The sequence below is a fragment of the Neopelma chrysocephalum genome, unplaced genomic scaffold, assembly GCF_003984885.1.
Source record: "Neopelma chrysocephalum unplaced genomic scaffold, ASM398488v2 Primary Assembly neopelma1_42b, whole genome shotgun sequence".
Taxonomy (NCBI): Eukaryota; Metazoa; Chordata; class Aves; order Passeriformes; family Pipridae; genus Neopelma; species Neopelma chrysocephalum.
Window position 1 is genome coordinate 515,632 of NW_020897701.1, and position 72,089 is coordinate 587,720.

The window sequence follows — 72,089 nt, forward strand, 5'->3', positions numbered from 1 at the left end:
TCAGCAAAGCCTGTGGAATTATCAATAACTGTTGTTCATTCAAAGCCTTTTTATGACTTCTTTTTATGCAGCATTGCTTTAGAGTTATAACCCAAAATAGAGTTATCCTTTGTCAATAAATTACTTCAGAGGATATTCAGGAGATGTATCTTGAATAGTTAATGGCATCTCAACACATGTTGGTCATAGTATTACCACTGAAACATTTTTATTTCATAAAAGCTCTTGTGACTGGAACTAGATGCATATGTTTTCACTTTATATCTTGTGGAGTTATTAGCTCCTTATCATTCACTACCTCTCTTAAATCATTCCCTTAGGTATGAAACCCATCAGACTTATTTCCATTGAAAAGCACAAGTAATATAAGGTAAGGTTTTAGAAATATTTGAGAGGAGAGGGAGAACTTGCCTTTATTCTGTAATTATAGCAAGGATTGTGAATATGACCTATGGAACACCTTGAAGGAATCCTGTTTCATAGATATCAATTCTTAAGTAAACAACAGTTCAACATTCCAGTGAAGGAGTACGAAGTGGGGTGGGGAGTTAAACATGCAAGAGTTTCCCCTCCCCAGTACTCTGGACAACAATAACATTTGCTGTGTATTTACAACAAATAAATTACATCATTTTCAATCCTTACATATAAAAAACTGGACTTTATATTAAAGTGAATAGGTCACAAAATACACCTTAGAAACCTCTCACATGAAGTCTGTCAATGCTTAAACACTATAACAAAATAGTCACCCTTAGATGCACAGCTTAAGGAAAATGCATTGCTTTTTGACAGATTTGTCATTGATTGCTTGAAACTCACTGAGGTATTAAGGCATATACTTTAAGTATATGTCTAAAATCCAATTGAAAGTGCCGAGATTATTCATATGCAGAAAATTAATCTCATGTTTACTGTACACAGCTCATGAGTTCTTCCAAATAAAATATTAAAATATGCTGGGTACTTTAACTGAACTTGGACTTTGGGACTGCAAATGAGATAATATGCCTCTCATATGCCCAAATGGCACTTAACATTTTCCCAAATAATTGATATTACAGTCCCAAACAATCAGTATAGAATCAAAGAATCACAGGAAGGTTTAGGTCAGAAGGAACCTCAAAGATCATCTAGTTCCGACTCCCCTGCCCATGGACAGGGACACCACCACTAAACTAGGCTGCTCAAAGGTCCATGCAGACCGGCCTGAAACACTTCCAGAGATGGGGCATCCACAACTTCTCTGGGCAAACTGTTACAGTGCCTCACCACCCTCACAGTAAAGAATTTCTTCCTAATATGACTCTTGGGAATGGTCCTGTACAAGGCTAAGAGTTGGACTCTATGACCCTTGTGAGTTCCTTCCAAATCAGCATATTCTGTGATTTTATAATCTAAACCTGCCCTCTTTCAGTTTAAAACCATTGCCCCTTGTACTGTCACTATCTGCCTGTACAGAAAGTCCCTTACCCTCCATCTCATAAGCGCCCTTAAAGTACTTGAAAATACTGCAAGGCTGCTGGAAGGTCTCCCAAAAGCCTTTTCTTCCTGACATTGAACAACCCCAGCTCTCTCAGCCTGTCTTCATAGGAGAGGTGCTCAATATCCCTAATGATCTTTGTGGCCATCCTCTGGACACTCTCTAACAGGGTCCACAACCTTCTTGTGTTGAGGACCTCAGACCTTGATGCAATACTGCAGGTGGGGTCTCATGAGGGAGATTATTCAGTAATTCATTCAATCTATATAGTTCCTACTATTAAAATGCCTGTAGACACAGGTCATGCTTAAAAGTCACCATTTGCTGTGGCCTTCCTTAGAGGAGTCAGAGCACTGGGAATTCATTGAGTACTGAGAGCAAAAAAAGCACTCCTAGGACTGACCAGAGTCGCAGGTAAGTTCAGCATGGGAGACACATCTGTGTACACACATGCTGCAAAGTCAACTGAACCACTAATAGCAGACATAAGAGGTATGTTGGAAGACTTAGGACAATTAGGACAATTTTAAAATGCAAAGGTGAAGTTTTACAATGGTTTTACAATTTTGTTCTAAGCTTTGTACTGCCACTTTATACCATATTAGCCCTTGAAATGGACACAAGCATCTCCACTAGATTTGCCTGCAAGGTGAAAGAGATGAATGAGTAAAGAAAATGCATTAAAGAAAGGCATCAGGTTAGCATGGGCTCAAAATATCTGGGTATAGTTGGACTGCTGTAACCTCTGCTTTTATTTTTCAGGTAAGATACAACTATACATGTACTCTGCAAACAAGTCTTTATTTGATCCATATTAATACGCCATATTAATACTTACCAGAAGCAAAGAGATCAAGGAAATACTCTCTGAGGCTACTGTTGTGGCCAAGTCTAATTTCCCAAGAGACTGCTTGAGAATTCAAATACTTACGTTTATAAAGCAAATGAGCTTGTGTGAACCTGTTCCTAGTGGCTGCAGAATGTAACTGCTGTGCAACTCTGAACCACTCATACTACAAACAGACTGTTTACTGTGTGGTCCTAATTTTCATCCTTAAAATAATATCTAAATTTTCCTATGCCTATTTAAGTAAAAAAGAACATAATTTGGCTTATTTCTGACTGATGCATTAATTAAGAATAAAATTACTAGTGTTTTCTGAATGCTTATTTTACATATTTCAGAAGTCAAACAGGCTTTTCTTTGTAGTGAGATAAAAAACCAAGATGACAACAACAAAATCCCCATCACCCTCCAGTTTTCTACCCTCCACTGGTGACTTCCACATCAGTTCCATAAACCAGCATTGACTCACAAACAACTGTTTAGCAAAATCTCATTAGGGTCAATAGAGAATGATGTGTTAGAATCAGCACTGAAATGTGTCCTGTCCAAATAAAAAATAAGAAATAACCAAAGTCCTTGAGCTTTTGTAAGCCCCAAGCCATGGAAACAAGGAGATCAATGCATTAGCAACCTGACACGTGTCATGCTGTAATATGAACTAAAGGGAGCAATTCTTCCCCCTTCAATTCAATTCACATTTTATTTCTTAGCTACACTGCTGTGGTTATTCTATCCAGATACCTTCGAAGTGTTCTATTTCAGTACAGAATTATTTTACACTTAATATACTTTACTGGATAATAAAGCAGATTTCCTAACTTTTATCGAAAAGAGAAAATTATACACTAGAATGATTATCCAGGACTCTCACCACAGAGGACTAGGCTGAATAGCAAACCAGCACTTTCCTACTGTAGCCTTCCAGCTTCTCAGCATGCTTGTTTATAATAGCAATTGGCAGACAAAGGTTTTTTTCTGTGCAGATTTGATAATGGAAATTTCATTTTAGGTTTATACCAGTGGATAAAATGCAGCAGTCTGGATTTATGGGAGAAAATAGTGATAGCACACCTAGTTGTAAAGTTACTGAGGAGTTTTGTGCCCACTGCACACAGAGAATATTTTCCTAGAGAGCAAAGAATGATGATGAATAAACTATTGATATACTAGTATACTGAATGACCATTAAAAAGGAGTAAGCAGTGGCCTAAGGATAAGAACCTGATTTTTCCAGGAAAAAAAAGACAGGGCTTTCACTTGTCCTACATGATGTGGCTCATATAATGAATACGCACACAATTAGATCAAGTGTTATTCATGGATGCCTGCATTGTCCTGACCTGTACAACGATCTTACTGATCAAATATTTTGAGGAAATTTTTCACTTGAAGGAATAAATAATGAACATTAATTGCTTACTTTTAAATTGCATTTTTTCTTTCTCAGCAAACCAGGGGAAGAATGAAAATATACTAATCCACAGACATATCAGAATAAAATCACACTTTACCATTGAAACAAAGATGCTTTTCACAACTATTCAAAAATCTCAGAGATTGGGTTCAACAAAGCAAAGGTAAGCAAAAGGAAAAAAATCACTCTGAAAGGCACAAACATTTCTGCATGAACACCTAGGTAAGAGTTTTAAGGAACAGAGATAATACAGAGATCCTAAAGAGTCCAAAATCTCACAACTTCAGAGTAAATTGAGGAGATTCTGTAATAAATACAGACATGACATATAAGCAATACATTAAACCTACTCAACTTGCAGATTCTGTAAAACAGTTAGGATGTTTGAACTCCAGAACTCCAAACACTGTAACAAATGCACGTGTTCTCTGCAATCACGTCCACCTGCAAGCATACTAAAGGAAATCAGGCACTGTGGATGATTTTTAGAATGATGGTACTAATGGTAACATTAGTCTGTGTAAGACATTGCCCAGCATAATAATAGACTGTTCCTATTCTAGTAAATTTATTGTAAGAAGAAGGATACACAGACTAGAAGCAATTTAGTAAGGTACGAAACAGCATCATAAGTTAAATCCTTTTTTCTCTTTAACCTTGCTTCCCAAGGAATGGTAATCTATCCCACATTTCAGTATAAATTTGAGTCTCTCTAGTCATAGAAATGTTTTTACATTTACTTAGAAAAAGAAGTCAAGCAATCAGCAAATATAGTTCTGCAGAACTATAGAACTGCAGAAGCATCCGAGACTCCAGCTACACTACCACAGCAATCAATCTTTATTCATCAAGATAATGGTATCTCCACGGGTCGGTCCTTCAGGAGACCATCTCTTTCCCATACAGTTCAAACCTAGACATCAGAAGCTCTGCAAGCAGTTCATTGGGTATTTCTTGTTCTCATGCCTGTATCTTCAGGAAGGCAGTTGTTGCCCTATATTCTTGAGGTTTGGCCTAAGAACTTCCCTTTATGGATCAAAAACCATGGATCCAGCTTGCTAGTTTTTCATTCCAGTGTTGATCCTTCCTTACCTGTTATTCTGCAAATAACTGTTGCCAGAAGTTATTCCTAAACCAACAACCCCCCACCCCTTTCTCTGGCAAGTAGAATTTTATTTACAGGTGCCAAGACAGTCATGCCTCATGGCACCAAATGCTCTAAAGCCTCAGATCTCAACTTGTCTCTCTGTCCGACTCCAGGTTTTTTTTCTTTCTTCCCAAAGAAAAAGTATGCCTACCAGTACTGGTTGCACCTTTTTTTCCCCCCGATTTTATTCCCTTTTCCTCCAAACACACTTTAAGATTTGAGATACCCACTGCAACACTTAAAAAGCTTCCACCACTGCTTCCAACTTTGTTATCTCGCCTAATACTTGAGACACAACTATCACTTTTCTAAAGGTCACTCTTAGAAGAAATCCACACTGCATTGTAATCATATCTAGCTTATGTAGGAAAGTACAAAAATACTGCTCATAAAAATTTTATAGGAAAGTATAAAGATACTGTTACAGAAAGAATTTTTTCTATATCACAAAACAGCTCTAGGCAGAAATAATTTCCAGTGACTGTATAGAAGTGACCACAGAAAAGTAGTTCATATAAAAAAAAGCACGAGTCCTCATATTTTTAGACCATTCTTCCTCCAGTTTAAAAATGGTGGCTAGAGATTTGTTTTATTTTTTTCCTTTTAAACCAGATAAATTCTTTCAGCACAGCAATAACAAACCAATTACTTCTGAAAAGTGAATTAGACTGCACGTTGCATTGGCATGAAGCTCTAAACCCGAATAAGACAAGTTTAGGTGGCCTAAGGCTAGGGAGGGATTAGATGGAAGTTCGGTCTCTGGAACACAATCTCTGAGCTAAATCAAGAGAATTTACTGCCATCTTTGAAGATAAGGAGGCTGTAAACTGAAGTCTAAGGCTAAGTGAATAGGACAAGTTTCTGGCTGGAGGAGCAAACACACTCCACCACAAGGGCAGGAGCTGTTGCATAAGCGGTTGATAAACAGCGCATTGCCACAAGTATGAATTCTGAGGAATTATCAGTGTGTGCCCTGACATAGCTAATCATCACACTGTCCTATGGCAGCCCCCTGCAATCACAGAGGCAATGACAAACCTATTTCTCTTCATTTCTATGCTTCCAAGGGTGCTCTTAGACTCATAGATAAATCACACAGCTTCCATCTCCAACAAATAGCACCAGAACAAGCCTTTCCACACAAGATGCTCAAGTACGTGCAAAGATCATCGCGTGACATGAAAGTAACAGTGAAGAGTTTGAAAAGAATCTCACCCAACAAACAAAAAGTATTAAATTCTAAAATATGACCGTAACACTGGGTAATACCAACAAAGATGGGGTAACATAATAATTAGCCAAAACCGTTACTTAATAACCAAGTCCAATCACAATCAGCAGTCTGTACACAAGGCAAAGCCTCAGCTACAGCCAAGGTGCACAGTGTAAAGTTCCAGACAAGGACTCCAGACACAGCCGCCATGAGGGAACTGTCCCTAGGAGAGGCATCCCTAGGGAAGGTGAGCTGTAGTTCTCCTACAGGTTTGCCATAGCTCTGAAAGTTAATTGAATAGAAATTACCATCCAATTGTGATAGTATTACCTTTATCACAAAAAAAGCTAGGCCTAAAAAGTAGTATTAAATTAGCTTAGAAAGTACTCATTGACCATTTGACTTGACACCACACCTGTTCTGCTTTTGGGATCTCATTAGTCGAGTGCATAACAAAACATACTCCAGCTTAGCACACATCTGCAAACCTAAAACAAACATGGTGAACATACGTCAATGACAGATCTATCAATGTAACTTAATAAAATTGACACAACACATACCAGGGATAATAAAATTAAAAAACAATCTACAGCTCTAAATTCCTGCACAGAATATCTGCAGCCATTGTTAACTGGAGAGAAGATGAAGTGTCAACACCTGCAAGATCTTGATTTATAATGCACTAGTGTTCACAGCTTTGCATGAAGGAGCTGTTTTCTCTTCCAGACAAATGTCTCTTCTGTATCCTCCTTTGGTCTGGAGCATTAGAGTGGTACATTCTTTTTATCAGAAGCTTTTATGAAGCGACGTTAGTAACCCTGTCTGTAAACGCCATTTAATTGCACAGGGGCTATATGTTTTAAATTTACACTGAATTCCAGGAATCTTTGACTGGCTATGTACAGCCCTTTTCTAACCCTACCTTGAAGTATAATTTCAAAGCCGCAAAAGGAAGAGAGTAATAAAAAAAAAAAAGAAATTTACAATTTACATCTATGAACTGTTAGTTTATACGTAGATTTTAAAATGTTTCACTTAAGACTCTTACACAAAAATTCCAATTAAGAGTTATGCTTCTGAAATACAATTAGAATATGAAATGTTACCACAAAGATTTTTTTTTTCCTTTTTGGATGATAACTGCCTAAGAGATAAAATAAATATTTCATACTTGTGGGCTGCTTTGCAATGGAAAAATAAGATATGTTTACAGTCACCTGAATATCTTCTCACTTGCCTGGCAGCATCTTTGTGAGATTTCATATGGGAACTCTTTTTTATATTTAGAGTCTTTAATTTTGGGTAAGAGAAGTAAATTTTTTCTAAAATTCATCATTCAGTTCTAAAGTATGCTGTGCAAGTGGGGGTAAGGAAAAGGAGATAATTTGAAAACTTCTGGTTTGTACCTGTCCTCAGAATTAAGACAGTAGAGTATTGTTATATTTTTTATTTTCTTCAAGTAGAGAGAAAAATACAGTTGTTTTGCTTACAAGTGAGAAAGAAAAAAGGGCAAACACAAAAAGTCATACACTTTTGCATATAAGCAGAAGCCTTGATCCTGAAAATGTAAACAGTACCCTAGCCTCAATTAAAGAAGGCTGAGATATAGGCAGTGTAGAACCAGTGATCACTCATAATCCATTACAGGACACTCACATCAATCTTGTGTGTGCCATAGTTGTGACTCACTGCGTTTATTTACCAACCCTCTACATGATCAGACTTAAATGACAAAAAGGATTTCAAACAGTAGAGCATAAAAATGATACCAATATCCCAGTCTCTTTTTTATATCATCGAACAGACAGTTTTCTGTAACCATGTCTATTTCTAGATTTCATTTCTTACAGTGCTTCACATCTCTGAACTTTAAGCCTCTTGCTCCAGAGTCTGTGGAAAACCAGGTCCTTGCACTGCTGAGCTCTGCTGTCAGGCAGCACAAAGTTCATATGCAGCAAGTGACTTCTCCCACCAAAAACACAACATGGAGGCCACAACTGTGGGCACATTCAGTGCTCTGTACAGGCACTGTGGAGTATGTGCACATTTACCTAGGCTGTGTATAATGTGGGCACCAGAGCAAAGATAATGGGGGCAACAAAGGCCTTTGGAGAGCTGCAGAGGCCTGGAGCTCCAAGCATTCACTGACACCTCTGAAGATGCAGAAGTGAGCATTTTGAATTAATTTCAACTATTCCCACAGCACTTGAGTTATAAAAAAGTAAAATATTAAAACATTTATTAATATTAAAAAATTTATCTCAGAGCTTGAAAGGTTAGGTGAAATAAGTAAAATGGAGCAGACGAATAGCAAAGGATATACAAGATATCAGTGATATTATTTTTTAATAATAAATAGGTTTATCAACCTCTTTTATAATAGCCTCTCTCCTAGATCAAATTTAGACAAAGGAATGCAAATCAAAGAATATTCTTAATCAGTGCTTTAACTACAAGATTAATGATTTATTTAAAAAAAAGTCTACTCTGATGAAAGAAAATCTCATTACTTTAAAAAGCTGCCTTATTCTAATTGATTACTCCATCTAAAAAGAAAGTAAATGAAATTAAAAAATATAAAACCCATTTATCTTACAATTTTTACATTAAAAATTGTTTTATAAGTTGCTGTTGAGTAAACTTCTAGTAATGAAACAACTACACAGTTAAAAAATCAGTTAAAAATCAGCAGCAAGTTGTTTTGCAACATAAAAAATAACAAAAACATAGCTTGCATATCAAATACATCTTTTCAGTAAAATACACAAGTATTAAAATACTGGCCAGGATTACAATGCTGGATTAAAACCTCACTAGTCATAAGAGATATGTAGAGGCCATTTCATTTTATCACTGCCTCATGTCTAATGAATACCCTATTGCAACAAGCAACATCAGTGTTTTCCCTTGAACAGTGACTTTTTGCACATATGAATATGCTTGTAGGAAGGCTTTTGCCAATGTAGATAATATTTCAGAGGGAAAGGTGCTTAATGGTGTTACCATCACAAAACTTTCAGTTAAGTACAAAGCAAGCTGGGGAGTCAATTGAAGGTCAAGCCAGTTAGAGGTCAAGTTCCTTGAAAGAACAGAGTTCTGAAATTTAATCATTTTCAGGGAGAAGTCTGCTGATAGTTCAATAGCTTAAGCTTTATAGCAGACAACATTCACGGAGAGAAATAACTTTGAAGGCTGAAATAACTATGGACCACTGAACAAGAAGACTGAAAACAAAAAGCAACTATACAAGTCACAACATATTTAAGCTCACCATTTAGAAACCTTTTTAGAAATGCTACTTGCATGACTGATAAGTAAAGCAGTTGAATGCACCTCACTCTCAAAAACTGTTGAAATACAAAACAAAAATGCAATGGTTTATAAGAGAATACAGAAATGTTTGAAGAAATATTTGACAGTAACAGTAATCTAAATATTCAACTTCATCCCACTGGCAGAATGACTACAGATTCCTCTGCCCCTTCAAATCAATATTGTAATGGGTTGGACAAGGCATCTGGATTATAAAATATTCACTGATCCGTGCTTTTCTTACACAAACTACTGTTGGGTCTCATCTCCACTGTACTTAAATCCGCCTTCTTACTAACTCCAAAGCCTATAATACTTCACAGACTTTCAAAGATGCCTAACTGTAGGGAATAAAGAAATACCAATTTTCCCCAAATACAAAAAATATCTTACAATGCATAAAAACATAGAACTTGGCCTTTCTTCCACCATAAAAGTTAACTGAGTTCTTTATATGGTTCTAAAACTTGTTCTTAGGATCATATAAAATTGCTTGGATGTTTTAATAGATAATAAAATGGCTTGAGTTCAAAGGAACTTTAAAGACCACCTAATTCCCAAAACCCTTTGCCATGGGCAGGGACACCTTTTACTAGATCAAATTGCTCAGAGCCCCATTCAACCTGGTCTTGATATTTCTATTGATATTCCTGTCTCTATAATTCAGGACTCATGGAATTTTAGTTTGGACATTTTAATCAGAGCTGAACTCTCCAGTAGTAAGCAAAGGGTAATCAAGGTGTTACTAATAACTTAAATTACAAGGAATCAGTACATTTTCCAAGAATCTTGCTCTTTTGGACCTGTGTACATTACATAACAGCTGCTCTACATATTTAAATATGGAAATAGAAAGAGCTTTCAGGATACTAGTTATTTTAAAAGATTGAACATGTATAACAATGTACAGCACAACGAAGTACCCTTTGGAAAAGGCGGCTTGCTGTTCAGCTGCAATTTACCACTTCAACTATTAACACAGAATTAAAAATGAGGAGAAAGACAGACAAATAGCAACTGGAATCAGTAGTTTTATTTGAAGATGGATTTCAGACTCACCCATACAGGTTCTTTAACTGCTAACAAAACTTACAGCAATTAGGAAGCAAGAATCTGAAAGTACTGAAAGTACTTACTCCATTCACTTGTTCCTCAGTAAGTGATAAGACTTATATCACTCTTGTAGTTAAAGTTTAAAAATAAAAATTGGGATACAGAGTTGGAGTCAGTCCACAGCCAATTTTTACTTTCTCACAAATATATCTTCCACATGTGAATAAATTAGCAAGTCCTTTCAAAGTACTAATGAAAAAAACCTTGCTTCCTCCACTTTCATAATCACAGGATTATTAATAACTTTCCACTCCAACTGAGTAAAGCTCCCAATCTGCAGCTTCACAGCCCTTGATTGAATTCACAAGGTACTATATGTGTATTCAGATCAGAAATCTGATTGTCATCTGTATGCACTGATTAGTTAGTGATCAAATAAGGTGCAAAATAGATTCAAGTATGCAAATCAACTCTTTGCCTAAATACTGAAGGCTCAATTAAGCATAGCCACCTGAAATCTGTTCTTTATGCTCTACAGTTCAGATGGCTTTAGCATTAGTTTTCATCATCATCTCAGGGAATTGCTTGAGTTACTATTACAATGTTACTACACTGATGTTGGACAAACACTGCACTAGTTTTGATGGAACCTAACAAGGACTGTTATTAGGACAATGAGACATTTTACCTGGTTTAGATTTCTTATATGTTGGTTTCCGTGCAACAGTCTGGAGAGGCACAGGATAGTCTTAAAATACATCCTTTTCACAGAGACAGAAAACTGCAGCAGAGAGAAATTCAGCAAATAAGTAAACCTAGGAAAAAAATTAACACTGAAGTCAACAAAAATGGACCATATGTACCCTCTACTTGACTTCTAGACCTGATGCTACAAAAACCAGGCAAAACTCACTGCTGAAACTACACAGTGGTTTAGTTATGTGAGAAAATGTATTTGTGAGAACTGAGAGGGACTTAAAACAGGCTAAGAGTCTATTCTCTGCATTATGGACTTTACAACACCAAGATGACTTTTTTTCCCAGGGATTTCTAGAAAGATCTGACTTATCCCCCTATTTGAAAACACAAAGTATCTACAAGCATGAAATGTGACTGTGTATCAACAGAAGTCATGCATGGCAGCCTCCTGCCAGGACTTCAGAGCAGTTAGCGGAGAAAGCATTAAAAGTCATATCTATATACATACTTGACCTTTCCTGCTCCTTTTAACTAAGCAAAATTTTATTCTACCACAAAGTGGATATACAAATAAAAACAAAACTTTATGCATAGAAGCACAGCATTTGATCCATTATTTTCTCCCTTTTCCTTCTTTGGTGCTAGTACTAACAGAGAGTCAGAAATTCTCCAGTGGGTTAGTTTTAGGAATACATTTATTAATCAATCATTTCATTTTTTTTTAACCTCCATCTGCTGTTTTGAGAAATTCCACACAAATCTATGTAATATTATATATAATCCCAAATGAAATTAACTGAAGGCAATTCATAATGTGAAATGTATGCTTATAAACTACACTAATTAAACATTGACAACTAATACTGATTTTGGTGTAAAATAAGAAAAACCAGAAAGGCTGAAAATGGTCTAAGTTTCTTAATTGTGGTACAGTCACAGAGCTCAAGACAATCCATCAGGGTATTATTTTTTTAATAAGTGCATACATGCTTGTACAGTTCCCTCCTTTTAGTCTAATGTATCTTAAGCAAGAAAGAGGCAGAGCTTTAAGCAGATATCATACATATAATGTATATATATCTTCATATTTTTTTCTTGTTAATTACTTCATTACAGGGAGAAAGCAAACTATTCCTCTTAATAAATACTGCCTTCCCTGGTGTGCTGGGTCTGGCTGGGATGGAGTTAATCCTGTACAGCCCATATTGTGCTGTATTTTGGATTTGAGATTAAACCAGTGCAATTAATACACCAGTGTTGTGGCTTTTACAGCATCATAGTTTTCTTTTTATTAGTCTGCCCACCTTGGCAAGTAGGCCAGAGGTGCGCCAGAGTTGAAAAGGGACACAGTTGGGACAGTGGACCCAAGCTGACCAAAGGGACATTCCCTACATTATGGCATTGTGCTCTGCAATAAAAGTTCACGGAAAAGAGGAGGATGGGGCTTGTGGTTATGGCTTTCATGTTCCCAAGTAACCATTACGCATGTTGAGGCCTTCCTTTTCAAGAACTGGATGGATATTTGCCTGCCAACAACAAAGAGTTAAATTTCTGATTTTACTGTCTGCTTGCACATGCAGCTTTGCTGCTTCATCTAAATCCACGAGTTCTCAGCTTTTGCTCTTCTAATTCTCTTCTCTGTCCCACTGGGAAGGGGAGAGAATTAGTGGTTGGGTGAGTGCTTAGCTGCTGGCTAGAGTCAACCCATTACACCTGGGCACACACACTGTTTTCACAATTACACTCCCTATTTCTTCTTACATTTGGGAATTATGAATAAAAAGACAGATTGTGACATTTCATTTTCTTTTTATCTAACATACTCGTTGCAGTTTAAAGGGCATGGATGAAGATACAATTCAGAATCAGAAAAAATAGATAAATATCTCAAGAAACCATGAAACATTCATAATGCCTACTCTCAGCTACTTGAAAAGTCAACGCTGTAAAGTCATGCCCAACAACTGACTAAGATAGCTGATGAAAATTATCTAGTGCAGATAGCATGAATAGCTCTGAAGTATATAGTGCTTTATACACTATGAAACCTTTAGAATTTAACTGAATTATTAATAAACCACTGAGAAAAAATAAATGTAGATATGTGAAAAGTTACAAAACTGGGCCTAAGACTGTGAAGCTGTGATCTAAAGCCTCCTACTTGTGTTTGATGAATATTGGAGAAAATACTAAAATATAAGTAATTACTGTTATGTGAAAAATATTATGAGATCTACATTTATTGGCCAGAAGTGACCTACTTTCTTTATACTCCTTTCACATAAGTTAATCTTGAAAGCCAAAATCTTCTTTAGTGTCCATATATTTGCACAAATTGTAGCACAACGTGAATTTGGTTCATAACTGTTCTACAACATTTTGAACTAAATGTAAGCATACTTTGAACAATGTTACATTTCTAAATAAATCAATATAGCCAGAGGCATGATTTGGCAAAAAGACCTCTTTTCCAATTTTGTTTGCAACAGAAGAGACTGAAGTTCTGGGAAACAACACATTCTTAGTTTAATAACAACAAAAATAGATATTTATAATATGCAAGTGAATTAAAATGTTTAGAAGCAAAGGCACCAAGAATTGTAAGAGTATTTCAGTCAAAAATGTATAAACAAACTGTTTGCCATGCCTTGTTAAACCAGGAGTTATCTGTTAGCTACCAAGTACAAAAAAGACTGTTTGTGAAAATATGCAAGCAAACTAACAAATGAAATGGGGGCTGGAATCACCAGAATGACATACAGTTCATATACAACAACACTAAAGCTCAAACCAAAAAGTTCCCCCTTAATTACAATTACCTTCTCTTTTCCTCTTAAAACAAACAAGGACAGACAGAATATAGTATTAGGATTCATCTTGGTTACATGACAAATTGTTCATTACATCAGATGATACTGTGATAACCTGTTCACTAACATAAGTTAAGTTACGTAAATTATTCTGCTAAGGTAGGTTAATGAATTTTGTCCCTTTTTGCATTTAGTTTTCCTCATCTTTATTAGATCTCCCATGTACAAATGATGTGGACATGACTGTCAGCTCTAACATGAACACCACTACCTTCAACTTGCTTTAGAAAAATGTGATAGCAAATAGTTAGGAAAACCAAAACCCCAAACCAAAAAACAGTAATCTTTCTTTTAGCTATTCCCTGTCCTGATTTTAATTGGTGTGAAAAAATAGTAACTGAAATCTCAGATGTGCCTATGAATGGCAAACAAACAATTCAGAAGATTTAACCTTTGTAGCCTTAAACAACAAATTAAATAATCCTGTTATTGTCAAAATGTACAAAGATTATTATTAGGTGAGCATTAAAAAGTATTATGTTGACTTTGTATGCAAGAAATTAATTACTTTGTAAGACAGAAACCTGGTAATTTTTTCATTGAGACTGAAGTCTTCACCAAAAGAGGCACCAGCACAAAAGCTCTCCTTTCCTGTCAGAAGAAGCAGCAAACGAGGAGAAACTTCTGATGGGCTGAAGCACAGTATCAAGTTGCATGACAGTTTTCGCCATCAGCCTGTGTGGATTATGTACCTATTGGTGCATAACTATTGAATAATGTTATGTGATGTTCTTCTGTCCTTGCCAGTCTGAAAAGGACAAATAACCCACATATTCCAATTCAAACCCCATGTTTTAATCCATAACATGGAAAAAGGTTTAAAGAACTCAAGATGTGCTTGTTACATTGTTACAAAACAAAACCAAACCAACCAAACAAACAAAAAAACCCACAAAACAAAACAAAACCAAAACAATAACAACAGAGGATCTTGTTTGATAGAAGAGACCATCACAAATTTTAAGGGAAAACATAGTAATAAAGTCCAATTGGTCTGTTTGACCAAGTCGACTTCAACACAAGAGTAAGTGAACTCACTTACTTTCTGGTGAAAGCCAAAGAAGTTTGAAGGGATACACTGAGACATGCAGCAGAACTCCTGAATTTATCCAGTGTTAGAAGGTCATTTTCTTTCTCATGGCTATCTGGAAAGAAATGGAGCTGTTGGCTCAAACAACAGTAACTGAACATTTTTTTCAGTCTAGTGCACTCTGATAAATAAAGGCTACATTTTATTGAGGTAGGAATGAGCTTCCACAATCAGTACCTCAGACTGCTTCGAAATATCTCCTCAAGGCAACCTTTTGCAGAATAGTATCTATGAGTAAAATTTTCTACCACTTCTGGCAGACTACAAAATAAGAATCAGAGGTTAATACAGATCGAAAAGCTCTCAGGAGATCAAGTTTGACTAGCTGAGGTGGTCTCCTCGAGTTCAGAATATCTCTGAAGATGGAGATTACACAACTGCTCTCAGATTTAATGTCTAACCACCCTCAAGGTAAAACAGTTTTTCTACTATTTAATTGGATTTACCTCATTCTGACTTCTCTCTGATGCCTCTTGTTCTGTCACCATGCACCTACTAGAAAAGTCTGGCTTCATCTTCTCTGTAACTACCCATCAGACAATTGAGGACAGCAACAGGATCTTCCCTTCTTGAGGCTAAACAAATCCAGCTCTCTCAGCCTCTCTTTGTATATAATTTGTTCCAACGGCCTTTCTCTGGACTCACTCCAATATAACTCTGTATCCCTTGTACTGGGGAGCCCAAAACTGAACACTTATTTCAGATGCTGCCTCATAAGCACCAAACAGAGGGAAATAATAATAAACTTCCCTCCACTTGCTCTCTATCCCCTTGCTATTAGTCTAGTATGCAGTTGGCCTTCTTTACTGAGAGGATACATCATTTTCACGTGTTCAGCTTGTCTACAGGGGCACCTAAATTATTTTGTGCAGTTCCAGGTCTCCAGACTGCACAGTGGTAGTTTGATTCTTGTAGACAGTAAACTCCTCTTCATTGCATACGTTTTTAAGAGCATCTGGGCTACAGTATCTCATACTTGAGCACTTCACACTGTCATAACTCTTCACAGCGAACTAGGCGAGATCTGTTTATTGCTCTACTCTAGCATAAAATAGAAGCACAAAAGGCCAACCAAACCTTTTCATTAGCCAAGGAACAACTTTGATTTTCAAGCAAGGCCAAGACAGTGCTGGCAGAAAACAAGGTTACTGTGTATCACCTCATAAATCCTGGACTCTTGTTCACTCTGGTAGGAAGCTAGGAAAAGATTGCTATGAGTCATCTCTCAAATGCTCTAAGGTTACACCAACCTGAGCAATCTTGTAACATCACCTTTCAGCCACAAAATAAGCATTTGGGACTTTTTTTTGAACACACCATAATTTACTTCCTCTTTTGATTTTTCTAGTCCTTTGATATGTGCTGTACAGAAAGTAATATTTTTTTAATCTTCATTTGGCTCAGAAAAACAATTTCTTCCATGCCTTTGAGTGTCTGACCACTAAATTAAGTCACATTATTCTGTGGAAGAAAGGGTTAGAAGTACTGCTTTATTATGACCAGACACCAAATCTTCATCTCATTTGCTTTGCACTGTTGACCTCAATATAAATATCAATGTATCTGTAAGCAACAGTTGGAATGATATACAACATAATACACTGAAAAATTTGCTTTGGAAAAATAAAACATAGCAAAACCTAATGCCTAATTCTTTGCTTCTTTACAGTCTGTGTTCCTATACATCTGTAAACAATGGGAGTGAAACACTAGCAAGATATGTTTCCTGGTTTTATCAAAGACAGAAATCTGTCAGTCATCCCAGGAAGAGTCTCCCAAGATCTTCACTCTATTCGTTGCAGTTACTAGTCTTGAAACTGTTTTTTAGTTTTTTGTGACCACAGTTGAGCTTCTATGAAGACTTAGTAAAACAATTCTAAGGCAGCACTAAGGCAGTACTGGGAAATAATTGCAACAATAAACTATGGACACATGAACTATCAAAAGACAGCAGAATGGTCACACAATGCTGACTTCTACTTCTTTTTACCTCCTTTTAAAAAGGAAAAAAACATATCACTCTCTTGCCATCTTATATGTAACTGTGTGATTCAATATAAGCTCTGCATTAACTATGATATGTTACAGAGGTACAAACAAGACAACAGAAAATCCCTGCACTGAGTACTCTGAAATGTATTACAGACTAGTGATAATATATAAGGATTTGAGAAGACAAAAGTTCCAGGAGAAAATTCAACAGTGTGCACACATAGAACCACAGAATATCCATAGAATATATGCGAATGGGACCCACGAGGATCATCAAGTCTAACTCCTGAATCCACACAGGACAACCTGAAAGTTAAACCTTATATCCAAGAGCATTATCCAAACACTTTTTTAACACCAACAGACTTGGGGCCACGATCATTGCCCGGGGGATCTTATTTCAGTGCTTGACCAACCCCTCAGTAAAGAACTTTTTCCTAATATCCCGTCTGAACTTACCCTATCACAGCTTTAAGTCATTTCCTCACCTACAACTTTTATCATCAGACACACTATTTTATATATTATGTAACACCTACATAATGTCAGTTGTTTCTGTTTCAATATCTGCTCTAGCTAACAAGGTTCTACAGACAATCACATTTCAAGGAAGTAGCATAGTAATAAACTCTATAGTTTTCTTGTTACTTTCATCTTCTGTTAACTTGCTTATCTATTTCAGAACACTCTAAATTTTCATAACACTCTATATTTCTATTCCAACAGCAAGAAAAGTTAATGAGATTGTGGCAGTGGTTAAGGCACTCATAACTATGGTGTTGACTTAATAAAACAAATCCATTTTAAGAACTGCAGCACTGTAAAGAAAATGCAAAACATCTTTTTTTTGGTAGACACTGAAGTACTGCCAGCCTGAGACAGTTGCTTTTGTGGAGGCAGGTATAGACTCAGGAACCCTTCTCACAGCCTCATTAGAACAACAGCAGAACAAGACTGAGTGAAACAGGGGAATATGGAAAGGGATAGCAGGGCAGCATCTGAGATGTGATACTACAGGCTGTTGAACCAGGAGAGTCTTCAGAATCCTAACCCACACAGAACTCTGTGCATCAGCAGGCAGCACGGGTAATAACAAAAGTGGAAGTCACAACTGACAGCTCTTGGGACATGGTATGTTAAGAAGCTACACAGTTAGATAAATCTCTCCAGTAGTCATACTTACCTGTGAGACTGAAGAAGTGCAACTAGAAATAGTGCCTTCTGGCCATTCTTAGTCTGTACATATTTGTAGATGCATCAGTCTCTTTGAAATCTATACCTATTTCACCGGGAGGAAACTGAAGATGGAAATTTGAGTTGCCACCCTTAAGGTTTTTCTTCTTGAAGTAGGTACAATATAGATCTAGGATAGAAAAAAACAAGTCAATTTTAGTTAAATCTGAAGTTCAGATATGAAGCTTGACACAATATAAGAAACACCATCACAAAGCTCACTTGCTGATCACAGAAACTGGATATAATCAACTTTTGGAGGACTTGAGGGGCAAAAAGAGCTAACTGCGCAAGATCAGAATAAAAAAAAAACAAATTTGAGTGTTTAGCGTGTTTGGGGTTTTTTGTTGCTTTTTATTTTTTCTGCTTGATCAAGCAAGGCCTTTAAAACAGAGACATTACCAGTACATAAAGGGGGCCTGCAAGAGAGCTGGAGAGGTAGTGTTTACAAGGGCATGTAGGGATAGGACAAGGAAGAATGGCTTCAAACTGAAAGAGGTTTGGTTTTGACTGAAAATAAGGCACACAAGTCCCCTGACAGCTTTAGCTCTCCAGTTAGGTAGCTGTTTTCAGGAAAGTTAACATGTAACAGCACAAGAATAATAAAACCTTTTTGCTGCTGTTTTTTCAGTTACCCATTGAAACTTCCCTTTAACAGCTACATTCTTACATGGTACAGCAGATTTTGACTGAAGAAAAAATTACTGGAAGATAAGATTAGGATACCCTACCATTATTCCTTGATATTAAGTTACATTTGAATGCAATTGATTCACTGGCAGAACAGTTACACAGAAATCTATTTCAAGGAGCACCTCTATCCGACATACAGTATTCTACAACACCTCAGTCTCCATAAAACCCAGGATACTATACTGCTAGCTGGGGCACTTCAGTTTTCCTTTAGATAATGGTTCATGAGAATTAGTTGACAGTTGATGAAATTATATACTGTTCAAGTACTTTTGTAAAACCTTACTTTTGATCCTTATGGGTTTATAGTTAATTTATAGTACATTAACTCCATAGAAAACCATTAGGTAAGTTTTGTGTTTAGAAGAGATGCAAGAGGCCTCAGGACCAGAATTTGGTGAGACAGAGGGTCTCCACAGGCTTTAAATCGTTATTTTTAAAAGTTCCACCCAAACAACTAAGTCTGAAGACTCTTTAAGGTCAAATTTTGTCATTCAGTCCCAATCTTTATGTTCCACTCAAATGAACAATTTTTTAATTTCTTCTGTAAATTAACTCTTTAACACCATGAAGCTATTACAGTGCTTTAAATTCCTCTGTGGGAATGACTATTGCTAGGTATGTGCAGTGCAGAAAAGTAAAACTGCTTATAGTATTTTCAAAGGTGGTAACAGAAATACTACATACAGTTCATTAAATACCTTTTAATCAGATTAAAGCTATTCAGCTAAGGAATGTCTTTTGTCCATAATTCATTGATTCATATGCATTAATTGTTTGTCTGCCTGAAATAATATTAGGTAAAAGTTGAACTTAATTCTTGAACAAAGCACTCAAAGAGTGAGGTGAAGATAAATCATTTACAAACAGCATTTATAAAACCAGTCCCAGAGAGGCTTCTTTGTTTATTGAAAGACTGTTAGAAAATGCATTACTAACTTTTAATTTGATAAAATGTACTTATCCAAAATAAATTAAAACCATTTCTAGACCATCACAATTCATCAACTCATTACATGTGAAGAAATTCTTCATTTCCTCTACAGTAATTTATTTAAAATGAAAGTGAAAAGAATTAAAAAATTAATCATCGTTTTCAATTATTTCTTTCCTAAAGTAGTGGGACGACTTATCTTCAAGATTTTTTTCTTACTAGTAGAACATAAGATTGCTCAGTGAAACTCACTGAGCACCCTATTTAGTACTGCATTTTGGTTAGCGATACAGCTTCTGTCCTGACATTTTCAGTCTTCAGAATGGTTACAAAAATCAAAGAGAACCAGGCAAGGACTAAGTTGTGAAGTCAAAATTTGAGTCATCTCCAATGACTAATCAGTATTCAAGTGCTAAGCTTGTATTCAAACCATTTTATCTTCTTTACAATTACTGAAAACAACTTCAACAATCTGTCACTTGTTGCTCAATGAACCAAGCAGGGATGTTTCACTTGGCAAGCCATGGAGAAATTTTTAGATTTTTCTCATGTTTTTAGACTCTCTTCCTAGTCCCCAGAGGTGGTAACTCAATAACTGTAGGATTAGTCCTGAAAAAAAAGCAGAGGCTAAAACCCACTTGAGAGCTTTCCAATGAATTTAAGGAAGGCTAATCAGGCATGCCAGAGAGGTGTGCAACTTATCAATGACTTATCAAGTTTTCACGTGCAGTACATCTTGCAATTCTAGTTAGGCATTGTATCCGCACTTTAGGAGAGAGCTATGCTTGGATTTATAGCAAACAGAGAAGATGCTGGTCTTTGTCTTGTTTTTTATTGTGACTTGCAAGAGGTTAGAAAACAAAATCATCCCTTTCCAAGATGACTAGAATAAAAAGGTGGTCAAAACACAGCAGTCTTATGGAATATTCTTCTAATTAACAAGGAAAACAGCACAGCGCATATTTTGCTTTCAAATGAGATGTCATTAATCTTAAGTCTTAACTTTGTGGTCCTTAAAATGGTCAAAACCTTTATCAAAAGGAAAATCTATTAGGGAAATGAGAAAAGTATGAGCCTTTTGTCCCAACAACCAAATAAAACAACTAATATATCCATTTTTGTCTGCATGTCACCTGATATCTCTTGAGCACGGTATGGCTGCACCAGCTGCTCAACAGGGACATGGGTGGCTGCCAAGTCCACAGTCAGCCCTGGCTGCTGCAGCATATAACTAGGAATCTTGAAGGGGAGATCCTTTCTGAAAAGGCAGAAATCACTCCCTCTCCAATGTATTTGACTCCATGAGGAATGTATTTTTTTAATGGTATAAAGTCACCCCACTCTAGCGGGTTCCCTTCCTTTTGTGCAATGCACTGGAAATACAGCCAGGACAGGCCTACATGGAAATCATGGCTTTCTGGCCATTTCCCTGGCTATGCTTTCCTGCACTGACTCCCTGTCTGTCCCTGCCCAGCTGGCTACCTCTTCTGCTCCCCATCTGCTGCATGGACAGTCAAAGGACACCTCTGACTATGCAGAATCACACTCAACAAAACAGAAGAATAAGAATTACTAAATTCCCTTTAATAAAGTTCAAACAAAGGAGCGAAATTAACCCAAGTCCATGCAGATTCAAAATTAAGGATCTCTGAATAAAGTTCTCCCACAGCTGTAAGACCAGTCTTAAGCAAAAGTGCACTCTCAACATTTGCTTTGCATTAAGCATACTATTTCTGCTTCATAGGCTGCCTATCACATGGCAAAGACAAGTTCACAGGGTACAACTAGAGCAGTGTGGTTGCAGATTCCAACCTAATATACTCTTTATAAAGTGGTAATTCAAACTCAGCACTGAACCCTACCCAGCACTGTTTAAGGCAGACTGCCTGTATAATGAGCATGGGCAGAGTGCAAAATGGCCAGGGGAAAATGAGTTCTTGAAAGCTCTTGAAGCTGGGCTTAGGTAAGCACCTCTTGCCACAGCAGTTAACTTCCATTTTAATTACACACATTTCACCATAACATTGGCTCCAAATCACAAGAAATTGTTGAGGCAAATAACATCTCAGCTATTTAATTTCTAGGGCCAGTCTGCGCTTTAAACAGATGACATTTCAGGTAGCGTGTATTCTTCCCAAAACTAGACCAAAAAGGTATACAATAAAAAACTTTTAAGTGCTCATCAGTGTTCATTTCCTTCTGCAGCCTACAAATGTGAAATATAATTCAGGAGGATTTAATACTCTCTTTGCATTCATTTTGGCTGGGAATAAATGGTGGTGTTAACTGAAAACATCCTCTCTTCTTAAAATCAAAATTAAGTATAATGGGCTAAGAATCATAGTCCAAACACCTGCAGTTTTCCTCAGCTCAAATTGTACATTATTTAACTTCGCTAAGTTCTCAGTCATCTCAAATACTTAAGCATGACTAACTCAATGAGACAAACTGTTTATGTTTTGAGCACAGAAAATATTAACCTTATTGTATGCTCATGGTCAACCAAAAGAAGCAGCATGTCTGGTGTTGGCTCTTGGTAGCCCAGTAACTACAACTACTTCACCCACCCCAGAAAGAAATTCTGTTAAGTCCAAAAGAAGGATAAGCATCTCACCCCCAAAATAAAAATGCTATGTACATAGTAACACACATGCTAAGTACATGGTAACCTGTCAGTGAAGAGCAGTGCTCTACTCAGAGCAAATGGCAACACACCATGAACAACTAGCAGAACTTGTTGCTTCTTTTAGAGAAGCCAGAGCATGTACTGATCTCAGCCACACATTCACATTTCAGGCATTGGAATGGCCTTTCAGGCATTGGAACGGCCTTCAGGCATTGGAACGGCCTACCCAGAGAGGTGGTGGATTCACCATCCCTGGAGGTTTTTAAAAAGAGATTGGACGTGGCCCTTAGTGCCATGATATAGTAAATGGAGTTGGATCAGGGGTTGGACTTGATGTCTTGGAGGTCTCTTCCAACCCTACCTATTCTATGATTCTATGATTCTATGATCTGCCTATGAATATCATGTCTATGTGCTTCAGAAATGACCACACAAAGACAAAAAACATAGTTAAGACACTACGTTTCACCAGCAGTATTAAAATTCAGTGACATACTGGTAACTCAACACAAACATCTAGATGGGACTGACAGGCTCACAGTTTTAGCTTGAGCATCTTTTATATAAATATTTATTTCTTCAGACAATATACTCCCGTAAGAATTACCTCAATCTTTTTAACAACTGTTGTTTAAAAAAAAAAATTACTGTAATGCTGTTAATTTTAACTGAAACTTAAATGTAGGTGTAGTATTAGATGTTAAATCCTTTAAATGTAATATTAAATATGTATTACTTTCCCTCCAATTCTACCACACTGTGTTTTCATAGTCTTTGGATACTCAGCTATGGCACCAAACACAGTGTAGATGCTATGTTCGTGGTTAGCCTGGTAGTCAAAACACATTAAAAAAAAACAAACTTATGAGCAAGATGATAATGTCAAAGGCTTTTTGTAAAAGCAGAATGTACTTCTTGAGTTGTTTTTAAAGGATGATGCTTTCAATGATCTCTAGATTGAACAAGCTCTCAATATTCCGAGGAAAAACTGAGATCAAGGAAGCTTTCCTTTTTAGAAGGTAACATGTAACAGTTGCCATGATCAGGATTTTCAAAAAAATTGCCTCTCCAATTCTCCTTTGTGCTCAGCTATACATGAAAAGCTATGAGGTATAGAACAGAGAATGCTAACCACACCATTAAGAAACTGTCTTATATGACATATATAGTTTCTACTTCCTGGGAAAATTAGAAGAGAAGCTCAGTATCCTCATGAAACAAAACAAGTCAGACCTTAAGACCCAAAGACTTGGTACAACCCTTTTAAAACCAGGATTAACTTCTGCTAACAGAGAAAGGGTGAAGTAAACTCTCATTATGTTTTAAATTACCCTAAATACAATAAATATTCGAGTAATTAATGGAACTTTTTTCTTTGTGCAACAGTTCCTGACATCATCTAATTTTTTTAAAACAGTGTAATTTAATTGGGAAACTCTACTTGCAATGCCATGTATGGCCTTACACAGGAGGCCGACAGTACTGGTTTGTAAGAAGAAAGCTAGAAGCGGTAAGAGGATTTCTCCCTTTCCCCTGACAAGCTGTAGAAACAAGTTCAAAGTCCATAACTAAAATAAATATACAAGGCTCAGCTGTGCTCACCATGGCATTAATTTTGCATCACTATAATTCCACACTCAAATGGAGCTCCTCCTGGCTTACATCATCTAAATCCACCACTAGGACTACAGACTAACAGTGAACCTATACTTTTGTTTACTTAAAACAAGCATGAGCTTAATTGAACAGTCAACATTTATTTGAAATTATGTTAAAATAACAATATAAGTTCAAAAGGCACATAGACAACTACAAGCCCAGCATTAAGTTCCTTACAGGCATAATGTATTATCCTATGAATTCCTAACTTCAAAATACGTTCAAATTCCAATTTATAAGATGATTACATTAACCTAAGTGAAAGGCAACCTTTATGACTCCTAAAGCATTTTGTCTTTCTGCATAACAAAATAATTTTTACCTTTTCCTTGTCTCCAAACTTTTATCAGCATGATAAGTACATATGATACATTACTACTGCACTGTTTTCTTTCTAAAAAGAAGAGTCAATTCTTACAACTAAACAACAAATAGCTCAGAATAAGGAAGGGTTTCTAGTGGAAAAAGAATCATTGAGTGACAGAACAAACACCCTAATCTGTCATCCAGTTAATTTCACTTGCTAAGAGGCAAGGAACTTTCTCCAGCATATAATTAATTAATATCCAGGGGGTATTTCTTCATTAGCAAATCCATGCTTTAAGTGCCTTCTATCTTAACTCAAAACATTTATAAAGTCTTCAATATTGATTAATATTTACTGTCTGATTCAAACATGTTCATCTGTTCAAATGCACATCCACATCTTAACCAAAGCCTGTGGACAGCTTCATGACCAAAACAGTGTCAAGAAGCAAACTGATATTGGAATATACAATAAAAGTTAAAATGGATAGAAGTAAAATGGATTAAAAATGGAATAGTTCAAGCATTGTTCTTCTAGTCAGACACAGCATACACAGGCAAAATGGAATGAAGCATACATAAAAATTCCCTAGGTACATTTTGCACCACCACCCAAAAACAGAGGACTTCAGCAATGTTTTTAACAGTCTCCCATGATATCCTCATAGGCAAGCTCAGGAAGTGCAGGCAGACAAGTGCACACTGCAGTGGACTGAGAACTGGCTGAATGGCAAGTCTCAGAGGGTTGTGATCAGTGGTATGGAGTTTAGTTTGAGGCTTGTAACTAGTCGTGTCCCACAAGGGTTGATACAAGGTCCAGTATTCTTTAACTTATCCATCAATGACTTGGATGAAGGGGTAGAGGCCTCCTCAGCAACTTTGTTGGCAACACAAAGCTGGGAGGAGTGGCCAATACCCCAGAGTGCTGTGCAGCCCTTCAGAAAGATGTCCACAGGCCGGAGAGATGAGAAGAGAAGAACTAGGCAAAGGCAGGGTCCTGCACCTGGGGAAGAAGAACCCCAGGCACCAGTACAGGCTGGGGGATGACCTGCTGGAAAGCAGCTCTGAGGAGAAGGACTGGGGGTCCTGGTGGACAACAAGCTGTCCGTGACCCGGCAGTGTGCCCTTGTAGCCCAGAAGGCCAATTGTATCCTGGGTTGCATTAAGAAGAGCACTGCCAGCAGGGCAAGGAGGGTGCTCTCTCTGCTCAGCCCTGGTGAGGACACACCTGGAGTGCTGTGTCCAGTTTTGGCTCCTCAGTACCAGAGAGACATACAGCTCCTTGAGTGAGTCCAGTGGAGAGCTATGAAAATGATGTGGGGTCTGGACCATCCCTCTTATGAGAAAAGGCTGAGGGACTGGATCTGTTCTGCATTGAGAAGAGGTGACTGAGAGGGGACCTCATCAATGTCTCTGAGTATCTGAAGGAAGGGTGTCAGGAGGATGGAACCAGGCTCTTCGCGGTCATGCTGAGCAATAAGACAAAAAGTTCCACCTGAAAATGAAGAACTTCACTGTGCACGTGACCATGCACTGGAACAGATTGCCCAGGGAATTCATGGAGTGTCCTTCCCTGGAGATATTCAAAGTCATCTGGACACAATCCTGAGTAACGTGCTCTAGGGGACACTGCTTGAGCAGCGTGGTTGGACTAGATGACCTTCAGTGGTTCCTTCAATCTTACCCATTCTGTGATTAAAATACCAGGCTGTAGTTGCAGAGTGAAGAAGATGACAACCATGGCAGGTCATGTGCTTCCCTATCATAAGAAAAGAGGTAAACAAGGGTGTACTCCTATACCTCTTTCCCTTAAATCTATTTTCTTGCATAATAATCCTTGCATTTACAACAGGCAGATGTGTTGTACCCCCTTCAGGAAAGCTCAGCCTCTTTAGCAGCATGTATGGAATTGTGGCAATGTGGAGGGGAATTTTGTACAAGCAAGGGAGGCAGGACAGTCTCTCCTCTTGCATAAAAGCCTGCTGTTAAAACAAAGCCTAAAGCAACAAAACAAGTTAACCTTCCACCAAAACTTTACACAATAAAAATAGTATGTGTTCTTGCAAGGATTTTACTATATGCCAGACCTAAAAAGCCTGTGGCACATCAACAACAAAATCTGAGCAAGGCTGAAGTCAGCCACTGATGCAAAACAGATTCCTATTTCTGAGCATAGGTTAGTCACTGACACAGACCTCATGCTTGAGGTGCAAATTTGACATTGGTTTTACATTGCTGACCTTCCCGCAGAGGGCACTGGAGTTCTACGGATAAAAAGCACTATAGGGACAAAGTAAAATTTCAGTAGTATTATACTTATAGCAGTAAGTCCCAACTGATTCACATCAATGTGATTTTAAAATCAGTCCTTTCAAGTTCCACAGTAAACCAAAAGAGGAGGGTATTATATATGAAACAGAAATAATCTAAGGTTGGGAAGATTCAACAGCATTTTTGAGTTATAATTACCAGTGTACAAAGTCAGCAACCCGATCCTCTAAAAATGAGGACAAAAAAAAAAATCTAGTTTTCTAAATGGTAATTTTTTCTTTAATTTTGTCTCTCCTTTCATGTGAATTTTGAAAGCCCTCCTACCCTCTTGCTAGATTCCTCTATCAACAAAGTCACTGATGAATTCATGAAGGATATATAAACAAATAAACTGGAGGATTTACAGAAATTTGCAAAGTAAAGCATTACTTCTACCTATGAGCACTTTGTCCACATCCCATGGTCAGTTTGATGGAAGAAATAAGAACATTTACAGTTAATAAATGTTTATCAATGTTTGTGCCCTTAAAACACGCTGCATCAAATATTGCCCGAATTTCTTTCTGAAAAGCTGACTACTTAACCCACTTTCTGAGGATAACAAAATATTAAAAAGACAAAAAAAAGGCAAGAGGAAAATAATTCTTGATGACCTGGACCTGAGAAATTTTCTCCGCTGATAACAGTTAATGTCAATTTATAGACACATTGGCAAGTGGGACTGGCAATGAAGACAGAGAAAATCATACTACCAGAAAATCAGATTTCTCAGAGAAAAGCCAATTCACATCTCCCTAAAACTTCTTACTTCAGTCTCTCTCAGAGTAGGTGTTGCTCCTTTCTGCATCTTCAATTTTTTGATTCATTGTTTGATTTCTATTATTAGTTCCACTGCCAGCCTTCTTCATTCACAATTCACCCCTTACTAACAAAATTGAAGAAAAACATTTTTAAAAGAGCTAGAGACTTACTGGTGTTGAGAATATTCAGCTGAGATACAGAAGAGTCAGGCTTCAGAAGCAGATCCTACAGTTATTTCTTTATTTGCAAAGGAAGATCATTCTACCAGGAGAGACTCCATGGTCAACACAGATATTTATCATGATCTAGCTAAGGCAATCACTTGGACAGTTTGGTTATTCCTGCAACCCCAACTCTTATCATGTGTAATTTTCTCTGATTCTCACAAATTTCAAAAAGTCTACCTTGGGGCCCAGAAAAGACAACTTCTGAACATTAGCTATAGCAACGCCACCTATCGCCACCTATTTACCCTTAAATTGGCTTAAGCAGGAACAGATTTCATCCCAAGATTGCAATTCTCATTTGCTTTGCTTACATTTAAAAATTCTTACCAGTGCAACTATATTAGGAAACAAGATCTCTGCCAGGTCTTAAAATAAGCAAATCCTTGGACTTATCCTGAAATATTTTTTCCCAACAAATCTTTTTAAGAAAAGATGCTCAGCTCCATCTGGTGGATTGAGATTATTCCTCTCTGAGGCTGAGGACTGCACAATACAAATGGATTTATTTTCCATGTGTTAAACATCATGTATGCATGCAAAAGGCACAAGTCCAAACTCCTGCTATGTAGATACCAACCAAAGCACTATAAAGTTATCCCTCCTACCCAAAGGTCCATTAAAACATCTTGTTACTGCCCTTAGCAGCAGCAGCACCCATCCTCAGCAGACCTGTCTTCAACTCAGAAGTAATTTATTGTATTTTGCCCTGTTCGCTATGATAATTATAAACAGAGAGGCCAAAGAGCACTGAAGCTAGGCTGTCTAACAAGACTCAATTAACTATTTCAAACAGTGATGCAAAAATCACTGGAGTAAGGAAAAAAAAAAAAAGCCTGACTAGTAAATATTAACATGCTCTTTCAATCTTACCTTGTAATACTATAAAAATTCTCCCACTAATTACACTGCTATATTATGACAAATTTTAGAAATAGGTGTTTTGCAACTGATGAGAAGCAAATTCTCTTAAGAAAGGAATATTTCCATTTAAAGAAAACATCTTACAATGAGTTTAGAGGTTCCTAAATGTATGTTCATTATTGCTTCTTCCTTTAGCATGCAATCTTTCAGTTTATCAAATACTTCTAATGAATAGCCAGAATGGTTATTAGAGATACATAAAATTTCATTAAAATATATTTTAAAATAAGCATTGACAATTATAAAATTCTAAATCAGAGTTTCTGAGAAAAAAAAAAACAACAAAAAATAAAAAACAAGCAAACAAAACCAAACCAAAACCAAACCAAAACAAAACAACAACAAAAAAGGCATAAAAAGATTTTCATCACCTGTCTGGTGTGACTAGTGTCACTAATATATGGCTTACCTGTGTCAATGAAGCAATAAGAACTATATCTATAAAGCCTTTAAAAAACTCCAACCAAACAAAAAAACCAAAGCAAACAACAACGAAAAAAAAGCTAACACCTTTGTACTCTATTCATTTTACAGGCCTGAATCTGGTATTATTTTTACAAGTGTATTTTCTTTTATCTTAAGGAAGCATAGCTAAATTTACACTGGAGTAATTCAAAACAGAGCAGGGACTGCATGCCTATAGATACAGCTCTCTATGTACTTTGGTGTGATTTTGTTCATCTAAACACAAACACAAAGTGCTTTAATAGCACGGTAGTTCACTGGAAAAATAAAGCCTTCTGAAACACTTTGGCTGTCAGTCACCTACTGGCTGGTCATTACACTTTATTGTCCCTCAGCCAGTCATCAGACAAGACACTGACTTTTCTAACACTCTCTCTTCTTGAATAAGATAAATTGACACATCTACTTAGTACACAGAGGGTAAATCCAGGAGAAAGACACGTTTTCCTCTTGCTATGCTGTACAGAATTTTTAATGCAAATCCATCTATCTGTTTTCCCAAAATAGGGAGGGATTTTTTGCTCATTTGTTTGAGATTTATTTAATTAAAATAAAAATGAAAGCTGCATGGTTTGCAACTTTGCAGAAGTCCTTTGCTGCCCTCATGTGTTCCACAGGAAAAGTAACCCCTGAAATCTACATACAAAATAAAACAGCTTCTCCAATCAAGACAACTTCGCCTTTTATTAATAGGGCATAGTCCATGGAAATAATAACTGAAAAATAACTGAAAGCTTATTTCGTTGCTCTATTAAAGCTAAGTTGACTGGTTTGAAATTTAATGACTATATATTAAAAATAAGAAAATGTATTCATCTTGAGATAATCATAATTCCCAAGCAATAGATTTCAAGGCCAGTAGCCAATTTAGTAAAAGTTGATCACGTTAGCCTGGTGGAAAATGTGAAAACTTTAATGAAAAGCATGTTTTGAAATAAAACATAATTTCAGTATCTTTCTGCTGCTTACACTAACTGCTAAAGTAACTTCTTTCCTATTCCCATTATGCTATACCATAGAGAATAAAATCATGCAACTGTTGCATTAAGGCTTCTGTTACTTTCATAATCAATACATCCAAAGCTACGGTGCCTATATCAAGCTTTCTTTTGACACTCCTGCCAGCCACTATCCTACACTTCTCCCAAGGGTCTCAGTGCTCAGAGTTACAGTTTGATGGATTTGGTTTCAGAATTTGGCTGCTGAGGTTCAGACCATCCTTAGAAAGGTTTCACAATTCAGATCTTATGCTACTGTTTTCATCCTATCTGGTCCCTATGTTGATCCCAGACTTCATTATGTCAATATGAGTTTGTAATAAATTGTAATAACATCTCCTATGCCAATCCTGTGTTTACAATGATAAACCATAACAGAATAATCAATAAAATCTGCTCTGTTAACAAGCCCTCTCATACTCTGGCTATAAGACACAAATAGCCCTCCCTGTACCAAAATGGGCAGCAGTTCAGACAATTCCCCAACAGCCATTCCATGGGAAGGGGGAAAGCAAAGGCAGAGCTGGATCACGATCCCCGCAGGTTTGTTCAACCCTGGACACAAGCTATTTGGAGGGATCAAATCATCAACTTTTATTTAGTCAAGAGGTTCCTGAGCTGCCATGACTATTTCATCATTAATCTACTGGCCACCATACGAGTGGTGCTAAATGTTAAATTCTCTCTTCACTACGGAAATAAGTAGAATTCCAGGTACAAAGCAGAATAATGATTTTTTTTTCTTTTCCTCATAAAGAAAAGGTACCTGCACAATAAGTGTTCTGCAAACAAACACAAGTTCTCCTTTATCAATGGAGTAGACTGAAAGACGTCCTCATCTCATGACTAAAGTGCTAGGTTTTGTTCTCCCTTCCCCGATTAGAAAACAACTCTGGTACTGTAATCTTACTGCAGAAAAGTGAGGGGGTTTGGGGTTTTTTTTTTTGGTTTTTTGGGGATTTTTTTGTATAATTCCTGTTTAGTTGCTCATTTTAAAGAAAAATAGCAAATGAAGCACAGTTATTTACATACTTCTTCGTCACCATTGGGGAGATACCAGACATCAGTCAAGCACTCAAACTGCTGAACTATCCCCTCAAACAGGAGTTACTATCCCAGAAAGGAATTAGAAACTAAAGATACACAGATCTCTTGTGTTTCATACAGTATAACTTCTCTTTCATATCCAAACTATTGAATGCTACATGCTGAAAAAATGAAAGAACATGTATTGGCACAATTCTACACATCACCCTTTACAAACTCCAACAAAAGTTTGCTGTTACACAAGATAGGGACAGCAGTAAAAATTTGCACCCTGACTCTTAAAATTTCACCCTGAGAAAAGCCTTGCGTTTCCAAGCACAGCATTGCCAAGTTGGCTACTGGCACTACAGGAGAAGGCACCTGTGCTTTCACGTTTTGTTTACAAGCTGATGCAGGGTGGAAAAGCAAGAGAGAGAGATGAAACATAGAGCAGATTTAAACATACAAATATCCTACTTATTCTGTGTAAAAGTACCCGGTGATGGAAATTAAGAGACGACTATGTTAACTCATACTAGCCTAATGAAGTCTTTAAACAGCAAACACTGACCTGCTTGCTCAAGTTTCAGCACGACTAGTCTCCAAGGAAACCAATGAGCCACCATAAGCAGACACAGGTTTTTCTCCATGTTTTTTTTTTAGCATAACCTGATTCATATCTGGAACCCAGATGCTGGGGGCACTGGCTGTGCAGCTCTTCTCTCCCCACCCGTACCTTCCCTTGCTGAAGCCTGTAAATTGTATTCCTGCCGTCCCAAAGACGTAGTAGCTACGCCTTCCCCTTCTTACTGGCAGCCCAGTTTGCAGGTACCAACTAACTTTCGGTGAAGGATTTGCACGAACTTTTAACCAGTAGCTGACTGAACGCTCAGCACCCCCCGTCTGCAGCCCTGCAAGCCTCGCGCGCGTCTCCCCCACGGAAAAAAAACAAGGCTGGAAACACGAGCTCTGCAGGCTACCGCTGAGTCCCAGCCGCGTACGGGGTACACGGTACTACATCCGCCGTGCCGGGCGGGCGCTACTCCATGCCCCGCCTCGTCCCTCCCCGGCGGGGAGCGGCCCCCGCGCTGGCCTGGGAGTGGGGCGCAGCCTCCGGGCACCGGCTGGGAAGAAGGAAGGGTTCACCCCTTTCCTGCCACGGAAACCGAAGGGACTCAGAGCCCGCGGGGTGGCGGTGCGCCCGCCGAGTCGCACCCCGCCATGACATGGCGGTCCGTGGGGCTGCTGGCGCTCTTCTGCTGCCAGCTGCAGGCGGGCAGTGCCGCCCTCCCGGCGCCTGCAGCCACCCGGCCCGGGAAGGAGGGCGGCGGCGGTCGGGGCCGCCCTCCGTGGGACAGAGGCGGCCGGGAGCAAGAGGCGGCGGCGGCCCTCCGGGTAGGTATCCGAGCCCGCTCTTCACTCGCGATCCGCGCTGCGGGACCGCTGCCGTCGGGCCCCGCCGGAGGAGGAGGGGCGGCAAGTGCCGCTCAGCCGCTGCTGGCCGGGAGGCGGAGGAAAGGCGGACCGGCAGGTTCCTGAGCCCGCAGTGCCGGAACCCTCCCCCCCAGCAGCCCTTCGGTGCATCCCCCAGATCCGCATCTCCTGAGATCGCTGGCATTGGGGCAGCTGCCGTTCTCGCCTTCCCCATGTCGGACGGCAGGTGCGAGCCGGGCCACGCGTGCCCGGATGCCAACGGGTGTCACCTCTCTGGCTGCACGAAGCGTGCTGCCAGAGCTGTTTCCCAGGGATATGGGGCGACCGGGAGAAGGGGGGAAAGACAGGCAGGCCCTGCCTGCTCTAGTGCCCCCCTTTTGCCCATCGTTCCGGGCGGGTGCCGGTCTCACGGGGCAGGGGATGGTCACCAGGCTGAGGTACCAGCCCGATGTGGCTCCCGCCCCGGGTGGTGGCTTCCAGTGTGGTAGGATCGAGGTGATGCTGCCCAGGATGCACTAGCAGACCACTATTGCCATTGAGGGGGTGCGATGGAGTCGTCATGGAAAACGCAGAAGGTGGCATGAAATTTTATATATTTCATATTGAACTTTGTCAGCAGAAGTTGAAGGGGATCAGATTGTCCTGTTTTCATAGCTCAAAACCCTGTTTTTCAGAGATCCGGGGTTCCCAATAATATAAAGTTTAGGGGGTTTAATGTCTTTAGGCTGTTATGCTCTTCTTTTGCTTTATAAAGACATGAAGCATGGTGGGGTTAATTCTTATCTGAAGGCATTTTTACACCTCTGAACCACAAGGTTTGTTGTGCTGTGAAGGAAGGACATCAGATGAGTTTGACACAACTTGTTCTCAGCTTGCCTGTTTTGTCTGCTTCATATCAATTCTTTGCACTTAACAAGTGCATTTTTGATCTTTCTTGGAGTTGAAATTAGCCTAATGGCTTTCATGTTGGTTTGCTAGGAATACACAGCGAATCTGAGGTAAATAGCTGTCTTGTTATCTAAGTTCGTGTTTACTGTTGCTAACCTTTTCTTTTTCTGCTCTTATGGTTTTGTCACTACTGCTAACTTAAAAATGCCCACAATTATTTTTTTTTCCTTCAGGAAAGTGCTAAAAGAATTAGATTACTGAATTCATCATCAAAAGATAATACAACTGCTTTCTATGGAATAAATCAGTTTTCTCACCTGTTTCCTGACGAGTTCAAAGGTACGTTTTCTGGTTGCTGCTAATGCCTTTTCTGATATTTTTGTTATTCTTTCTCAGAACCTTGTGTCTTTCACATTTACAGATTCTTCCCATGCTGATAGTCAGCTAATTTACAATGCCTGGTACCCAAATCAGTACTTCTGAAGGATGCAACAATCCTTTTCATGTCCTCCAGTATTGCAATGTTGAATTGCTCACAGTCTGAATATGTTTTAGTATACAGGCAGTTCTGTCTTTCCGTCTTTCTTCTCACTGTGCCTTAGAGCCTTCTTCAGTTGCATCAGTTTTAAAAGTGGAAGATACACAAGGTTCTTAAGTTCCTATTACCTATCCCAAGACAAAACTGGCTACAGCCCAAACAGTGCTTGGAGGTCCATGGTTGTACAATCACAGCTATGACTTTCCAGAGCAATATAACATGCTTTATTTTTTCCTAGAAAATTTGTCTGATATCTAACCTAATCTTCCCTTCTTGCTGTTCAAGTCTGTTGCTACATTTTCTATTTATCAGAGGATTTAACTCCTTTTTAAATTTTAAATAATTCAGCAACTTTTTTAGTGAAAAACCAAGTTAGCGGGTGTTTCAGAATCTTTACCTTATTCTGTTCTTACTTTCCCCTTGTACCTGACTAAAATAAAATAGTATTTTTTAAGTCAGTAAAATGTGAAAATTTTCAAACGAAACTTGTTTTATGGAGTGGTTATTGTTCAACTTTAGAAAATATTCACATTTCCTACCCACATTCTCCATATAGAATATTCCTTTTCTTTCTGGAACTATAGGAATATTTACATTCATTCTGGAGTATAATGATTATGTTAAAATATGTGAATTTTCTCTGGATTTGAAAATGAGATCTAAACTCATGGTTGTAGCTACAGATCAAAGTTACCTCTGTGACTTCTAGTAAAATAGTGGTTTGTGGATTTTTTTTTTTGTTAGTGGATTTATAGATGTTTGTATTCTGTGTTTAGCTATTTACTTAAGAAGCATACCTCACAAACTTCCCAGATACACAAAAGTGCCAAAGGGAAAGGAAATACCTTTGCCAAAGAAGTTTGACTGGAGGGACAAGAAAGTCATTGCACAAGTGAGAAATCAGCAAACAGTAAGTCCTCATGTTTTCCTTTCCTGGTTCTCAAGCACTGCTCAGAGACAGTTTCAGGGGGTAGACTGTAGAGCACAATGAAGGTTTTGGAAAGGACCAGCACTGCCTCAAGACTCCTTGGAGAGCTGGCACAAATATGACCAGTTGAACATATACAAAGTCACATAGCATTTTATGTGAAGTGGGATTAGACTTAAAAGGATGAGGTGTAAAAATGGTGCGTTTAGGAACTGTGCATTTATAAACTGTGCATAATACATTTTTTGATTTAGTTAACTAAATCTGCAAGTATTTTGCATCATGTGTGTCTTGTATTTTTCTGGAGGGACCAAGGTAAGTTAAAACCTGATCTCATCCGCCTCGGTTTACCTGGATGAGTATAGATCCTTTCCTATTGTTTGTTCCCGTGATCGAATGCCCCTGGCTGGTCAACACCCATATCTTTACCACTGAACACGTCAGGGGATGCATTTGTGATAGGAAGGTGACCAGACCCCACACAACTACAGTTTATCCCAAGATAAAATGGTGAGAAACAAGCTGTTAAATCCCCAGTGTCTTTCCCTTCTGTGCTTCACACTGTGTAACCTGGACCCTATGAGGAATAAATTCTGCTTCCTATTTAAAGGCCTCAGTTTTAAGAGCCTAGAACTGCAGTGTAGATTCTGTGACTGTCTTAAGAGTTTTTCTATTATGTTTAATTTGATTTTACTATTTCTTAAACTGTAATCTAATACAGTTCTATAAAATTCTACAAAAACTTACTAATGTGGTTAAAAAATAATTTCATCCTGAGTCCCAATCCTTCTTTAAGAAAATAGATATCTCACAGTACAAAGCATCCTCAGATCTATCTTAAAGGACAAAAATCATCAGGAGGGATTCCTTAATGTAAGACAACCACAATGTCGGAATCCTTGAAATAAGACATCCATAACGCATTTCTGGCTTTCAGAGAGCAGTATAGGAGAAAAAACAGTTCAGTATTTTAAATGGATGATTAAATTTCTTTATTATTGCCTTAAAATCAAAGTTCAAGGATGGTTTAGTAAATGAAGAGCATTAGACAACTCTTGACTCTTTTTGGCTTTTCATATCAGGCTTCAAAGACAAAAGTGACTTTTTCTTTCTCCTGTTTCCCTTTCTATCAGTGTGGAGGCTGCTGGGCTTTCAGCGTTGTGGGTGGTATAGAGTCTGCCTATGCAATTAAAAGAAACAACTTGGAAGAGCTCAGTGTGCAGCAAGTTATTGACTGCTCATACAATAATTACGGCTGCAATGGAGGATCCACTGTTAGTGCTCTGAGCTGGCTGAACCAGGTTTGGAACTTTTTATAAATCTCAAACCCTTCATTAGCTTTCATATTACCATTCTTATTTACTGGGAAAAAGTGGTGGGGAAGATGAAGTGTAGAGCTCATATGATGTGTGTGTACCTTTGTATGTGCATATACATATGTGTGCATGTGAATATGTATGCATATTTATTTAGTCTGGAACTAAGAGAGAATTTGTTTAAGCAGAATTAAAATTTGGTTGGAACTTTATAGTCCGTGTATGTTCTTGTGAATGTAACAAATCAGCCCTCAGGGGCTGAAAATAATGTTCCTGAATTCAGCTGGAATTGCAGACATACAGTACCAGTGTAGATGGAGCCATTTATCCATATGTCATTTTGTGGATTTGAGGCACCAGCATCTAGGAAGGATGTTGACATTTTCTGCATTAAAATTTCTATGGTTTCTGTTGCAAACACTGCAAAATTATGTATAAGTGTGAAGAACCTTAGAATAAAATGGATTATGTTTACCTTTGTTTCACTTGCAACACAAAACATTGAAAATGCAGGCATAGTTTCTACTTCAGTTGTAGCTAACACATTTCATTCATGAAAAACGAAAAACGTGTGTTAATAACATATGTAAACAGAAACATTTTAATATCTTTGAAATAAAAAGTACTCTCTTAGATTGAATTATAAGAATATGAAAATAATTCCTTTGGTTTTTGAAGTTTAAGAAACCCCTCATTTTTCCTTTTTAAGAAACTGTAATTCCTGAATATTCATATAACCATGACTAATAACGGTCTAGATAACTTGTCTAAGTTTGTATTTCAAGAACAACAGAGGATACTCGTCTTGATTCCTCTGAAGCAAAATTCTGTCTTGCTTGGCAACAGAGGGACCACAAATGAATTAGGCTGGAGAAGTCACTGTCATAAATATACTGTACTGCAGAAGACAAGGAAAGCATAAAAGGCTGATACAATAGCTTTGTTGCTGGACTTTAAACCATTATATAAATGTAATATAATAGTATGAGGATTTGATGCTAGTAACAGAATCAGACTTTTCAGTATTTTATATAGCTTCTTGGGATATTTGTGCTTCTTGAACTGTCCCAAGGAGAGGATAATTTTGTGTGTCAAAGTCATTTGAAGAGAATGAATAGTCATTCATCAAATGAATATCTCTCTGTCTTGAAATTGATGAGATTGCTTATGAGGCTACTTTAAACCTGAGATACCTTTTAAATTTTATTCATTATTTAAAGACTTCTGAATCCCTTCTGAAGCTTTCTCAGTGAAAAAGAAAACTAGAGATAGTAAATACCTATTTCACAATATGACATTTCTAATCTCACCCAGAACACACTGAATTTTGAGTGGGTTATGTGGCCATTTTCAATGTGTTTTGAACTGCATAGTGATAAAATCAAATGCATTACATTCTTACTCATTTGTCTTCTTGCAGACAAGAGTGAAACTCGTGAGAGATTCAGAATACACTTTTAAAGCTCAGACAGGACTGTGCCATTATTTTGATCGCTCAGATTTCGGCGTTTCAATAACAGGATTTGCTGCATATGACTTCAGGTAGCTATTATTGACTCTTTTTATTTGCTGTACTTTTCCTTCTGTCTTCAGCAATTGTGGAGTAAGCTAGAGTGAATAGTGCATTGACCAGGCAAAGGTTATGAGATTGATTGCACCAGTTCTGTAGCTGTGTGCTGGAGAAGGATTAATGTGTAACATTTTTGAGAGTTAAGGCTTGCCACTACAAATCCACTCAACACTGCCATAACTAAGCCTACTCAAATGAGAAAGCTTAAGTCTGTGGCTTGAAATTAGCTCTTTTAAATTGGCTGTGTATAAACTGGAGTGTTGAGGCAGTTACAGTTTCTAATGTATGTTTACTGAACATTATACTGCTTTATTATTAGAAACAGTAAATCCTACCTGTAGTAATTGGAATTTGTTGAAAAAATTAGGAAATATTGAGTTATTTCAGTATCCCTCTGTTTACATACCCACCCACATCTTCTCCAGCCCATGACTTTAGAAACAGTATTGTCAACTGAATTGTGTGAAGACTTTAGCTTTTTAGGTTTCTGTGTGAAAAAACTGTGTTTCTAATTTTTATCAGTACAGTATAACTGCATACTGAAATTAAAGACAAAAACTGTGATTTGACTAGGAATTGGGTTACTGCTGTATTTGTAGTGCTCAGCATTGCCCATTGACTTGACCCAGAAACCTGCTGCTTTTTAATAGCATTATATCTTTGGATCTGCACCTTTCCTGTCGTTTCTATGTCCTATATTTGTATTACTGTGTTGTGGTATATGAAATATATAATTATAGATGTATGTTACATGGCATGTAGAACTCAGAGGGAACAGTTTCATTATTTGATTTTTAATTCATACTTAATAAGGAGATTACAATCTCTCAAATCACTTCAGTGTGCTAACTGAAGTAACTTGGCATTATCCCTCATTCCTTTCACAGCGGTCAAGAAGAAGAAATGATGAGGATGCTTGTTAACTGGGGCCCTTTGGCAGTAACAGTAGATGCAGTTAGCTGGCAGGATTATCTTGGTGGAATCATACAGTATCACTGCTCCAGTGGAAGAGCAAATCATGCTGTTCTTGTGACTGGTTTTGACAGAACAGGTGCGTTTCCATCAATTGAACTTCAACCCAGTAGATTTTACATGTTTTTCTCTTACTTGCAGCTCTGCCTTTTGTGGGACAAGTGATTAAAATCTAGAACCAGCTGTTCTGTTGAAAGCTGTTTGGTCTGATGTCACATCAATTCTGGAAATGCAGTCTGATCCCAGTGACTTTGTCACTGCTACTTTAGTTCTGTGGGACTTTGTCCTTGTAAAGTCAAGAACATGGCTATATGTGTCTTTACACTAGAAGAGCCATATCCAGTCTTTCGATACTGGGATATTAGTTCTGTTTTCTGTTTGAACAACTGGTTTCACTGGCCTGTATCATCAAACCATTGCAAAGTATGAGATAATAGAATGCTAATTCCCTCTGTAGAGTGTTAGGGGTCTTTTAAGCTTCCCAAATTTCATGTTGTCTCTAATTCATGAAATGTCTCTTCCAGGTAGTATCCCGTACTGGATTGTACAGAACTCTTGGGGGCCTACGTGGGGAATAGATGGCTATGTTCGTGTTAAGATAGGCGGCAATGTCTGTGGTAAGTCTGGCAAAAAATAATTAAGTGGTAAAGGCCACCTACCATGTAGGTAAGGCTATAATAATATAATATAATAGTAATATAATATATATTATGTAATAATATAATGTAATAGTAAAGATGTAATGGGATCCTCAGAGAGGCAATACAAATCATTGCTATGCTTTAAAAGAGATTAAATGAGTCCAGATGGGAAAATTAACTAAAGCATTGCTAGTTCAACCAAGACATGTATTTGAATGATTGAAAAGCACCGTGTAGAGGTACAAATATATAAGGCATAACGAACAATTAGAGTACTGTTGTACCTTACCATGTAGAGGTAATGGCATTGTAAAATATACAGTCATGTCATGGTTCTAGGTTAGTGCCATCGCTGTGCTCCCTGTAGTAAAACAGCTGCTGTCCTTGTCTGGTGGATGCAATTATCTCTGGGCTCAGTTTAGCAAACAAATACAAAAATCGAATCTACCTGTGCTTGGGAAATGTGTCCTGCCTGTGGTTTTTGTTGTAGGACATGTTGTAGTATATCCTTTAAATGCTAGTTCCATCTCCTGCCCTGGTGTTAGCTTATCTAAATCTTCTGCAAATAAAAACAGATAACATTCAGTTTGCCTGCACTCAGTAAAGATCAGAACAATGTATCCAGTCATAGCTTTTTCATGTTGCTGAATCTTTTGTTCTTACTGGTTTTGTGTAAAGAAACAATTTTGAAAGGGAAATTTAGAAATAGTGGTAAAGCAAGTCAATCGTAGAGGTGGCAGGGAGAATACATGTATTATTTTCAAAATCCGTTCTCTCAAAAAGCAGAATCTTTCACATTTTTTGCAGTGTACCACACAAGAACAATCCAGCAAAGGACAGTATTTGCTCATTTCCCCCACAGATGATGTCTTCTGATTTAGAACCTCTGACACCACTTTTAAGGGTAGAAGAGCCATTACCATTTGATACCTTCACTATCGTCAAACTTTGCTTCTAGTGTTGGAATGATTACAACACAAAAAGAGCAGAACACATTTAAAAGCCTAGTTTGTTCTGTGTTTATATGTGTATGAGTGTTCAAAAACATGTCTTGTAATGGAGTTTGTGATCTCCAGTTTCTTAGTGAGCTTTCAAAGTTGCATAGCTTCACGTTGTCTATATATCGCTGATGCAGGATTTCAAGGTTTAGATTGCTTTTCAGCACACAGATTGCACCAATGCTGAGTCCTCAAAAAGGATCTAAAATTTTGGACATGAGAGTAGGTTTCAACTACACACAGTGTCAGGCAAGCAAGAAATAAAAGGGCTACAGATGATTCCATGTAACACACCCCCCCCCCAGCAGTTCACCTGCTGTTGTGGCATGGAGGAGAGATGGCATTATATGAATAGGAATTTTGGGAAGTCTCCACTTCCAGTATTTATAAAAAAAAATTTTAATTCCTTTGCAGGTATCGCAGATATAGTGTCATCAGTTTTTGTTTGACACTTCTCTGGGCCAAAGACCACAAATATCGTTTGGACACACACTGTATATGAAGATGTATTTCAAAACAACGTTTTCTAAAATAAGAAATTGCTATAAGGGCAATTCCTGCTTCTAGGCAGTACAGGAATAGATGGCTGCAGTTTTTAAAAACATTTTTATGTCAAATTTGTGTTGTGTGTCAAATTTCTCACAGAATAAGAAGACTCAGAATCAACTGCAGGGTTACAAAGATGGACTGAAACCTCAAATGTGAACTCTATCCAGGGTTGAATACTATTCCATAGAAAAATATTAAAAGGAAAGCAGTGGTGGCAAATGAGAAGGAATTTGGATCAAAAAATCAGTAGTACAACAGAGTGTATTTTAAATTATTTGAATATAAAAAGAACCATGAGTAACAATTTAGAAAGTCAGCAATTACAGAATACATCAAATTGAGTGAGTGTTAAATTTCCCTGCGTTAATTGAATTCATAGGTGAGACTTCCTGGGAATCAAAAAGGGGTTCCAGCTTTGCTGACGTGTGAAACTGCAGCTGCAGGCAAATGTAACTAGAACTCACAACCAAACGTGTAATTCTAAAATGCTCTGAGTTTTTCATCTGCAGTGCTTTACCTGTGTCTTTTAAGAAACCCTACTATGAAAAGTGTTGAAGCAATTCTGTAATTTTTGCACTCAATTACTGTACCAAGTTAATAGGTTTTTTATAAACTTTTTATGAAAAATGCAATGAATGTTTATAATTGTCTTTTGTAAATATGACTGTTTTAGTCCTTCTAATTGTTAATATTTTAAATTAAAGGAAGACCAAGTGAATTAGCGATGTTTCACTAATTCAGGTTCTGCTACTTACTGATTTTACTTGGCTGAAAACTTCAGATTAACAAAATGAAAAGTCTTCTGTACTCTCAGAGTGTTGTGTAGTATGGCCTTCCCTGAGTGGTTTACAAACAACAAACAGCACACTTCCATAACTGGAAAACAATTGCTATGGTACAGAGAACACACCAGAAATTCAGGCCTACGGTGTGTGTCTTTCCAAATGGAGCATTTAAAAAGACAAGAGTCCATTTACTGAGAAGACCACACAGTTTTATTGATATTCTATGGCCAAACTTACCTTTATTATGTATCAGTTTTATCCTTATTTCAATGATAGTTTGCATAAAAGCCACTTTAAATGCCTGTCATACTGTTGTTTGAACTTTTTGGTTGCTTTAGAAGAAGACTTAACAGAAGATGAGCTTTAATACTGCTTTATTTGAAGTGCAAAGTAAGTACTTGTATCTGCTATTCTTAACGGTAAGTATTTCTACAGAAGGGATTTACATTCACATGTAACCTATACGTAGCAACATGATTGTTGATGTATGTATAAGTTCAGGATGCTGCAGTTCCTACAGATTCTGGACTTACTTTTTAAATATAGCTTTTGAAACTCCTAGCCCAAAATTCCTTTTGAAATTGCAGTAGAGCTCAGAAACTGATATTTCTCTGAAGATGATGAGACTGATTATATCCTCAACCAGACATAAATTAGTAACAGCCATTAGGCAAACAAATAAATACAAAAATATGTACAAATAAGTCAGGATCCTCATAATTCCATATAATTTGCTCTCTCTCTCTAGGTGTAGGTTTTAAGAAACCAACTAAGAGTTAAATTGGTCATTGAGTTGGATTGGGGTATCATTTTAGTCTTAGTATAGGCTAACTCAATGCAAATTATTTTTTCTACAAACAATTAAATTTCTTCCACAAGCCAATCATACTATTCACATAGCTGTCATACATAAATACATATTTACACTCCTACACTCCATGAGAATAGCTGTTGTTTGAGGGGTAGCACCACTTAAGGTGAAAGTCATGAAGTTCTTTACAGCAACTAGTGTAGAAAAGCAGTCTAGTCAGAGTCGTCGCTGCTGAAATAGGAACTATCGCAATATTCTGCCATGTAAAGGAATTTATGAATGGTTGGGTTCATCTTTGGTATCCAGTGTCTTGGCACTAGAAACGTTGAAAGATTGAACAAATCCACAAATACCTTGTATCTGTCACTGAAAAAGACAATTGGAATAATAAATACATCAGCATAAGAAGGCCATAATTTCTAAATCCTCAGCAATCATTCCATCTCATTAATTCAATAACGTTTCTGCACTAACCCTCCTGAATATTGCAGAGCAAGAATACAAACCTAACTGTTTCTGGGGCAGAGCAGATTAGGCTTAAAAAGGGAGTGGGGTTGCTATAGTCATGTCCTTCTTCTGAAATTGCAGAGTACATAGGGTGTAATCTCCAGACCTTCACTCTTGTGGTAGATACGTAGTAGTATTTATGTAGGAGAGCGTTAACATGAAATTAAGGAAGACTGGGAAGGCTTTCTAAAAAAGACAATGTACCTTCAATCCTCAAATTCAGTTCAACCATCTGCTTTCTACTCTGCCCTTTGTTACAATGGTGGTGATGGTGATTGTTGCTCGCAGCCATACATAGTAGTCAGTGACTATGTACAGTTTCTCTTCGAAAACAAACCTCAAGATCCTCTTATAAGGAGGTCTAAATATCCTTGTGCTTTTTTACGTAATGTTGTTCAGGACTGCCAGAACAATTGCAGCTAGAAGGCTTGAATTTTGTGTAAAAAAAAGTTCTACTCATTCAGAGAGTTCTGTCCTCAGGCCACAACTATCCCTTTTAAGTTTCTGCTTCATCCAACAGAAGGAAACGTTTCTGATCATTGCATACACAGCTTGAGAGTATTAATTACTATCGGCTAAGATTATATTCAATCCCAAATTGAAGTACCTCAGGTTGTGCAATTAGTGGTTACACTAAGGAATAAAGAAACTTCAGTTGCACAGTAGACGGGACTCATTTCCAGCCTGTGTCACCTCATTAACTTGTGCTACCTGGCACACAAACTAGATAAGAGAGGGTTAATATTATTTGCTATCACAGTAACGTCTGGATCCCTTGACTGAGAATTATACATGGCACTTTGCATGAGTGATCAAAAGAAGGTTTTTTTTCCCCAGAAGGCTTGGAATTTATATATGTCAGCCTGATAAGTAAATGTACAACAACCAGGAGGCGATGCTAGAGTCCCAAACGAGAAACAGCAGCCCTTTGGCCTCCAATGAACTGTCTGAAATATGTCTCCTAGCATTAGAGGTTTTATGAACTGTGTTGTTGCAGGTAAGAGGGGAAACACATTATTCTTACCTCACTGTTGAGCGCAAATAGTGGTAGCCTGATGAGCCTCCAGTGCCAGCCTTGCTGCCAATCATTCTGTGCACCAAGCAGACATGGTTATCTGAGTGATACAAAAGAAGTAAATGGCATGTATCTAAACACTGAGTTTATGTTCAGTATTTAGATATAACCAAAGAGTCATGACAAGATGTGTCCCTGAAATGTTAAAGGGCACACAGAGATCTTTACAGAGATACAGAACTACTAGGTTTTGAGAAATGTAGGAGTTAAATCTGCCACTCATCAGTCAACTAATACGAAATTGTTGTTAATTCAGAATGAACTCTCTAATTTTTATACATTATTATGCCCTGATTATACAGAATTAATACATTTACTTATGTGTGTCTAGGTAGGGAAGGAGCAGAAGGAATGTTTTCATATTAAGAGACATCATGATGACATTTGGAAAATATATACCTGTCCCTTAAATAAAAGAATTCACCTAACTTATAGCAGGTCATAGAAATGACAGCTATACCTGTGTATCTAATTATCACAGAAGCAGCTCTTAATCTTTCCTTTTGGCTGAAGTACAAACAAAAAAAATCATGCATAAAGCATTAACTCCAAAGCTCAATTCTAAGACTGGGTATAACTCAGAGACAGAAAAATTTACTTGCATCTAAAAGAGGAGTGTCACAGTCAAAAAAGTGAAACTTACATCTCCATTTGGTCATGAGTACATCAAGATCCATAAGGGAGGTAAGAAGCTGAAAGGGAACCTGGAAACGAGGCTCCTCCCTTGGAAAATGAAAGAGAAGACAGTGAGACCTCTTGGCCTATACTGTATTTTTCAAAGAAGCACTTCACTGGTGCTTAGTGACTTTACATATATTTTTCCTAAATAAGTATTGAAATGTTAATGGATATTTTAACAAATGCTTCTGCCACGTACGACTTAATCTGCACCTTTTCCCTCCTACTTGGAAAAGTACTCCAAATCTTTCTAGGACAGGTAGAACAGTTTGAACAAGGCATTTTCTAGTTACCATCTGAGGAGCACCATCTGGTCAGACACAAACCAGACACCCAGAGGGGCCACGTAAGACATTCAAAACTCAGCTAGACACGGCCCTGAGCACCCTGATCTGACTTTCTAGTTGTGTCTAACTAATTAGGGTTTCTGTGGAGGGTTGGATTAGATTACTTTCCAAGGCCTGTTCCAACCTATATAAATCTGTGCTGCTGTTCTTAATCTTCCCTTCTCCTCCTGCCTGAAAGCATTAAAGATACATCTTCTAACATTACCTGTAGAAGTAGATCATTAAGGCCCCTTTCAGTGCTTTGTAAGACAGTCGTCTTTCTCCTGCAAAATAGAAATGTCCTTAGTTTGTTACTGATTCTCCTGCAAATTTAGTGCTATTATGTGATTATATATATATCTCATGTATAAAACTTACAAATTTACATAAAATATTACAATCTACCTTTACTGAGGAGATGTTCATGGCGTTTTTCATCAAATAATGAAAGTAATACATCTCTCTGTTTTTGAAATTCGGACAGTAAGTCATCCTTTTCTTCTGATTCTGTTTTGGCCTTTGATATTTAAAAGAAAAACAGGTTTTAGAATTCAATAGGGAAAATTAAGCACTTGAACGACTCATTATGCAACTTTTATTTTCATCATAAATACTCTGAAGTTGGCATCTTAGATGTAAGAACTGTATTTTCAAACAAAATACGAGTCACTGACCTTTAAAAAGTGCAATTACCACAAAATATACAATTAAATAGATGCCAACACAATTCAGATGAATTTATGTCCAAACAAACTTGTATCACATTAATTTTGGTCTAGAGGCCTTGAAAACATTTAATCTTAATTTGTTTGAAGTCCGATTTATTTTGTTTTCAAGGTAAAAAGAAGACATCCTTGCACAGCTTTGGGTAAGAAAAGTGTATATAAAAAAGTTTAGGTAAATTAGAAAGTTATAAACAGATATTCTCAGGAAATTGATTAATTCTTATTATTTTTTTTCATTAAAAATGTACTTAAAGCTACAGGTCATAAAATATTCAGGGATTTTCTGGTGCTTATGTGCCAGTGTAATTCAAATGATCATAGCAGCCAATTGCCACATACTGTTAAAAAGATATGGGCTGTTTATAGTGACATTCCATACTCACAGCTAAGGGGCCCAAATTTTGTGTATACTCTGGACTGTTGATGCAAGTACGAACTAAAGGTGAAGAATTTGCAATTTTTTTCTGCTTCTTGCAGACAGAGGCTGATGAAGATTAAGTGAAGTGAGTGAGAGACTGTAAGTGGGCCAAAAATCAAATTTATGATGGAATGTTATTTTGCCAGCTGTCTTTGCTTATAGCTAGTTCAATAGTACACATATACCATATACCTGTATCAAGGCAAATTCCTCTTCTAGACCTTTTAAAACATTCACTTCGAATTGTCCCCAGAAATCAAATCCTTCTGCTTCGAGTCCTGGAGTTCTTTCCAGCCATGCCTTTAATAATAATAATAGCAATAACAATTATGGTAATAGTGTGTTTAAACAATAACAATGCAAGCTCATTACCCTAGAATTACAAGTTATACCAACATAAATTTTACTTCTTCAGTTGTCCCGGTTTAATATCCTTTAGAAGTACTTATTGCTGGAGTAGGCACATATGATGACTTATACCTGCATAATGGTGCTGTACACAACCCCCCACAGGTTCCAGATTAAATGACCAGTGTTGGAAGACAAAAGTTGTCTCATTCTAAGGGTATATTTGAAAAAAACTCCCATGTGCATACAGGAAAACAATCTTATTCCACATATATATAGGATAATTGTAATGAAAAATCTCAGAAGGAAGATATAAAACCATCTGTAGAACCAGTTTTTATCATGTCAGATAGGCTGAATACTGATCGAGCCATCTGTCATTAACCTAAACCACAATATGTGGTGATACAAGCTAGAAATTTACTCGACAGTTTGCAAAGCTTTCTCTTTGGTTTCTTTTTAATAATGGAAATTAAATTAGGAAGGAAAAATAGGAATCCTTATGGTTGAATTCCCTTTAGAGACCACTTAATTTTCCTCCTTCTTATCTGAAAGATACAGGAGTAGGACATCTAAGTTAATGAAGAAAAGTTAAAGAAATTTAAATGTTCTATATCAGGTATTACTAGACAGACAGGGCTAATAAAGTGGATGATGGTTTTTGAGATTTATACTGCATATTTCTTTAAAAAGTTATCATAGAATCATTAAGGTTAGAAAAGACCCATAAGATCATCTAGTACAGCTATTACCCAGCACTGCCATTTTCACCACTAAAACCATGTACCCAAGTGCCACATCTACACATCTTTTTAAATACCTCCAGAGATGGTGACTTAACCACTTCCCTGGGAAGCCTGTTCTAGTGCTTGAAAACCCTTTGGTGAAGAAGTGTTTCCTAATATCCAGTTTAAACCTCCCCTGGCACAACTTGAGGTGGTTTCCTCTTGTCCTGTTGCTTGTTACCTGGGAGAAGAGATCAACCCCCATCTTGCTACAACCTCCTTTCAGGCAGTTGTAGAGATGGGTAAGATCCTCTCTGAGCCTCCTTTTCTCTGGGTTAAACAACTCCAGCTCCTTCAGCTGCTTCTCATAAGAGTTGTACTCCAGACCCTTCACTAACCTTGTTGACCTTCTCTGGACATGCTCCAGAACTTCAATGTCTTTCCTGTAGTGAGGGACCCAAAACTGAACACAGAATTCAAGGTGTGACCTCACCAGTGCCGAGTACAGAGATCACTGCTCTGGTCCTGCTGGCCACACTATTGCTGATACAAGCCAGGATGCCACTGGCCTCCGTTATGTGAATTTTGTGTACGAAGATGATGAGGGAGTTGGAGAAATTACTGTGAGTCATTTGTAACTCTGAGACCAAGTCATTAAATCAAGGTAAGTGATTTTAACCTCTCTGATAGCCATCACTAACAGTGGAAATATTTTTAAAGTTTTTTTCTCAAAAGGTCTTACAGTAATGAAAAAAATGCAAATGAAGCAATATATTTACATTCTTAGTTTGCATTTCCACAGTGAAATTTACAAGTTTAGCAGTCAGAATTTTCAGACTAAAGGAAATGCTGTGAAAAGTCAGTTTACTAATGACTAACTCTCATACAAATATTGATAAGAATCCAAAACACAATTGACAGGGAAATTGCCAGTATGCTTGCTTCTCTTAAGAAGAATTTGGCACTGACACCAATGAAGGACATTCTTAGGAGATGGGGGAAAATGAAGCAAGGTCTTAAGACAGACATTGTTACCTCCACAAGTTGCAGTAGTGTTGGTTCTTGCTCTGATTTAAGCACTAATTCATAATCCTGTCCCTTGAAGTTATCACGATAATGCCTTCTGTTATAAGGGACTCTCAGACTTTGGGGAACTCCAATTTTGTTCTCTAGCAAGCGAAACTGCAGGCTCTGAAAACCTGAGGCTGGGCTTAGGTGATATCTTTGGGAACAGAAGAAAAGAAGATACAAAAATGCAGTATATAATTTGACAATGATGGGTTTCTCTTCTCAAAAAACCAAAACCAACCACAAACCAACAAAAAAAGCCCAAACCAACCATATTTCACATTTAAAGAACATCAAACAGCTATATGAACAATTTTTATATGACTGCAATTAAGAAAAGGAAAAAGCTATTTTAATGCAATGACAAGGTACATATAACTTAATCACATTTTCTAGTTATATATTGTTTGTGCATACAGAGATACATTCACACGCTTATGTTTGCATGGTGTTTTAAAGTGGCAGCTTTGTGCATGTGATGTACAGGAGGAAACATTAGTAAATATCATTCTCTTTCCAAACAGTATAAGCAGCTTCACCCCAAATAGATACTACAAAAATTTCCACAGCAATATGTGAACAATTAATGTATTTTAAGTAGGCTTGTTACTCAGGATAATTCCTATATATTGGTATATATAATATATATGTGCAATATTATATTTTGCCTTATTCTATACAGTAGAATAATGTTCAGAAAAACTTTTAGTGGGTTTTGTTTGAGGGATTAATTAAGGGCATTCTCTCAAAGTTAAATTGTCTGTGTTGAAAAAATTACTCATAGAAGTATCTTGAAATCCCACATTGTTAGATAATTGTAAAGCATTTTGAACAACTAGACAATTACAGATGTTTCAAACTTCCCAGAGCAGCAAAATTGTAGTTTTCTGGTTATTTTGGAACATTAAAAGACAGAAAGGAAAGGGTACTAAAACAGTGTAGAAGTGAATGGGATGCTGGATGGCACTGAGGTCACAAGTCAGACAGGTCAGTGACAGAAGCAGAAGAACAGGAAGGCAAACAGTGGATGAAGCTGTCACACATGGTAGTATGGTGGAAGGACCCAAATGAAGTGAGGGAAGAGATAGAAATGCCATGGGAGAAATGAGATGATCCAAAGGATCCCAAAGAAAGCCTGGGCAGAAAGCAGAAGAGCTACCAACCATCCAGCCCAGCAAGATTGGGCAGCAGGAATTATTAGGGAAAAAGGAGAAGGGACAGCAAAGCTTTCTTCAGCCACTTGAAGCTTCCAGCACTGCAGACCCACTGAAACATGAAGGAAGGAAACACTATGCAAACCAAGACATCTGAAAAACCTGTTTTATAATCTACAGAGAGTGCATTTCTCTTACCCAAGCACTTCTATGATTTACCATAGAAAAAGGTTGCAACTGTGCAGCGCCAAGTTTCAAGTAAATTGTTAACAGAACCATGAGCTATTTCTATTGTTTGAACTTTTGACTCTGAAACCATTCAGCTGCATCCTACACATAAGCATCAACTATTCACTTGTACTCCTTTGCAGAACATGTTGGACTCACGCTCAATTTCTTAATTGACCTTAATTGACACTTTAATGTCATGTTTGTCCCTCTAAGATATGCTCCCACGTTGCTGAATGATGATGCCGTCAGCACATGTCCAAAATTCACAATCAGTTCTAAGGATAGGAATTACCAGCTAGTGGATTACTGTGTAAGAATAGTAAGTAATTACCTGAAATCAAAGAAGTCCAGTGGAGTCATAGTTTCTAAAACTGAGAATTGTTCCACAAGTAATTTCAGAATCAATGAAATTCTATTCATTCTAGTAATAACCTTCAGCATGTTCCTCTCATCTCTTACCTGTAGAAAAAAGAAAGATCATAACCAGACAGAATGGTGTTCTCTCTAGGTCCCTACCAAGTTATTTCACATCTTTTCACTGTTGTACATCACTTTAGTTCCCAAGTCCTTCCCACGTGAAATCCATAACTGCAGAATCTCATGTAGAATAAAGCACTCTGTTTTTAACTGAAAACAGAAACTACAATTTTCAAAGATTGAAATATTTGATTTTTTTTTCTGACAGATGATACAAGTAGGCCAAACATATAAGAATTTTTCTTTTCTATGTTTTTGACTGAAATAGAAGTAAAAGAATTTAAATTCTAGACCAAAATATTATTATTATAATTTCCAATAACTACAATATTAATATGATATAATATGATAATTATATTATGCTTTCTGTTATAATTACTTCCATAATAATTTCTATTATTGTGAAGGAACAAGTCATAAATCAGGTGTGGAAATTCCTTAAAAGTTGAGAAGCAGAAAAATCTGAGAGGTACATCAGGAGAGCACATCTAAAACACGTTTATCAGAAATGTGCATTAGCAAGCAGAGAACAGAGAAGAACTACATCTGGTGGGAAATAGAAAATACTAAATGGAAAACACAGAACTTTTTTGGCTAAGTTGAATACTTTGCCTGCAGAAGAGTCTGCTAAAATATCTTTTAGTTTCAATGGGATTAAACTTCTCTCTAACACCTGAGTATGCAACCAGGAAATATCAAACTACAAAAATGGCAGATGATAATAATTTCCCTAATTGCCTGGCTGTGTACTTGACCTTAACACTGACATTTCAGATTCTGATTAGAAGCAAGGTTTCATTTTTCCCAAAACTAAATATCAAAAAATTGTTCTATTTTAGAACTGATTTGAATCAGTTATAATTTGATATAATGTTAAACTAAAAAGCCAACAAAATAATGAGGGTGGAGGACAACAGAGATAATTTTCTTGTTTCAACCTGGTCTAGTTTCAAATTTTCTTTGTAGACACATGCTCATGATGTACTCAAGGTATTTCTCAAATTGCATGTAGTCAGCCTTTTTCTGTGGATGTAGTATCAAATCAAGAGTTTTCCATTGTTACCTATTGTTATAAGCTTAAGTGTTCAGCTTTAGACAAATATTTAGACATGTTCAAAATATTACTGTTATATTTGTCATTTTCACAAATTCTCACACAATGTGTGATTTTGATTCTTGCTTTTCTGTTGGATTTAATATTACACAACTACGAAAAGATTTCTTTCCCACAGCAGATATTGGACGGAAGGATACTATATGTAAACTTGAAAAACTGAGCAAAGGCAGATGCGACTTTTCGTCATAAAAATACCAGTGAGCCCTCTGGTTTTCAGTTTTGCCTTTGAGCCTGATTTTTCTGCCATAGAGTATTTCCAAGTTATGTTTCTCCTGTTGCCCAGTACTAGTAGGAGAGGATTATGAAAGCATTTTGGCCAATGAAATTGGTCTTGGAGGGTGATCTATGCAAAAGGCATACTTCAGGGGGAAATAAGATTTTGCTAATCAAAAATCTCTACTATCCGGATATAAGAGCCACTCAGCCAAATTTCATTGGCATCATTTTTTGATGCTGTTTTTGAAAAGAGAACATGAACATGTTGCTTTAGTAAACCCAAATATATCAGGCTGAAAGGCGGGAGGCAAGAGAAAGACAGGGCTGAATTTTCCCCAAATTAATATTTGCTTCTAACTTACGTGGCCATTTTGAAAGATCACTCGCACAGAGTCCATTTCCCACAAAATCTGCTTAAACCAAAGTTCATATACTACAACAAGAAAGGCACCGTTAGCATCAACTTTGAGGCTACTTGTTTTTTCTTCCTAGCACTGAGAAAGTGAAATTCTTATATTTTGATTTGAAATTAATAGCCTACACTTACCCTGCCAGCGTACAAAAAGATGTTGACACACAAACTTATTACCTGTCCTTTACATACTTTAGGTATGCTGTCCTTTACTTAAAGTATTACACAAAATAATCTAGACTCAAGAATGTTGACAGAATTTTTTAAAACATGTTTTACACATCAGATATTTGTTGTACAGAATGTTCATTACAAAAGAAGGAAAGAGAAAATCCAGATCTGGTACTCCAGTAAAAGCTAACTCCAGAGCTGCTAACAATCTACAGGTTTCCTGTCAATAACAGGAAAATATCATCAGGCCAGGGCCTGCAAAGCAGGTAGATATGAGCAGTTAGGGAGTCCCTAACCAGTAGGTTGACTTCTAGACAGATTCTAGATGGTTAAAATTGGATTGAAGTTTCAAAGACACAAGACAACACACAAAATTTGCCTATAATAAACTGCATAGCAAACAAACTGTGTATTGCATGTTTCAGCAACAAATAACTCCCTGTAGCAAAAATGTCACTAAACCCCCACTGAACTCCTCCCACTTACCTTGATGCGTCACAATGAAAAGATGCTCATCATGGATTTTTTTCCCTTTCTTCTCACTCTCGAGTTCTTGAGCATTCAATATCTTGTTCAGCTTAAAAATAATAATAAAGAAGACTGTTCTGTAAAACTCTCGATTCTGCTGCAAGAAATGGTAGTCCTACAGTGTACAGCTACTATTTGAGGATAATATTTTTAAAAACTATACCTATAGACCTCACATTCTAGGTTATATGAGAAGCTAGACTAAATGGTCTCAGGTATGACTTTTACTTTTAAATTTAAAAAAAAAAATCTTGCCTAAAATAGAACATTTAGGTACATCAAATAATAAAGTTTGGAAAATCATTTTAAGGGTATTTTTAATTATTAAAAAAACAAACAAACAAAAAAAAAACCAACAAAAAAACAAAACCAGCATGTTTTCCAGATCTTACACATATACTGTCCTGTTCAATGAAAATGGAGTTTCTACAGTAAAATTTCATGTAAACATACAGGAATATCTGCATAAGAGCTCTGATTTGAGGCTGTACTAGACATTTCAGTTTTGGCATTACTATTTTTTTTTTAACTGAGTCAAATTTACAATCCAATTATAGTTGTCTAAAAAGAAATCTTTGCAAGATTCCATACAGTAGAACAAATGTCAACACATTAGTTAACAAGCACAGAGTAATTCCTCTCACTTCAGTTCATGCTGTCACAAAAAAAAGACCAAACTATATTCTTTTATTGCCTATGATATTTTATTTTTACTTATTTCTTAATTACTTCTAGTTTTTGCAGGTCTTGGTTGGGTTTTGGTTTTTTTGTCCCCCCTAGTAATCATCCTATCCCCTAGATTTCTGGCATATATTTTTTCAGCCAGATGTTCTGGGCTTTCATGAAATAATTCAAAGAAATTGCACAGAGCCTGTTGACATGGAGAAATTGCCAGATGGTGATTGTCAAACCAAAGAAAGCATTAGGTTTACCAATATGAATAACTCCCTACCAAACCATTCAAAACACTCATCTTCCTCACAGTTTGAGAAGCCTTCCCACAGTCCATCTGCACCATTCCAGTTGAGACAGGCATCTGTGCCTGTTACTACACATGGAGAGCTCATGTAGATGAAGGGCACTTGGAGACCTCTCTTAGTGACTGGCTGACTGCTGGGAGGAGCGTCAATAACGGGTCCTCCCTCAAATCATAAGAGTAACCAGGACAGCAAACAAGAAATCCTTAAACTTACTTGTAGGTATTCTCCATAAATAAGCCCACCTTTGCTGGCTTTATTTATTCCTTCTTGTGATTTGTCTTCATTTTCATCTTCCAAAGATAGCTTGTTAAAATTAAATCTAAGAGGAAAATTTAAGTAAATATGTAATGTCATTTAATTAAAGAACTATTATTATACCTCCCTTTTTACTAACAGATGCATCTACAATTCAAACAATGCTTTATTTTGAGAAACAGAACAAGTAAAGCAGGCTTTTGAGAAAAATAGTACACCTGAAATTCTTTGTCACAGTAACAGCCCGTAGCATTACATCTAGTTCATCAAATAACAAGTGCTCAGACAAGTCCTTGTATGATCTCTTTTCATTTAGCAAGAGCTACAACTGTCTATTTGCTGCTAATAAGTAATTTCTCTCTGAGCTTTCATATTTTGCATTAACGCTATATCATTACAACTGAATTTTTGAAGCAAAATACAGAGAGGAAGGACTCACAGGTAATTCTTCCCCGCGAAGGGGCAACCACTCATGATTCCAGGATCCAAACTCGCTGAGCTGCACACCAGGGAATATACTCGGTTAGTATTCCCAAATATGCTGCTGCTGCTGCCTTATATGTAACCTTATCTCACTGCCTAGGCCAACCCCCAAATTCCCCTCCTTGGCCCTCAGCCCATCCCCACTATTCAATAATTACAGAAACTATCACAGCACAAAGGTCAATAAGTTCATGTGTTGTTGGCTCTCCAGGGTTGTGGGTTTTTTTCAACCAGTTAAAAAAGGAATGGCTGGCATGCTTGTTTTGTCCTATGGCACATGCTTTTTACCGCAGGGTCTCCACCAGTTGGTTCTTTGGAAATTGGTGTAACGAGTAAGGCAATGAGATGTCTGTGTGTGAGAAAAAGGCAATATTTAATAAATACAGAAATTGTTAAAATAGGTTTTTAACTTTCAGCCTCTTGTATCAAGATACTTTTAAGTTAAAAAAATTAAACTTATGGAGAATGATTTGAGGGGAAGAGGAATCATATTTTTATGGCAGACTGCATAGTTCTTATTCAAAGAGGTTTCAAATAATACACATAATTTCAAAAAATGCACACAGATTAAGTAAAAAACCAAAAAGCAATCATGTATATGTCATGCTGGTTTTTCAGTGGTTTAATTCGTAACAATTTCTTAATTTTATCTCCTCATGCAAAAGTTTTGCTCTCATTTATTGACGAACGTTACTCAATTCTATTTATTCATCAGCTTAACACACAATGAAGTAACATGTAACTAGTACGCACTTCTTTCCTGCCTGCCAGCCCTTTCCAAAAAAAAGGTTAATGGTCAGTTTCACTGCAAACAAAACTACAGGGCTTCTGTGACCCTAGATCATTTGCTTTCTGCAAGACTTGCTCTGCTTAGTGGTGTCTGTGTGGTAGTTTCAGCTGTTCTGGTCACTTAAGAGTAGTTTGCTCATAAAAAAATTCATATACAGTGTCTGGGTGATGGGATGTATACCCTGCTCAGCCATATGTCATTTGTCAGGCTTTACACGTATTAGCTTAAAACTAAGCTGAGCCACAAGAAAAGTATTCAGAAAAGCCTTCGCTGAGGCCACCCACCAAGCAAGGTCAAGGTGTTCTTCCTTCGTGATGTTCAAACCTGACAGAGGAAAATAATCCTCTCGCCACACACATCTACACATCTGCTCAGCAATGCAGACAACTAGAGATGAAAGTGAAGACTTTGCACTGCCACGTACATCAGAAATTAAATGTTGAAAACTGCTTTTCGCATATTTGCCCTCAAACAGCTTGATTTACAAATGTAAAAATCTTGCACATCCATAGATCTCAAAGGTGTGGAAAAGGAATTATTATCTTGTCATACATATATATATATATTCACCTGAAATATCCAGACTGAACCTGTATAATGAAATCAAGCTTTCTGTTATCTTTTCTCATGTCACAAGCAAAGAAAGAGTAAAAACAAGGACAGTTGAAAAATATTGAACCCTTAACCTTGCAAAAGATGTTAATGTCTGTTTTCTTGTGCAGTTTTATTTTCTTCTGTGGGGCACAGAGAATAATAAACTTCCAGAGCAATGATCTCTGACTTGCAACCTTTGCATTGCCTTCCCAGTAGATAAAGGACTTTGAAGTATTAGAGCCCTTTTACACTCTGTGCTTAACAAAACATTAACTCCCTATTTGGGAAGTAATACTACTGTTAATTCACTTGAAATGTAGCTGGGAATACTATCTAACCAAGCAGTATACAAACTCCTCTTCTGATTCAGCAACAGACAAGCTTCAGTCAATGAAATAAATCAGCCAAACTACAGCAACTGAGAAACTTATTTCCAGTGTTTCCAACATTTCAAACTCCTTCTTCAGGGACCTCATAGCTGATTGGTTCCAAAGCTCTAGACTGACCAATTCCTGAAAGGTGGGTAATGTTATGGATAATATCCTTGCATCCATTCATGTAAGAAAATTCAATCTCACACTAGCTGAGTTCAGTTTTCTAACCATTCTAACTACAACAGATCTCTAACTGTCCAAGATCAGTGGAAAAAGAGGTCTTAATGAGAACTTGAAAACCCCTGAAATAAAAGCATACACAATACAGAACTGTCAGTCATTCATCTTCCTGGCTGCCTTCATCTGATCCCAGTAAGGCTTCAAAGTAATGAACTTGGTAGTAAATTAATTTTTTTAAGTGACTTTTACTACCTGATTATGAAACTGTCTTTTGGCAGTGTAGATGACAGCACAGGTTACAAGAGACCTTGGGTTTGGATCAGCTCAGAGCCTTGAACTCTGGCATTGCTGCAGACACTCTTAGAAATAAATGTGTTTCTGTCATGCTGCTCAGATTTGAGGCTCACTGTAGGGACCTGATTTTTATTTGAGTGGTTTGAGTGGCTTGACAGAGATTTTACAGCTACTTTGTAATTTCTTTCTACTAGCATGATCATAAACAAGTCTTGATGAAAAAAGCTCTTTGATGTGAATATATCTGAAAGCAAAACATAACCTTAATTTTAAATGATGGTATTGCTTTTTCCACAAAATGTACCATCAGCTCCCTTTTTCATGCCGAATAGTCAGAACTACAAAGAAGCAGATGTAACCACACACATAACTTGCTGTTCATGCTGTGGATGACTGAGCAAGGCTGTAAAAACCAAGAGTGTGTGTGCCCTTGAGCTTTTATTTAGTTATTTGTTTATTTACTTTTAAAGCATGAAAGTCAGATAAAAAGACTTCATCACATCTAACCTTCAGTAGACAATGAGAATGTTCTGTTTTGTGACTGAGCTGAACACAAGACAAACAGTTAAACACAGCAGAAAAAAACCCTCACAGCTTCTCAGAACTGCTCTCTGTGACCTTCAAATGAACTGTCACAGCCTTCATGACCAAGCATGGGAACTGTTAAGCACCCTTTTTAATCCACCTTTGTCCCCTTTCTGTTCACCTCTGCTTCCCCAGGTAGATGTGAGGTGGCTGGGCTGACTGCAATAGGGTTGCAGACCAGAGACAAACTGAACTTACTTGAACTGAGAGAAGTGATTCATATGGGCAAAAGGGGAGCCTCTCCCTAGCCTGGCCAAGGGGAGGTTTGATGTAAGGCAGAGGTGGCCTGTAGCATGATTTATAGACACAGCTGAAGCAAAGCATCTGCATGTTCTTATTGTGTGGGGCTCGCTGTCTAAAACATTAGTCCGATGAGGACGGGTAAGTAAGAACAACCTCCTATAAATTGTTATGAATCCAACAAGATTGTGCATTAGAAGTTACCTGTTCTCTCTACCCAGATCTCAAGTTCTCCTACGTGAAATCACTTATGGAGAAGAAAAAATGCACACACCAGGGGTTTGGACAGTGTCACCCATTCTACTGTCCAAACTGTCATTCTGATTACAAAATCATCACAGATCAATTTGTTTTCCTAATGTTTGTTAACTTGAAGAAAGAGCTCAGAGAACTCCTGGCTGCAAACAAGTGACGCTTGAAGCTTCCCAACACTGTTGTCCCATAATTGCAGACTAGGAGTTACTCAGCACACACGGCTTCTACCTACGTAACAGTGGCTGCAGTGAGTCAAAGATCCAAGTAGGTCGTGCCATGCTGAAAGGTTTCTACTAGAAAGTAAAAGAAGTCTTGGGAAGAGATATTAAAACAAAAGAAACAAATATTTTAAAATAAAAAATATTCAACAAAAAAACCTCCAACCAAACAAAAAACCCAACAAACTAAAAAGCAAGCTTACAGTGAGATAATTTCCCCAGTATATTTATCTAGCTTCCCAGTGTTGATAGCCTAGGACTTCCTAAGATATCTGTGACCTTGCATTTAATAACCCTTCTGTGAATCCACAGCCTGCAGCAATGAGTTCCGTAACTGAAGTTCATACCATGTGAAAGAGTATTTCCCTGTGTTAGTTTAAAACTTCCTGCCAAATAATCAAGTAATTTTCATTTCCATTTGGTACTAAGTCACAGTTAATGAGAAGTAAGTGTACTATACCTTTTTAGTCCCAGACACCCTGTTTTACATTTGTGTGGGTTCTATTGTGACCATTGTAAGATGAAGTAATCAAATGGGAAATACCTTTTCTATGTATAGATGCTGCATTGTTAATTCCATAGAATTATAGCGATAAAAGAATTTGCCTCTAGGACAACAAACAAACAACTACAATAGTGAAATGCACTACGGCAGCTACTGGTACATTTTTGTTGACAAGGTACAACTCAAATTGCATAGGTTAAGCCCCCAGTAGCCTAAGCCAGAACTTCACTGTGCTGGCTGCTATGCAAACACTGAACAAAAATCTCTTCCTCACCCAATTTAATAATATAACAAGAGGAAGACAGGTGAATAAAGACACATAAAAGGAAGGTGAAGGGGAGAAAATAAACTTGGCACCAAAACATGTCCTCTACTGAAATAAGTGTTTTGTGATTTTCAAAACTAGACTTGCTATTTAACTAGCATTTGAAATTAACAGTTGGTTTTAAGAAAACTAAAATTTAGTGACTCTGGGCTAAAACAAACAAGCCTAAAGTTGATGCAATATTAATAACCCAATCAGACATTTGTACCTGGGGGAGGAACAGAGCTCAAGGTCTTGCAAACTACAAACAAAGAGACGAGATAGTGCTGGAAAGATTATTTCTTCTTTTTTTTTTTTAAATATTGCATTTGCTCAAGTTCTTAAACACAAATAACTGTGCCATCACTTCCCAGCATGCTTTTAACTTCCATTTGTGTTTCACACATTCCCCAGCACAACCTCACCCCTGCTGTCTCTCATTTGTGGCTCAGCAGAATGCAGCAGTATTTCTTTCACATTGCACAGTATCTGACTCTGTTAATGCTGGTAGCAAATCTCCTGTCTGATCCAAGCTGTGCTTAAAAAGGACCTCTTCTAAGATTACCACTGGTTCATCCTACACCTGTATTTTCTAAATATACAGCACTCATGTTGATTGTGCTTTTGCAGATTGCCTGAGAGCTGTACTCCAACGGTGAAGCAGCCGGCTCTCGGAATTATCCCAGAGGAACCATTTATCTTCCTCATGTTCTGACTGATAACTATTCCCCAAGTATGAAGAAAATGATCTTTCACTGCTATTGCCAAAACACCATCCATTCATCAGTGAAATGCATCAATATCAGCCAGAAATATAAGCTTAGGAAAAACATGCCACAGAGTTGTCCCAAGGCAAACCTATCTTCTATTAATGCCTTGTAGCCACACATTGCAGGATGCAATTCTTTAGTACAGAATGGCTGAATTCTGATTACCAGTCAGGTATTGCGAAGCCCCATCTTGGAGCCATAAGCTACTCCCAATGCCTCCACGTGGCTCAATTCGTGCTGCTGTTTATTCCATGGCACATGGCTGGCAAGTGCAAAGGGCTGGTTGAGGACAAATGCTGATAAAAATTTGCTAATCTCATCCTATTCAGTATTATCATTAACAGCTGGGATGGTGGAATAGGTTGTATATTTCTTAAACTGACAAAAGAGAACAGCCTGAAAGGTGTAATAGCATGCTGGCTGATGGGAGCTAGAATTCAAAATTACCTTAATGCTTTGAAATTAATAATGTGCATCTTCAATAATGCAAAGAGCAGTACTTTTGAACTTCAGCTGTGATAACCAAACTAGCAAGTAAGAAATTGTTTAGAAATTAGCTGCATGTTTCAGTTACTAAAAAATAACATGTTAACCAACAAAAGGCAAAGCTGTGAAAAGAGAAAATTTTATACCAGCATTTTTAAATGGAAAGTTTCTACATTGCACAGAATCCCTCCTTTCTATCCAGCATCAAAAAGAATTTGTCTGTTATAATATATCCTGGGAATCACTCTTCAAGACAGATGAAGACCTCTTGGCAAGGGTTTAGAAGAGGATGGCAAGAACAATGAACGTTTGATGTAGAAAATATGCCCTGTTAAGAGAAATGGAAAGAATTGACCTGTATAACTAAGAGAAGATTGTGAGGCAAAAGTTATAAATACCTTTCTCTCAAAAGGAAGAGTAATAAGCAATTTTCAATATACAAGGGGATGGGAAAAGGAGGAACTAGTTTAAATTATGGCAAGATAACATAGACATGAGAAAACAAAAAGTAAAGAAATTTCTAGTATCTTTAAGCACTAGAAAACAATGATGAGAGGTCACAATTTCTCCAGTCATAGCTGATTCTTCCTTTATGCAGAAAGACTCAATGAGTCCTCACACCCTCTTTGAGGCCCTTCTTTTGCAGACCCCTCCACCTCCCTGCCCCCCCATTGCTGAATCCAATGGGAGTACATGCTTTGAAGGAAGGAGCAAGATAGATGCTTGCATGTACAGTTAGTTACCAGCATTTGCCATAAAATGGCAATGACAATACATTATAACAACCCAGATGGTGATCACTTCATTTTTTTCTGTTTTCCCTTTTTTATTGCTAATATTGTTTGTATGAGTTAAGTAAAAGTAGTCGCAGTCTGCTATATTACCAAATGCATTACTTCTTCTGTCTTAAAAGTGGATAATATTTGAGATGTTTCTATCAAAAAAGAGAGCTAAGCAAAACATCAGAAGCATTAATATTGAGAAAGCACTTACAGAGAGTCTCATGCAATGAAACAGGAGTTCGAAAGAAACACTTCAACATTTTCTGAAAAAAAATTGTCCAACAAAAGCTAAATATGCACCAAATACCTACTTGTGTGTGCGTGTATTTTCTCTCAGCAGCCGATAAGAATTCTTAGAAGACATTTTGCTGCAACCAGGCTATAAAGTATTAACTTTATCAGTAACACATTATCTATTTGTTTTAGGAAATAGCTATGTAGTTATGCTGGCTGCAGCATTATTTTTTAATTTAGCACCGTAAGAGAAGACCTGAACAGCACTGACTTCAAATAACAGTTTGAGTACAGAATTCATGGTATGTGTGAATACAAAAAATGGCAACCGCTTCTGTCATCGGCTGGTTTTCCTAATCTTTAGTGCATTAAGTATTAGGGAATGTGTGGTTTAGATAACCAGATACATACTGCTAGGAGTGAGTGGACAGACCAAACTGCCTGTGATCAATTTACAGCCTGAAAGCTGTTTGTGCAAGCCATTTGGGAAGGATGAACAAACACAAGATTGTTGGTCTTCGCCCCCTAGTGTTTGCTTAAGAATTAATGTAAAACAACCATAAAAGAAAGAATATTTAAAAAATTAATTTCTTAGGTAAAACACAACAGGACAACACAAGCCTTGTTCATCTAAAGTATTATATAAGCATAAAAACTCTTTGTAAGACAGCAACGCAGGTTTGTTTTTTTTTTAAAGAAAACAGTACAACAAATAATTTGCTGTATAGAGAGCAACTAACTTACATTTTATGCTTCTTAATTCTGTGCACATAGCAGTATAAAAGATAGACATAATTTATTTTAAGAACTCAGGCTTGGGTTCTGTGAATTAGAGTGGTTTGTATTAATAGGACTCAATGGATCTGCAGCACTTGGCAACTGCTCAGCAGAGCATTAGTTGTGGTTGAGTTAAATACAGATGTTGAAAAACAGTTTTTTGTTAAGCACTTCACTGCTTGAGTGAACACATGTATGGTGCAAAGTTTTCCCTAGCAGCAGCGACAGACAGAGCTGGGAATTCCAAGAAGCTGAATACAGAAATCTTGTCACACAGGAATAACTAAATGGAGTTCAGTGCTTTACCTTGCTTCTTGTACCATTAACAATACAGCCAGAAAACAGTCAGTAAACAACTAGGCAGTGGGGCACCAAGGAGCCAAGCTAATACAACTGATAACCCAGGAACAGTGTAGGTGATCAAGTGGACTATTACTAACAGAGAAAATGAAATAAGAAGATCAGAGAGGGAATGTGAAGTGGCGGGGTTTTATTATTTCCTAAAGCATTAATCAAGTGCATCCCACTGAATTTTCTGATACTTTTATTCTCTTTTACTAGATATTCAGTTCTTTTCTGGAAACAAATTTCAAACAAGATCATATTGCGCATCTAGCACAAAAGCAGTCTCTGTCCTTTTTCATAAGGAGTTGCTGGAATGATTGACTTTGCATGTATTTTCATCCTCACCCACAGGGTTAGTTCTCAGGAATAACAGCTCTTTTTTGCTAAGTCCTCAAGAACATGAAATCTGTAGCTGGTTATGAAGACAGCTATTCAAAGTGTGGTTGAACTGCATCCTGCTGCTGGTGGGAACCTTGTGGTAGGCATTTATTGCCCTCCAGAGCAGGAAGAGCTCCTTATCTACTTCAAGAGAAGCTATTCACTTCTGAACAGCACAGTATTTTAGTGAAGATAATTGGTCTTTCTAAAGCAAAAGGGAAAAATATGAAAGAAATTTGCAAAGTGATGCAATACACAAGACAAGCCTGAACTTGTACTATTATTAGCATATTATGTATTTGAAATGTATATAAATGTGTACATCTGATCCTGTAATAAAAATAATCTTTTCTTTACATTGCAGACCATGTTAATGAAAGGTAAAACATAGCAACCCTGGCTGGTAAATTGCCCAGTCTTATGTGTAATCGAGTATCACCTCCCATTTAGTTTTCTATAAAAGCCATTACCTACCAGTGGTCACAGTGATAAGGCAGCTTGTTATCCATTCCTTCCTTACTGAAATAAGCACAGCCACATGGACCAGCTTGGGAGATTCATTCAATCAGATGCTAAAGGTAAGTGACTAGGCATATTAGAGCGCTTTACCAAGACTATTTGTAATTTTGTCCAAAACTAGCAGTGGTGTACCTTTTCAAGATATGAAGAAGAAGGGAGAGATGAAAAAAGCTTGCAGAGAAAGATTTGTACACTTACCTAAGAAATGAAAAAAATCTTTAGCTATTGGTCCTTTATGTATTTAGAATAAAGCTAATTCAGTTTTAACTAAGCCATCGCTTCTCTTAATGATACCACACTAGAATAATTTTTAGATCAAGGTAAAGAGGAAATCAGATATCTATCTGATAGACTGACTAAGCCTTGCACAGAAGCCACATACAACCTTCCTGAAATAACTCTTCTCAGGTAAGAGCTCTGGCTGAAGATAAGTGACCTTTTAAAAAGCCATTCTTTTTAATGTAGTAATTAATGAAAATCCAAACACAATTAAATATTGAGAATACAAAAATAAAAATGTTGTACCTTATTTCTGCTAGAACTTAGCTTCTAGTTCTTCCCACTCAGTCCTGTCACATCTTTTTCCCCACTAGATCAAAGAGTCTATTCCCATTATCTATCAGTGACCTATACAAGAAGTTATAGATGGCGACCAGTTGCCTGCTGACTGAAGTTTAAAAAAAACTTTAAATCCAATTTATAGCTTTAAAATTAAAGATACTGTGAATTGCTGAGGGGTGAATTTCTCTATACCCATATAACTATGTGAATTTCTATTTCTATTTGAATTTCTATAAGCCTATAATAGTATGTCCCTGTATCCCTGGTTATACATGCAGGGAAGTAATTTTTTCTTTAACAATATTGACTAGAAAATCAAGTTTTCTGACTAACCGTGATGGTTCTCAGGGCTTTTCCAGTAATCAGTGTTTCCTGAGGCAAAGTATCTGCAGTATCATCCTGAACATATGAGCTACCTTACTAGTGCTTACATCCATGTTCTATATTTGGCTCCAAACTTGTGGTTTGCTCCTGCACCTGGATTCCTCTATTCCTCGCATTTAGTTACCTCCTTGATTTTTTACTTATCCATACCATTTGAATCCTCTATAAATATTGGGTTTATCCACACATTTGACAATTATTTTTGCAGTACCTATATTAAATATACTTTCTATTGTTACTAAAAGAACCTTATTGTCTATGTGTCTAAGGTCTTGCAAGAGTTTACTGTCTATCTAGCAGCAGCTTGGATACTCTAACCCACTTACAGCTAGTTCAGCTGTGTTAGTTACACAGCCTTAGTCCAGACACACACTGCTTAAGTTTTGCACAGCACAGGATGTGAAGACCTACCTATAAGGGGAAGGAAAGGTTAATAATTTATAATCTCACACTCATCCATTATTGTGGTGTATTATTTTACTATTCACTAACAGACACCTGGAATAACCACTCTATTTTTAATTACATGCCACTGGAATGTACCTATTCCTCATAAATGGACCAAATCTCAAATAAATGGCTAGTCCCAACTTACAAATTTGATACCATTTTCCAATCCACACTATGTGAGAAATTTCACACCAGAAGTCTACCATTTGACCCTACTTGGAGTAGTTAAAAATAATTTTTCTTTCCTTTTTTTTTTTAATTATAGCATTTGCTAAAGAAATCTGAAAGTAGAATAAGGATTCTTTATGACACACAGTAGTGCTAATTCCTGTTGTGAGACAGTAATGAAAGCAGCAGTATGCCATTAGATAATCTTACACATTAAAAGCAAAATTTTTGCAATCAGCTAAAACATCATTTCTACTTGCTACTACTTACTGTAGTAGCTATGCACTAGAGCTGAAATACAGTTTAGTTACATATTTGCATAGATTCAAAGTTACACTTCTGCTGATTAAGATAACTAGAGTTTTTTTGATGGCAATGGACTTTTATGTAGGGATATTGTATCATGCTCTTACCTAGCACAGTGCATATAAGAGGAATAAACACAACACTATCCCTGGAGAAAAGAGTCTGACTTACCTGTGGTTTCTTGTTGGAGCCTACAGGCAGCAGATGCAGATATATGTTAGGAATGTACTTCCCTCCACTCTTATTCAGGGAATACGCAAAGAGCTCGTCCCACTGCACACATCTGGTGAGAGAGAAGCCTAGAGCTAAACCAGAAACACCCTCCATTACAGCACGATGTACAAACCCACACGACTGAATGAATTTGCAGTAGGGTCCAATAGTCACTAGAGCTAGGAGAGAAACTTTCGAACAGTTTTCTAGCAGAAACTGGGTCACAGTAAATTATGCGATATTAATCAAAGTTCTTGCACAGATCTTAAAAGAACAACATAAAGAAAACACTTTCCCTCCAGAAACATTTTGAAATCCAACACTGTCTGGGATTTCATTATCACAGTCTAGAAGCTGTGAACCAAAGCAACACCCCTGAATACTGATGTGGTGACGATGTGGCTGCTGTGGCTTTGGCAGATGACTCTTAATCCCTTTGTTCCTTTGCTCAGCTGTAATACCCTCAAGTAAATCAGTCTTACAAAGGATATATTCTCTTCCTACCACACACACACACTATTAAACCTAATTTTTTGTTAAAAACAGAATTAGGGAAGCATTTAATTGCTGTTAAACAATTTCCAGATGCTATTTATTATTGTCTCACAAACTTTTTTTGATTTACTGTTCTTATGGACAATGTCAAAATAAAGTAGTGGATAACAACCTGTAAATGAAGCCTTTTGCAAACAGACTGGTCCAATTACGGTAAGAGGAAGGTCTCATCAAGTTTCCCTCATTTGGATATTTTGGGGGAGAAAATGAAGTTTAAATCCATGTCCAAAAGATTATGCAGCATCAAACGTAAGAAAATTACTGCAGTTCCAGGTATTGATTATATTCATTATTGTTATAGCTCCTAAACTTAGCTTTAACAACAGTTTGGATGTTGGTTTTTTATTTTTAAAAACAGTCTATAGAAACTTGGGGTAAACCAAAACTAAACCCATTCCTGTTTCAAAGTTATGGAATCAGACAAGTATGAATATAAGAAAATGAGAGTAGTTATTCTTTTGAACCTGTACCCTTCCAAGGGTTGTTCTAAAACTTTTAATAGTGAAAAAGTGAAATTCCCTTTCATATCATTCCATGTAATTCCTTTTTTTACCTTATTTCTCAGATCATCTGTGAAGGGCCAGTCCTTTAATGGGTGGTTACTGTAAAAGTCAGATGCTTCATTTTCACAGTAAGTTCACAGCAACCCATAGGTTTAGATCACTGAGGTATGCCAAAATCCAATCTTTTTCCAAGAAATGGAACTACTTTTTTATACTGAAGTGCTTAAACATTTGTGTGCTTGAAATATTGCAAGATATAGTATGTACTCAGGGCAGTACTGAGCTCATGTCTTAGCACACAACTCTTCCATCCTCACAAGCAAGTAAAGAGAGAATTTATAATTAAAGGGAAATTTTACATCTGCTTTTCCTTTCTTAAGTGATGGTTAAATGCTAATTTTAGAAAAGTGTTTTCACTTTGTTCCATATTCAGGAATATGGGAAAAGATACGGTTGTGTTTAATAAAGAAGCTGATGCCACATTTGGAAGACAGAAGGAAGTATCATCACGAGTTTGCCTCATCCACTTCTTTTCATGGCGTGCACAATATTGTTCAAACACGGAGCAAGACTCGCAAAGTGCTGTGGCTGCTTGTACTCGCAGGCTGTCTTGCTGTTGTTATTTGGCAAATCTGCAGTCGCTTCATCTACTACTTCAGCTGGCCAACCACAACTACAGTGGTGGTTCAGTATGTGGAAGACATCCAATTTCCTGCTGTGACTTTTTGCAACTTAAACAGGTAACAGTTGTGTTTGTTGTTTGCTCTTGAGAGGTAACACATCTTTATCTGAAAGCAGTCAGATTGCACAACTCACTTGGACAAATCACATAAAACAAGGAAAATATGGCTCTGAGGGGCATGTCTTCCACACCAACACAGGAGATTTAAATGAAGATGAAAATACGAGACTTGATTAAGGAAGATTGTTTCTATAATCTTCCCCTTTCTTCAGATGAGCAACTGCATGACAGATTTTTAAGTTTCAAAACAGAAGTTGGAATAGAAAAATCCCTCTGGTGGGGGTGTTCTTATGTAGGAGTGTTACTTCTACAGTGTAACTAAGGGACAATCATCAGCCACATCCAAGTTAAAAATAAGAGACAAGATTTGGAAATAACTTGAAACGGAAACTTCATACAAAGGTAGAAATCTTAGGCAAAATAGATAACTTTTTTTTCAGAGTTGCTCAGCCTTTAGAGTTCCAGCTGATGTCTGTGTTTTTTGCAGAAGGGAAGCATTTGGGTTGTTTGGAAGTCATGTATCTAAGCAGGAACTTCACTACAGATTTCTACATTTGAAGACAGTGGCCAAGATTGAGATGCAGCCACTTTGAAAATAATGTAACAAACCTAAGGCCTGATTTTTAGTGCAAATATGTAATTCAGTAACAGTTTTAGAAATACAGAAAGTTTACCCACATTTTTTCCTCACAGATTGTAAGTTTTCTTTTCTTCTACCTTTTACTGGCAGAATCAGCTGAAAGTCCAAGCCTGAAATGCCTGGAGCTGTTCTGCCTCACTATGCCACCTTATCATTGCCCTGCATGAAGCAATCCTGGGTTATAACTGCACAACAGGCACTGCAGGTAGAAGTCCCTCTGATTGCAGTGTGCTGGCTGTTACAAAAATGCCTCACTTCTTGTAATTATAGTGGCAGCACATTGTAAACTGAGCATGGCAGTTTTCCATCTAAGCAACAGTTTGCTGCCATATCCATCTGCCATTCACGCTGTGCTTATCCTTCCCTCCTGTTTTCAGTAACCAGATTTTTTTGTTAGCAGGAAAAAGAGGCACAGGACTCTCTTTGTCTATACTTTTTGACTCAAATTCAGTTGTGAAGAGTTGTTCCTACTAATTCTCCTTAAGTTGGAACATCAAGATCCATTATACAAACATACCGATACATTTTTAAAAATAAGATTAGAAAACTGTCAGTTCTAAAGGACATGGCATTGTAGTCTCATTTGTGTTTATTCTCTTTTCAAACTTATAATTTCTGTAAACCCTTACTTTACTTAATAAAGAACTTCAATGCTGTACATCAGGAAAGCACCTACAATGTCTCATCATGTTTTTGAGATTTTTCACGTGGATTCAAGGAGTAAGAATCATCCTTGGTTTATACCACTGTGTCACCAGTCACAGAGCTCATGGGAAGGTAGACTGTATCTACACTGGGTTGTAGTTTACCTTAGTAAAGCAGGTACAGGAGATTACTGCAGACGCACTTAGAATTCAAATTTCCAAATGAAGGAAGACAGTCTTCTTTGAAAGGAATAGCTCCTCCCAGCTAGTTTCCCATATGTAAATGCAATTTTTCAGCTTGTCATCAGTTCTAATGCGAATTAGCTTATGCGAATGGCTAATCTATTTAGGGGAGTTGGGGTTTATTTTTTTTTAATAAACAACCACACACAACAGAAATGTTTCCAACATGACTGACCAGAATAGCCATGGGAAGGTGTCCATTTTCTGTTTCCAGATATGGAAGATACATTCCTAAAGATGGAGACTTATTCATGTTGTAGAGATCAAAGTGCAGCCTCGTGGGCAAGAATCACTTATAGTTTGCAAGCAGACAACAAATCACGTCACAGTTTTGTCAAGAGCAGTCTAGAGATCAGTCCTGTAACTGCAGAACTCTAAGCAATTCTTTCTCCTTCTCACTGACAGGTTTCAAGCTCATGAAGTAAGCAACCTCAAAATAATTTTTTTTATTTGGAACATTGTGTCTGCGATTCTCCAAAAATTTGTTATGGAAGATAAATATTCTCAAGAGTTAAATGATTTCCTTGCTGGGCACCAGAACTTCAGCATCAAAGAGTTTACAAGGAAAAATGGGTTTTATCTGAACAGCAGCACATTGCTAGAATGTGATTTTTTTGGAAAGCCATGTTACCCACAGGTAAATATGTTTGTTTTACTAAAACAGTAGCATGGAGGGGAAGGGGATATATTCTTACAGTCAACTTGGGACATCTAGCTTTGCCAGCTGCTCCCCTTGTGTTCCCTTTACAGTCAAACAATGCAGAAAAAAAGCCTGCTCTAAGTTACCTGAGGGTCTCGATTCTCACACTGACTGCAGAGGCAGCCTGATGGACTCCCTGAGCTGTAACATGGAATTTCAGTTTCAATTGCTCTATGCCCAGTGCCACTTCTGCACAAACAGCAGCCTTTGAAAGCCGTCATACCTCCAGGCTATAACTAACAGCCTTTCCCATCAATGGCCTGTATTGAAGGACAGTTTGAATGGAGTATTTTGCATGACATGATTCAAGAATATAGACAGCCAAGGTAACTATATGCAGAGTCCATAAGAATTTTAAATATTCACATGAAAGTAGCCCAACATTGGGAATTTTGGACAACAGCCAAGAATATGATCATCCCATTTTTATGTTGATTCTTCTATAAAGCAATTCCCAACTTAAATAGAAAATGTGAAAAGTCACTCCTTTATTCTCTCAGTTTAATTTAACCTTTAGATATGCTGTAGCTTTTAAAATTTAACATTGGAGACTTGTCTTAACTGAAAAACCCCAGTGCTAGTAACTAAAACTAAAGCAATGAGATGCAGTCATATTAAATTATGAGGTGGCTTTGGCAAAAATGCAAATATGGTACTTTCATATGTAACATGACTTCCAGTTTGAAACAATCTTCACTAAACAGCTAATGAAAAAATTAAACAAGTTGTTGTTGAGTATATAATTTCTATATAAAATAACGGGCACTAAGAAAACACAGAACCTCATTAAATTATTTTGAGCAGCTCATATGTATTAATAAACAATGTGAAATTTCTCCTTTGAACTTCATTTTCTATAGAAAGAGGTGAAATATTTTTGAATATTTCCATCAATTACCACTTTTCTGTTTGTAATACTGAGGACTGCCTTCGGGGGAAAAAAAACATCAAAAAACCCCAACAACCCCCGTAGTCCCTCTCTTGAATTGTAATTCACCAGGGAAACTTCGAGTGTTCTTTCCTTATTTCACTCTTCCCTATTTTCCTTTATTGAAGGATTTTGAACATGTTTTCACTGAATATGGAAACTGCTTTACTTTTAATCACAATGATCTTTCAGCAAGAAGAGTGAGTTTGTCTGGAAGAGGCTTACATTTGCTTTTTGATGTCCAACAGGTACAGCTACCCTAAGGATTATAAGCAACAAATCACATCATTAACTTCTAAATTAGTGGAGGGTTTTGCTTTTTTGTTTGTATGTTCATTTTGGGTTTGGTTTGGGGTTTGGGTTTGGTTGGTTTTATATAGACCTTCAGAATTTCATGCACAAAATTCTATATCAAGACTATTTCCAAGTGAGAGGGTATTTTAAAAGGAAGGCCAAATACAGATTTAAAAAGTCAGAATTATTATTTACTCTGTCCCCAGCTAAGGGGTTCTGAAAATTGTGAGTGAGCATATAAATGCACAATTCATCTACAACTGAAACATGACATCAGAGCAGTGATTTAATTTTATACAAGCAGTTTAGGATAACATCACTTCATTTTATATAATGGCCCAGTAGGTAAGGTCATATGATGCCAGTGTCTAAGTAGCACTGAATTTTAGTTGCAGCAGCAGCTGCAAGTGCTCAGTGCCAGCCAAGACCTGGTCTTTGCACTGTAAATAGTTTCTGACATTAGAATTGTCTTTGATCAACAAAAAGCAGAAAACAGGGAATATCACCCTTGTGAGATCAGGGAAGAAATCTAAAATATGGACTGATAAATGACTTAGACATTCACTTTTGTTCTTTAGGAAGTACGAGTCAGGAGTGAAAGGTTCTGAAGAGAACAGTGGAAATTCTGCTGAAATGCGGCAGGTAGTTGCAAGTAAAGGGAATAAATATCCAAGATATGAGTAAATGCTCATCTATGCCTTCTAGCTTTTGAAATTAAGTGATGCCAAAAGGAATAAAAAACTTGAAAGTTTATAGTCACTGGAAGGAAACCCACAGAGGTAATGAACAAAGGAAATTCAAGTCAGTTTGCTTCCATACTTTCCTGTTAATTGCCAAAAATATGACTAGAGATACAAGACTTGATAGCTTAGTACCACATTAAGTATAGCTAAAGCTTCGGATAGTAAGCAAAGGCAGAACTATTTTAAATAATTCTTTTTGTATCAGGACCAATTCACCGATGAACCTGCTCTTGGTTATACTGATGCTGGAATAACTTTTGTTATCCATTCACCCCAAGAGCTTCCACGCTTCGATGGTTTAGGTTTATTAACACCAGTCGGCACGCACGCACAGGTCACAATTCGCCAACTGAAGGTAAGGACTTTGTCCATTATCTGGAAGTAGCGGTCTCTACTGTCTCTAATTCTCTTCTGAACCAATGACAATGTTGGAATGTAAAATATTTATCATGCCTAAGTGCCTCCTAATAATATTTTCTCCAGACAAAAACAGATTACTGCTGTTTTGGAGAGGATGTCACTGGTCTTCCTAATTTGTCTCTATCAAAGTCAGCCTTTCTTTCCTATCACCTTACAGTCTCACTGACATTTAATGACACAAGGACATCACAGCATTTCCCCATCAACACATTCTGTTCCCGTTAAGGGTGTCTCAGATTCCTAGTGGAATCCAAGTGGAATGGACCACCGTTTTGCACTAGGCTGTCTGATCAGGCCCTACTTTTGCTGTGACAGAGAGGAGATGATTTTTTTTAATCCCAAGAGCACAAACTAACTG

General features: G+C 37.3%; 3 protein-coding genes across 3 annotated transcripts in view; 2 read left to right on the plus strand and 1 right to left on the minus strand.

Annotated features, from left to right (window-relative positions):
* The first annotated feature begins 32,359 nt into the window (after positions 1–32,359).
* CTSO (cathepsin O) lies at positions 32,360–41,749 on the plus strand. The gene is made up of 8 exons (XM_027676865.1): positions 32,360–32,678; positions 33,839–33,944; positions 34,920–35,053; positions 36,205–36,372; positions 37,808–37,929; positions 38,845–39,008; positions 39,454–39,546; positions 40,983–41,749. Exons 1-8 carry the CDS (start codon positions 32,505–32,507, stop codon positions 41,015–41,017), a joined length of 996 nt encoding a protein of 331 aa, XP_027532666.1. The 5' UTR covers positions 32,360–32,504; the 3' UTR covers positions 41,018–41,749.
* Positions 41,750–42,089: 340 nt separating this feature from the next.
* Positions 42,090–54,678, minus strand: TDO2 (tryptophan 2,3-dioxygenase). Its single transcript, XM_027676864.1, has 12 exons — positions 54,564–54,678; positions 54,083–54,188; positions 52,848–52,938; positions 52,141–52,211; positions 50,300–50,427; positions 48,551–48,737; positions 46,635–46,742; positions 45,705–45,816; positions 45,526–45,583; positions 44,939–45,018; positions 44,245–44,335; positions 42,090–43,079 (listed from the first exon to the last, which is right to left on the minus strand). The coding sequence occupies exons 1-12, from the start codon at positions 54,596–54,598 to the stop codon at positions 42,926–42,928; spliced, it is 1,221 nt and encodes a 406-aa protein (XP_027532665.1). The 5' UTR covers positions 54,599–54,678; the 3' UTR covers positions 42,090–42,925.
* An 8,578-nt stretch (positions 54,679–63,256) lies between these two features.
* Positions 63,257–72,089, plus strand: part of ASIC5 (acid sensing ion channel subunit family member 5) — a 15,884-nt gene continuing 7,051 nt past the window's right edge. Inside the window, exons 1-5 of the mRNA XM_027676863.1 lie at positions 63,257–63,296; positions 66,811–67,117; positions 69,052–69,283; positions 70,403–70,522; positions 71,517–71,666. Of these exons, the coding sequence (XP_027532664.1) occupies positions 63,257–63,296; positions 66,811–67,117; positions 69,052–69,283; positions 70,403–70,522; positions 71,517–71,666 (849 nt within the window). The remainder of the gene's footprint in view (positions 63,297–66,810; positions 67,118–69,051; positions 69,284–70,402; positions 70,523–71,516; positions 71,667–72,089) is intronic.

Bases quoted from the DNA above. Each gene is read 5' to 3' on its own strand.
- CTSO (XM_027676865.1), top strand. From the start codon at position 32,505: ATGACATGGCGGTCCGTGGGGCTGCTGGCGCTCTTCTGCTGCCAGCTG. The intron at 32,679-33,838 runs GTAGGTATCCGA...TTTTTCCTTCAG, and splicing joins AGGCGGCGGCGGCCCTCCGG to GAAAGTGCTAAAAGAATTAG. The intron at 37,930-38,844 runs GTAGCTATTATT...TTCCTTTCACAG, and splicing joins TTTGCTGCATATGACTTCAG to CGGTCAAGAAGAAGAAATGA.
- TDO2 (XM_027676864.1), bottom strand. From the start codon at position 54,598: ATGAGTGGTTGCCCCTTCGCGGGGAAGAATTACCT. The intron at 54,189-54,563 runs GTGAGTCCTTCC...TTTTCCTCTTAG, and splicing joins TTCGCGGGGAAGAATTACCT to ATTTAATTTTAACAAGCTAT. The intron at 44,336-44,938 runs GTAAGTTTCACT...TGTATCACTCAG, and splicing joins ACTCATGACCAAATGGAGAT to ATAACCATGTCTGCTTGGTG.